General features: G+C 42.1%; 1 protein-coding gene across 1 annotated transcript; it reads left to right on the forward strand.

Moving 5' to 3' along the window:
* The first annotated feature begins 20,294 nt into the window (after positions 1 to 20,294).
* TBX18 (T-box transcription factor 18) lies at positions 20,295 to 41,818 on the forward strand. Its single transcript, XM_066545891.1, has 8 exons — positions 20,295 to 20,592; positions 21,367 to 21,550; positions 23,068 to 23,169; positions 26,132 to 26,303; positions 32,668 to 32,835; positions 34,039 to 34,103; positions 37,702 to 37,796; positions 40,313 to 41,818. Exons 1-8 carry the CDS (start codon positions 20,310 to 20,312, stop codon positions 41,035 to 41,037), a joined length of 1,794 nt encoding a protein of 597 aa, XP_066401988.1. The 5' UTR covers positions 20,295 to 20,309; the 3' UTR covers positions 41,038 to 41,818.
* Positions 41,819 to 72,089: the final 30,271 nt, after the last annotated feature.

The following is a 72,089-nucleotide window of genomic DNA, read 5'->3' on the forward strand; positions in this document are numbered from 1 at the left end:
AAACTACTAAAATGCCTGTTTATGGTCATCATTGGATAATATAATGAATAAAGCTACCTGGTGGTATTTCCACATCTGCCAGAGTCTCTTGTGTTGTGTGATGCACTGTGAGGAGCGAGTGCAGTGTCTGTGAAGTGACAGTGGAGATGGATCCGACCACGCCTTGTCGGTGGAAGTTGTTGAAGAACAGAGCAAGAGCTCGTGTAGCACGGGCAGCTAAGCTTTGGGAATAGATGCAGGGCTGAATCTGTTCCTAGTTTTGGTTTCATGGGAGACAAATAACTGAAAAACTCACATTTCCTCATAAATGTCCCGAGTTGAGCTATTTCTCCAAGATCTTCATATGGCAGAGCATGATTTTGGCCTGACAGTCTTGCACAATGTTTAACACTTGACCTATAACTTTCAGGAGAGTATTTAATTACATTTTGTCTTCTCCAAGCTTGACCCAAGCTTCTGTTAAGTCATCCTGTGACTGAGAAGGATCTTTTGAGGTACAACTGTGGAACTCCTACCATCTTCCAGCTGAGTGTTCCCCTCCTTGCAGAGATCATGGGAATACTTTTGGAGCGCCTACCATGCACTGCCATGTGCAAGCACATTTTGATGACAGCATCTGAGCCAGATTCCCAGCCTTTCTGGGGAGTTTCTAGGAGTAGGATGTGCACTTTCAGATTGCTCCCATCTTGGTGCAAATGAGGCATACAGCCATTCACATACAACAGGCCGTTGCAGTAAACAAGCACACTGGGGTCTTGTGACCATGGATAAAAAGCAATTCTTACTGAGGGAAAAGGGTTTTTACCTCACTTGCCCTTTTTCACTCTCATAGGACAATAGCTTGAGTAAATCTGCACAACAATAGAATCAGATTTCTAATCACAAACTAATGTTTCCATTCACAGCACATTATTGGCCTCTGACCAAGTTCCATGTGGGTCCAATACTGCAATATTCATTCAAATAAGAAGAGATTTATCAAAGTGAGGATCGGGACTTTTGTCTCTAAAATCAGCTGGTTCCTGTTAGAAGATTCATTCAATCATGATGACGTTTGTAATATCTCCACCAAAATCAGTTAAACTCATTCCTTTTGCTTTGCAAGATTTGTCTCATAGTACATTATCAAAGTCTTTTTGTTACTCAGACCAGTGACTGTAAAGAATTATCAGGAAAAAAATCTGAAACTGCTTAGAAATACTGATTTCATGAGGTGGGTGGGATGACTGTACAGAAATCCCTTCCAAATGAATTGCATTTGAATCCTGAAACAAACGTCATGTGACAAAATTGTCTTCAATATCACAATGATTTTAATGAGTCTTAGAACATTTCAGTCACAACAATAAAACATAGGATTATAAATAACAATAATAGTAACAGACAAATCTGAAGAATAAGTGTTGCATCTATCAGGTAATAACAATGGTAAGAAAATGAGAAATTAAATCAAATCAGAAAATGAACTTTCAATTGAAAGCTTGCTATCCAGGCATTTTATAACTTAAAGTATGTCTAAGCTAAAAGTAATAAGAAAATGTTAAATATACCACCATAATATTAATATTCCAATTTTTTTCCAGTTTCATAACTTCCATCTTTGTTTTTCAGTATTTAGGGCAAGATTCCTGGGAATGATTTTCATAGTTAGTTTCCCATTTATAGTGTCTCTTCTGTTATTTGTTCCTGGGAGATAAGAAATGACAGTAAAGGAAAAATAATGAGTCAGTCAAAGGAAATTATAGAGAAATTATCTAGCTTTATTGTCATTTTCTATGACATTATAGGTAGTCTTCTTTTGTTAAAAATGAGAAATTATACATTATAGTTTCTAGGTATTCTTAAATGCTGAATCTACCTGTACACCAGACCTATAGTTCCCAGACTATTTGTGAATCCAGCATTGGACTGTAGCTCGTGCTATTCATGAGTCCAACTGGCTCTTTTGCAAGTGACCCAACCTGTAGTTTATAAACCATTTGTGCATCCAGTGTTGGACCTGTAGTTATAGTTTTGCAACACCACCAACATTTTTGAGAGGACTGCTGCCAAAGAACAAATAATATCTATACTACAAGAAACAGAATTCGTGTCCTAACGCTTCCTCCAAGAAAAAGGAGAACATTACTTCCCGTCTTTACGTGTTTCTGAAGAAACATTTAATCCATGAGCTAATTGGTTTATTTTGGCAGAAGAGTTGCCCTTTCCTCTTTCTCTTTTTTCTTTTTTTCTCTATTTTTCCCTTTTCTTTTCTCTTCCCTCACCCTGGTGAAACAAGGATGTTATCAGGACAGCTTTTTAAAATTTAAAGATCTGCTTAATAAACTTCTTTGAGACAATTTGGGACAGAGATATTTCTTACAATTATTAGTTATAGCTAAAGATAAAATTATAAAGGCAAATTAGAAAGATGAGTTTTTTACTGTGCAGCTATTAAATCTCTATTAATTACTTTATCCAGCTGTATGCAACAAACATTACTGCAAAGCATGCATTTAATATATGGGGCACATGTAGCCAGATAGTTGAAGGACATTACAAATAATGCAAATATTTGCATTCTTTTTCCATGGGGATGCATTTATTTCTGTAACATAATGCAGTCCAAGTTCATCTAATACAAGAATCGGTGTTTTTTCATAGCAAATACATAAATCTTTCCCCCTGGATGTTTTCCTGTAAAACTTATGTGGCTCAGCCTTCTCATGCTTCTGCATGAGATAGGATAGCACTCACTGTTAACCAGGACAATGGACTTAGAAAGCAGGTCTTCAGTATTAGCTGTCTTGCTGATGCTTAGAGGTCTCTGTTAGTGATTGGGACCTGCCTCTTCTAGGCACCTCACATACACGTAAGAGCAAAATTTTTGCTTCCCTGAAGAGTTCAGAGGCTTGAAAAAGTAATTTGCTCCTCAGCCAGGCAGCTGTGGCTGGTACAAGCTCCTCACCAAAGGCAAGTGGACATTCCCCAGCTGAGAGCAAGGGTACAAAGCCTTTGGTGCCCCTCCAGGCTATGTTCTGAACTGCTGACTGCAAAAATCTTGTTTTCTCCATTTTTGACATGTCATAGCTGTGTTCTCTTTCTCCTTGTTTGAGGAGCTTTTTTGTGGTTGTTTTGTTTTTTTTTTCTTGTCGTTCAGGAGCATTTTCCTTTTTTTCCCCCTCTCATTCCCTTTCAAATCCATCACTGTGTTGCCACAGAACTCATTTAAGCCATCAAGGATTTAAATTTAGCTCCGGCAGAAGTCAGAGGGTAGGCTTAGGCACCCACCTCCGGTGATGTAAGGCTAACCTCAAGGTCCACACTTCCAGCTGAGCCCAGTGCTCAGCCCAGGAAAGCTAAACACACTGATTTTCCCATGCCCTCAGAGAGCCCTGAAAGCCTCTCTGGGCTGCCTGGTGGCAACCACAGTAAACAAAATGAAAATTCAGCGCAGTCAGTTCTTGTCTAATCCTCCTGCATCAGGACTGGCCTGATCAACCCATCAAGGCTGTGCCAGGTTCTGTCACCTGAGGGACCTGGCCCCTGGTCTGAGGAGCCTGCTTTGAAGTTCCCTGGGCAACTTTCAGCCAAAAAGCTTTGTGTTCCCTTTCCAACACTGACTATTTTTTCCCACCCTCTGGAAATTCTCATAAAACATGTACTCCTGTTATTATTGTGGGACAGTAATGCTAATATTATAGTGGCACCCAGGGGCCTGGAATGAGGTGCACACCAGCCATGCCTGTCTTCAAATACCCAATCTTCTGTGCTGAGGGCAGGTTTTCACACTCCTTTCCACATCCTCAAGAAGCCTGGTGGAAAGAAAAGTTATAGGATGTAATATAAAGCAGAGGGTAAGATAGAGAGGTCATAGTGCCCCTCTCAGAAGAAGTAAGAGAATATCTGATCTGTGCAATAGCATCAGTCTGTTTTTCAACAGGAATAAGACAGTCATAATTTCTCTCAGAGAGAGACTTTTAATGGCTTAGGGTAACCAACAACTGGCTTGTGTTCCCTTCCAGGATTCCAAGATTACCCTTTCACATCCAAAAGGTAGAGAAGATGTACATGCTCCCAACTTCTGGCTCTCAGACACACCTTTAAAAATTGTATACAGTGCCCTGAAGAAGTATTACAGAGGAGATAATGCCAAACAGAGCCTGTCTGAAAGAAGTTTTCCATGGTTCAGACAAGTGATCTGCTGGAGAGACATGGAAGCCCACAGCTCTTTTGTTCATTAATTTATATCAAGAATGAAAAAAAAAGTATTCAATTAGCTTTCATGGACTTGGTTAAATATTTAACTATTTTAGCATGAGAAAACTCTAGTTATTGTGCCTTTTTTTTTAATGGAGAAGCAATTATTGATTGACACATGCTATTTATTGGTACTCTTTAAACAGATTTAACATTCCTCGGTCCTAGTGCTGCCATTTATTCTCTGTTCTAGGGCACCTGGAGACTGACCCCACGCTTTATCATTCTGCAAGGTACTCTGTGGCCACGTAATGTTTTGGAAACTCTGTTTTGAAGACTTTTAAAATCACGTTCATGGTTTTTGGACTGGTTTCTCTGTTAGTTTAAATTGGCAGCCCTGCACTGACTTCACTGAAAAGTCTGGCAATTTACACCAACTGTGAATTTTGATCTTTATTTCTTCTTCTTTTAATTTCTGAGGACAGATTGGTTTATTTTAAAACCTGGCTGCTGATTCAAAATGTGTGAAATAGCTTTTTTTTTCTGCATAAATATTTTCAAACAGTATTTTCAAGGATTTTGCAATGAGCTATATGAAGCTGGCAAAGTTCTGGTACCCCCTTCATCTTGTGCAAACAGAATTATGTAAAGAATAGGCCTCTGGGACATTAACATGTTCAAGGAAAAAGGACATTAAAAAGCAACTTTTTTCTCAGAGACCCTTAACCTTTCCCCATCCTGGCCCCTGGAGTGACATTCCACCATTCCACCATTCTAGATATTTTACCTGACTTATCCTGACTAGATTTTCTTTATACTCCTGATAGAACCAGCTGGCCAGTTCACTGCTTGCATTTGCCATAACTGCAGTGAACAATTTATCTCATGCTGTGAGTCCCTCAGTCTATAAAGCTTATTCCAGATTCAATTAAATTTCTAAGTGTAGGCACAAGGCCATCTAAAAGTTGTTTTTCCCTTGAATTTAATGGGGTTTGGCCTAGAAAGTTGATCCTCTGGCCTGGTAGTCTTTCCCACATAAGGGACGCCTCTCTTCCTTACTCAGAATTACCTCAAGATCTTCTTAGCAGTGAGTATTTGCTTAGCTATACACCTTCCTAAAATGCTTTAATGTGATGAAGCTGTTGAGCATTTCCAAACATAGATGCAAATTTGAGACTGTACTGTAAATGGTTTCTGCATCCCTTTGAGCATTGTCTGAGGCCAAAACTCATAGCCAAGGAAGCAAGTCTAAAACCTTGCCATGAAAATCAAGGCTCAGTATCTGGCTGTCGAAGGAGGGCTGCACCTCCTCTGAGGCTGCAGGGATGTTCTTCCTTCCCCAGAGCTGGCGTTTGCCCAGCTCCCTGCACATGCCTCAGCATGCCCTCCCTCATCCAAGGTTTTCTTTCCCTTCTCAGCAGTGCTTTGGGGAAGCAATATCAACTTCATGCAGCATCCACTCTCTTTCCTGATGAAGAAGAAATTTTCCTCCTCAGCTCTAACCACTCTTATTCCAGGCATCCAGTCAGTTGTACACTGGTATTGCCAGAGGAAAAAGTTAACAAATTGGATAACAGCAAGATACAGACACTGCCAGATACCTACATGCATTTGGGATGGCTTTGATCCCTCCTTTGAGCCTGAATTCCTTTCACTTCCTCATCTCCAAAGGCTGTGGTGTACATGGGGTGCGAGGCTGCGTGCAGGTGGGTGAGAGCTTCACATCCAGTTCCAACCCCAATCCCAATCCCAATAAGAATATTTGTCACAGGTCTTTGGGCATTAGATGTTGATGGATTCTCCTGGCCTTTGCTTCATTTGACAACCTGCATGCCTTACACCAGTGCACTTCTCCATCTAACAACAAGAGATGCTGCTTCCTGCCCCTTTCCACCTGCCCCAGGTGTGCTCCCTGCCTGCCCCTGCTGCCCAGCTCTATCTGACTTTGCATTTCCAGCCCCGAGGGGATGCTTCCCTAGCTGCACTGTGCTTCCTCACTCTTGTATTCCCATCACACATACACAAATACACTACTGGTACATCTGCTCCTGCAGGGATTTCCACTGCTCTCTGCCCATCCTCCTGCTCCCAGTTTTCCCATTCAGAGCATGGCAGCAGGGGCTGACCAGGAAGAAAGCCTGGGGATGTGCATCCACCTGAGCTGCTCCCTTCTCCTGAAGGTGTAGGGGCACGGCACAAGGGGCCAGGCAAGGAGAGCTTCCTCCCAAAGGCGAAGCTGAAATTTATTAGAGGGCTGGAGCTTTGTCTTTAGATCTTTCCTGGCTCTGCTCCCGAGAAAATCATGTCAGTGAGAAGAGCTGGCAGCGCTGCTGCCGGCTCCCCCGGCCCCGCAGCCCTGGAGCACAGGCTCAGCACTCGGCCCCGCAGCTTCTGAATCGCGGCTGAGCCGCACGTGGAGCTGGCTGCCGCTCCAGCCCTCTCCCTGCCTCTCCATGCGCCCTTCTATGAATCACAGGTGTTGTGCATTTCCCTCCACGGACTGAAAGGAGTTTTCAAGAGCTCCAAAATCACTCCAAGTTAATGGGAGCCGGGAGCCCAAAGTGCCCCTGAGGAGCTGCACTGCCCCAGCGCCGCTCAAGCCCTGGTGTGTGCTGGAACTGGGATTCCTTAAGTCACAGGATGCTCTTAAAATTGTGTTTCGCTCTCTCACACAAGTAGGAGCCAAGAGCTTGAGAGTTCTGGTCTGGCTTCTGCAATTAAACTGTTCTAAGTTTTTTTAGGCAAGTCACAATCCTACTGAGCCTCTTTCACCATCTGTAAACAGGAGATAACAATACTTAACATCCTTCCAAAGTAAATGTTAATGAGACTTCAGCAGCTTAGGTCTGCATTGGGTCTTGGAGATACAAGGCACTGGGAGAGCATTATGTGCTGTTGTTACTAATTGTGAATATCCTTCACTTTAGCTTGTTGTCAATTATTATTAAAAGTGAGAATTTGTGATCCAGTGTAATATTACTCAGAAAAGATTTAGTATCTTTCACAGCCTGTAAATAACTTGGTTGTATTTGTCTGATGCAGAGATGGTAATAGGAAACAGATTTCAAAAGTGGTGCAAAAAGGAATGTGTGGTTGTTCTGACAATATAATTTTCTTAAATTTAAACCTGATAAATCAACTTTGGACTTATATTTTCTGTGAGGCGAATATTTTTAAGTGAGGCAACATAAATGAATTCCTTAACTGAAACATAAACATTAGCACTATGTTCCTACCCTTCTGTTGAATTCTAATGAATAAACAGACACATGTAGGGGCTTTATACAACATTTGGCAAAGCACTATAGAGAATTTGTTCACAAATTGCAGAAGGAATCTGAGGTGGCTCTTCCTTTTATCAACTTTTTAACCCCAATAAGTGAAAAGTGATGCACGCATTGCAAGTCCAGACACATCAGTGTCATGAAGGGCATTGGGACATTTCAGCTCTTTACCAATATGCTTTGTTACCATGACATACCTATCTGAAGCCATCTAAAATTTTGTAGATTAAAGTTAATGAAGCTGCAGTGAAGATATTAGATCAACTAAGCCACTCACAGGAGAGCTCTGCTCAGCTTCCTTCATCTTTTTCCTTTTCTTTATTCCCTCTGGAACCACAGGACACTAGATACATCCACTCAAACAGTATCTCCAGCATGAATGTCTGGTTTTCCTCCCCCATCCTGTTCATTCCTATGGATTCACACTACCAGGGGCTTGCCTGACGTGCAGGCCATCCCTAAAAATCAGCCTTACTGTAAAGGGTGGACTAGCTTTTGGCTGTTGTGTCATGAAGAAGTCAGTTTAGGAAATGCAGAAATTTTCCCAGGGATATGGGATTGCTTGTTAGGGTTTTCCTCTTAGAGACTTCCATCCCCAGTTGACTGAGTCTACACTCCCCAAGACCAAAGGGTTCCCAGCCCTTCTGAGCCATGGTGCAGCAGCTGAAGGATTACTGCTGCTGCTATACTGCTTTGCACAGGAGCAGGTACGCACACAAGTATGGGTCACTGACGAGAAGCAGCCGATTTGTCTGTGGAAAATGAAGTCTGGGCTCTTTTTTTTTCATGGCTGAGGAGTTTTTTATGTTCTCAAGCCTCAAAAAGCCACCGTGTATCTCCAGGTGTATGCATGGTTTTGTGTGTTTTTAATTTCGCTTCTTAAATGCTCTAGATTAAAATCCATAATATTTTTCTAATATAATAGAAAGTTTGGAAGAGTCAGCTCTAATTAGTTTTATTGTTGTTGGTAGCAGCTCTTGGCATACATGGATCTTTAATGGAATCTTGACTTCTGTGGAGCTGGAGCAGATAGGAATTTCTTACAAGGACAGAAAGGAGTGAAAATTCTAGTCTTTTCCATATTTCTAAGCAGCCAGTTATTTTGGAATCTGTTGCAGATGTATCCCATTAACTGTCAAGTAACTTAGTAAACCCACCAAATTACTGCACGCTCACTCAATAAAAGTGCTAGATATATAAACTATCAAGGAAGTTCTCAAAGTTTTGTTTAAACTTCAACAGGGAAAAAAAATGGTTTTGGTTTGGTGTTTTTTGTTTTGGTTTTTTTTTTTTGTTTGGTTGGTTGGTTGGTTGGTTGGTTGGTTTGGTTTGGTTTGGATTTTTTTATTTTTTTTTTTTTTAAAGCAAGGAGTACAGCCAGGGAAAATGAATGTTAGAATACTAGCAGCACAAAATGAGGGCTTACATTTCCAAACCTCGACATACCACATGTGCCTATAAAATACAGGAAATGGGTACAAATGTGAAGCTGCACACAGGATTAGAGGCACATGAACACATTTAAAGCAGGTGGAAATAATGTCAGCTGCAGCTGTGATGTTAGGTTTGTACCAGGGGGCAAAGAGTAGATGTGGCTCTACTGCTATTAAAGTACTTTTGATACAATTTTCTGAGAATAAAGCAAAAACACAAAAAACTTCTGGCATCCTCAAACAAATGTACAGATGTTGGTTGCATCTCTTCCCATTGCTTTTAAAACAGGAAAGCCTCCAGGCCTTCAGTTCAACGGCAAAGACATCCAAATCCAGAGAGATACTTTGTCAACAAAAGAAGTCTTGGGGAGCAATACAAAAGTGACCTTTTTTTGGTCAACTGGCATTACACTATCATGCAAGGCCAACGCGTGACATCAAGCTATTGGGAAATCTGTGGTGTGCTGCTAAGTTATCCTTGAATAGGTGTGTCATGCATTAAAACAATGATGGGATGTACAGAGAACAAATAATAAGATGGCCTCTACTGCCCCCACAGACTCATCCCTACAAGATCATCACAGGCAGGGGTAATCCTCTGTAAAACTTCTGTTTTCCCTCACGTTTACCAATTAGGACCCTTTGGGGTATTATATATCAGAAAGAGCCTGCCAGGATCAGTGTAAGGTCTACAGAGGAAACAAGCTTTTCTTCTCTTTTCAGATAACCCTACCATAAGTGAAGGCAAAAGTAATTGGTCATCAGCTATGCCCAGTGCTACAATCTCCTCCCACAAGATCCTGGGGGCAACTTGAGCTGCGAACCCACCAGCGAGGTGCAAGGGCTGTGAGATGGCACAGAGGCACAGCACAGGATGGCCCTGGCCCTGTCTGCATCCTCTGGGATATGAGTTGCTCTCTGTGCACAGTTGGTAAAGTTTACTGCATCCTGTGCCTCTCCTGCCAAACTCTTGCTCACAGTGAGGATCCAAATCAAAGGCTCTTCTACTTCTGCAGCCCTGCCTCCTCATAGCAGCTTAGATTACACATTTTCCATGGACTAGAGGAGCACCCATATCCTACGGCTTAAAAGCAAAACCTGAAGAATTGCCCAGTCCAAAGAAATTTGTGTTTCCAAAAAAGACAAAATGCGAATGATTTCAGAGTCTGGAATCCCTTCAATCAGTGCCTTCCAAAAACAACCCTAGCCCTGCATCCAAAATCTACTGAGGGAGAGAAAACAAGCAAACCTTTCCCACTTCTGAAGATACAGCATTTTTGCTTCAGTGCCCGTTAAATGAGATAGTAAGTTTTCCTCCTCCTCGCCAGGTTAAACTACAGATATTCCTTCCCATTCTCTTCTACTGTGCTCTTCCAGAGCACAAATAAAGCACCATCTGGCCCTTCATTAACTCTATTTGATTTCTTTTGATCTCATGTAAACGATGAGAAAAAGATCTAAGACTCCCTTCTCCTCTTTAGACATGTGCATAACTCACATCAGTGTCAATGAGAGTTAAACATGCCTACAGAGAGGAAGAAATAGAAACCACTGTGTGTTTCACTGTAGCATCTTTGCATTTGCAAAATGGAAACAAAATGGTCTAAAACCTAATTCCCAGATCATATTCCTCCAAGTTTCAAAGTGAACCTCAGAGAGGATGTAGAAATACCAGGATACAGTGACAGGACACAATGGGGTTGTTGATGTTCTTATTCATACAGAAAATCCTCTCGATTGTCATGAATTCAAGTGTCTGCAGCCCAAAGGAAGAGAAAAATAATAAAATTTAAAATGCGATTTGAAGTTTTCCACAATATACTTAATCTTCTGTTTATATACAAGACAAAATTTTCTGTAAATTAAAGCCCAAGGTCACGGTGCTTTCCAAAGTTCCTCTTTTATTTGCCGTCCACAATCCCCTTCCCTAAACAGCACCATCGCTCTCCAGATGAATGGAGCACGTTCAGCATTATCTTTTCTCACTGCTGGTCAATTTGTACGGACAAAAGATGCTCTCTCTGTTTTTCATTGGGCAAAGAAGCAGCAGTTCTGGAGCGCTTGCAGTCGCCAGTCAATCCTTCACCCTTTCCAAGGCACGGGGGGATGTTTGCACCCGTCTCGGGCAGTAAAGGCCAGGGGTACCTACAGCCCCTACTGGGAGAACCCCAGTCACCCAGGCAGCTGTGGTCAGGCGGGGGGAGGGATGTGGCGTAGCCCCACATCCCCTGGAGCGGGGTGCTTGCCGCGGGATGCTGAGGCGTTCACTCCGTCCTGCACCACAGCCTGGCACTGAGGCTCCCGCTGTGCTCTCCGGCCAGTGAGCTCAGCCTCCGCCCCACACCTCAGCATTCCCTTCAGCCCCTTCAGTGATGGAACAGGTAATGGATCTCAGGCTACATGAGTATGGTAAGAACAGCTAAGCATGTCCAAGAGCTCATCGTTCTAAATATACGGCCTCTTGCAGGCAGAGGAAGCCCTCTCTGTGCGTGTGTGCATATTTGTGCACACACACACACACACCTACACACCTCAGGCTTGTCTCTACGGTCCAGTACTCCCAGCCTGAGCACCGGCGGTACAGCCGGACCGACGGACACCACGGGCGCTTTGCTGCCCGACCTGGACCGGAGCAAACGGCGAGCGCGGGGCTGGGGAGAGCGGAGCAGCTGCGCGGGGCTCCGCGGGCGCGCACGGGCCGTGCCCAAGGGGCTCGGAGCCGTTTGGCGGCGCCGCGGCTCGTCCCGTCCTCCGCGGGTGCGGAGCGCGGCGGCCCCGCGGAGCCCCGGCCCCGGCGAGCCGCGGGTACCGCGGGCGGGAGCCGGGCCCTCACCGCCGGTCCATTCCACTCCCCTGGCGTTTCATGCGGGCTCTGATCTAGTGCAATAATCAATAATCATCCTGTAGTCTTTGAACACCAGGGGGCTGAGAGGACTTTTCAAGACAAATTCCTCTGGCGATGATGTATATTTCACACTTACTGTGCACTTTCCACTGAGAAAAGAGAAAGAAGGAGAAAGGAAGAAAAAAAAAAAGGAGGAAAAAGAAGAAAAAAAGAATAGAGTGAAAGAAGAAAATACTAAAGGAAATAATTTAGTTTAGTTCATCTACAGACATGAATGACTGAAAGAATCTGAACCGCAAGGCATGTCTATATTTAATATAGAATAGTACAATCGATATACACGAATGTGTATATATGTGTTCGGACATACATATAGATTTCTGTTACTATGTATATGTGACTGATTATACACATAGGCATTTGTTTGTTACTAAAAGGCGCCAAGAGGCTTTACCCACGCAAACTTTAAAGAATAGCGATTTTAAAGCCCCGCTTTTCTTGAGTCCCCCACTAGCGCCGCGTTCTCGCCCCGCTCCCCGGGTAATTACGAGCAGAGTGCTCGCACAGTTTTAATAACTGTCTCCTTTTCAGCTCATCATCGAGAAAAACTTTATATTTAAAAGATATATCTTGTATGCAACACTTGATAGGTAACTCGGGGGAAATTATCTCCTGGATGTTACTCTGAAAGCGTTTTGGTCTGCCTGATTGCGGAGGAATATAATTTTGTCGAGCCAAATCCCTTCATTCGGGTGACAGGCTGCATCGGGCCATGCTCAGGGGCTCGGCCGGCACCTCGCTGCAGACGGGGCGGCGCGGAGAGCCGCCGTGCGTGGGCTGCACAGCAGAGAAGCGTGTTTGATGCCTTCTTCAAAAATCGCTGCCCATATGGAGCTCAGTTTTTTCCTTCATCGATGCCTTTCTAACCCTACAGCCTACCCGCCTGCATCTTTCTCCCCGAAAACGCGTTCGCCCGCCGCTTCTTTGGTGTCCCCGTCCCGGCCGGGCGCCGTTCCCAGGCCGACTGCCCCCAAAAAGCGAGCAGGCGGAACCGAGGGAGCGCGGCTCCGGGCCGTGCTGATGCTCCAGTACGGACACGGGACTGCGGGGACCCACGGCGCGTCCCGGAGGGTCCCGGAGTGCGTGGTGCCCCCATCCCATCACCGTCCCGGGCTTCGGGGACGTTTGCAGGGGAGGGAAAAAAAGCAGAAAGCGAGTGCTGCCCCAGAATGAGAGTGTTTGCTCTCCCTCGGCAGCCAGAGACGCGCGGGGCTGATCCGAAAATCCGGGCGTGAGGCTGCGAGGCGAAGCCTTCGTGCTCCCAGCGCCAAGTCCCACTGCTCGGGTAAAGAGCAATCGGCGAAGGTGCGCTTCAGTCAGCGAGACAGTGCAATTCCCCTCGCATATAAACACAGGAACGGCCTTTCATGAAATTCAGACAACTTTGTAAAACACCATCTACTCACACGTTCACACCGAGAAGAGCAGTAAAAGGATATGAGTGCAGGGTCTGGATTTTATATTTTCCTGTCCTCTGGGGTCTGGTTTTAGACGGAGGGGATTGTGTCTTTTTTTATTTTAGGGGATTTTTTTTTCTTTTTCTGTGTGGAGAAAGATTAACCTTTCGAGCTGAGAAATACAGGTGCTTCCAGGAATTTCTCTCTCCCCGCCCGCCCCCCGACTCACACATCTAGGACAGAAGGGCCAAACTGGGTTCTGCGGCACAGGAAAGAGAGATTACAACGTTAAAAGTTAAAACAAAGGGCTCTCGTGTTTCCCACCGAGCAGTAGTGGGCTAGTCATGGCAGGGAAAAAGCCGAGTCCTTAGCAAGTGAAGGGAAGAAGGAAGAAAGCCAGTTCAAGACGGAGAGACAGGGACTTTCGTTTACAAATTGGTCTACGCTTGGAACAGGAAAAATTGACTCTTCCCTTCACATCTGCCCGATTATTTTGGTTTATTTATATCTGATGGAGAAAATATCTTCTCTCTCGCCTTCCTGGAAACAGGAAAAGCACTGGGAGCTCTCTCCTACGGGATGAGCTTTTCTAACGCCGGGAACAAGCGCTGCCCGCGGGATGCGCAGGGCCGGGGCTGCTCCGCGCCCCTCCTGCCCCGCCGCTGCCCCTGCCCGTGTCCCACAGAGCCCTGGAGCGCCTGGCAGGGCAGGCTCGCGTTTGGGGGAGCCCCCGATCCTGCAGCCACCCCCGCATAGCGTTCGGACTGAGCAAAGACCGTAAGGTCAGCTTCCGAAGCAGCCTGCTGGGCCGATTCCTGGCCATAAAGTCCTTAGGTAACCTTGCATTGAAAACACAGGGGGGAAAACAAAACAGGAAGAAAAAAAAAAAGCCTTCTTTGATACGGTTCAGATATAAAATAATCGGAAAAGTTAAATCTCTCCTACTCGGGCGCTCCGAGAAGGGAGTTCGCAATTAGCTGCAAAATCCCCTGTGAGTTAATGATCTAATTTGTGAAGTAAAAATTCACGGACTGTCTTGCTTTCTTCCTTTTTTTTTTTTTTTTCTTCTTTTTAATTTTTTTTTTTTTTTAATTCCCTGGACCTCCGTGGACATGTCTTTATTTATTTGTTAAAATACACGAAAGCTACAACTGGGACACTCTACAACATTGAAAGAACGGAAAATACTCGCTAGGGTACCCTTGGCTTTGTAAATAACTGCTTTGCCAATAGATGGCATAGTGTCCTTTCCATTGTGAGGAAGCTCCGCTTCCCCGTTTATTTACCTGCCTTGTTTGTTTTGCATGCAGCATTTTTTTTAAACGTGTAAACGTCGCTTTGCATTTCCTCCCCCAGAGTACAGAAAACATAGATATCTTTAAAAAGGTATATTGCAAAAATTAAAATTACAGATGTAATACATACTGTGAAACCTATAAAAATGCGTTTACAATGGTTACTTAAAAAAGAAATTTATAACTTTCATATGTACCTTACTCGTGCAATATGCAACTGCCATATGTTTCCTAGTTCCATAATTCAGTTTTTCCTGGACAGCTGGAGCAGGTAGTACTTCTTAAAGTACATTTCATGTAATATGAGAACTAGCCCTGACTAAAGACTGAGGGTTGCCATAAAAAGACACAAACCCTGCTTAAAAAATGTTGTTTAACTACACATCATTTCTTGCAATGGTATGATATAAATGTTCTCGTAGACCCACGTTATGATAAAAATGGGATATACCATATCTTTTTACTGCTGTAGTCCCAGCTTCGCAAACATAAATATTTCCAATTAGGGACTCTACCCCAAACTACAGTGATTTAAAGCTACCTGATTTAATTTTATTCCATGCACGTTTTCATTTTTTTTCCTGAGACAATAATGAAAATATGAGTTAAATTTATAAGAAAGCAATAAAAAAGTAAAGGCAGAAGTTTCTTCAACCCTCATTTAGCGTTTGTAAATGCTTGTTTTGTGACTGAAGTAATGAAAAGGCTATTTTTAAAAATTGTTTGTCTGAAACGAACAATAAATATAAGTGGGAGCGGTGTATTAAAGGCTGGAGATTTCCTTAAAAACTATCCATACTCGTGGCTGTGTAATTAGGAATTAAGATAGTAATAGAAGCGCTATAAAACGCAGTCACCAGAATGTTTATAATTTTAACACGGATGCCTTGAAACTCTATTTTCAATGTTTTAATGTCGTTCCTCAGCATTTTCATCCGTCCGGAAAGCCGGTCGGTTAGCTGAGCGTTTATTTCCGTACGCTGTTCTTATTTATACACCGCAGCAGGGGAGAGACTATTTTTCCCCCTAAGTTTTAAAAGGAGACCTGAGGCTGCGGGGGTAGCGCCCGGTGAGGACGGGCGGGCCGAGGGGCTCGGCGGGCGCAGGGGGAAAGGCCGGTGCCCACCGCGCGGGGGATGCCCCGCGCCGCCCGCCCGACCGCGCGCCCCGTCGGCGGCTGCGGCGGGCTGGCTCGGACCCGTTCGCCTCCTTCGGTGCGCGGCCGTCCCGCGATGCTGAAGCGGGAGCAAATCTTGCCACGCCGTATCGATAAGCCCCCCCCTCCCCAACCCCACTCGCGGAGGCTGTTTGAGGGCCGCCGTGGCCACACTCCTGGCAGATTGGGCTTGGCTTCGGCGCGACCGGCGACAACCGCAACGAGGCTTCCCGCGGTTCAGGCTAAAGCTGGGTCACTCCAGGCGACAAAGGGCTCTGAGCGCGACGAAAGCGCGGGGGGCTCCCCCTCCCTTCCCCAGCCCTGTTCCCTTTTCTTGGCTCCTGAGCTCGGAGTACCGAACGGGATGCTGCATGCTCTGCGGTCCTGGAGGCTGGGTACAGGGCGGCCTTGTCATCCGCTCGTTGTGGGACCCGGCAGTCGAGTCATGTACTTTGAACCCGGGGAGTCGCAAGCATCGGGAAACCGACCCGGCTCCCTCTCGTTCCAGCTCGGCCGCAAAGCTAAAGCCCGAGTGGGTGCAGGAGGCGGTGTGTTCGGGACAGACCCCGGGACGAATATCAGCGGGTTGCCCACGGCCGCCGGGGCACCGCGAGCCTGGGCCCGGCGTGGGATCAGTCGGGATCGCCTGCGCCCCGCGCTGTGAGCCGCGCTCGTTTTGCACCCGAGGAAGGTGACACACACAAGTGGGAGCAGGGGCCGGGCCGCTCTCATCGGAAACCAATAAAGAGCCCCGCCGCCGCTCCGGACGACCGTTCCTGCCGGCTCCCTAGTGCCACCTCTTCCTTCGGGCTGCAGCCCACCTGGCAGCGGGGAAAGCAGCCCGGCCGGAGGATCCCCGGTGGAGAGGGACGTGAGGGCTCCACGGAACTTTCCTGCCTCTTTTAAATTTAAGCCATGCTTAACCTTCTCTCAACCCTTTTGAGGGTCATCTGTATCGCTGGGACAGTCGCTCTAGGCTTGCTGTTCACCCCGTTATAAAAGAGCTGAAAGTGCTAATTGGCCCTCGACACACGCTCAGCAGCAAGCAAGGGCAAGGGAGAGAGACGAGGGTGAAGGTGCGCTTGGGATGTACAGAAAAAGGGTTTACAGACTATTTTCTAACCTGCGACTATAATTTTTTCTGGGGTTGATAATGTTTGACTGACTAGCCCCCGTCAGCTCCTTGCTGTCAGTTTTGCACGCCACATCTCCTTAGGGTGAAGCGATTAGGCTCACTTGGGGGGGTGGAGGGAAGAAGAGGCTAATGATATAAATATGTTTTCCTTAGTGACCGCTTCTATGGATCCCTGCTGGGTAGTTACAGAAAATCATGTCTTTGAAGGGAAAAGGACCCTGTGGGTATTTTACTCTCTGGTGGCGTCCGGCTTCAATGTTAGCAAAGATTTCCAAAAATCCCACTGTGAATGGCAGAACATGGCCATAACCTTCCTGTAAATGCCCCTCAAGATTTTCGAAGGAAGGACAGGAGAATATCTTTCTGGTGGAAAACAATACATTTTTTTCCCCTGAAGTCTAAATATGTTACTCTCCTACATCCAATAAGCATTGCCTCACCAATTGCCTAAAAACACAGACTGCATTTTAAAGTCCGGAAATAAAAGTAACCCCAGAAAGGTGTTTTGGATATATATATTATTCCATTAGCAGATCGCTATATATATAGATTCTTCTCTCTTTCATCATCCCATAAAAAATTAATCGGACAGACATATGGGTAACAGGTTGTTCGATAAATTTAAATCCAAGTAGTTATTTCAAAAAGTCAAGAAATGAAAACAACATGCCACATAGCAACCTACAGAAATCTAGGAAGGAGTAAAAAAAAAATCAACAACAAGGGGCATTCCTCTAAAAATAAAATCAGTCCGGGCGATCTGTCCATCCGCCGTAGAGCGGGCAGGCTGCGCGCACCCCGCTGTGCGGCGCGGAGGGGTGCGGAGCGGTGCGGAGCAAGGGGTCAGGGTCTCCTCGGCGGGAACGCGCGGCGGCTGGCTCTAGAGGGAGGGAAAAGAATAAAAAACGGGCAGGATCGACAACCCCGTGCCCAGAGGCTTCTGCGGGACCTCCGCGGCACCACCGCGGCTCCGTCCCCGTCCCTGCCTGCGCGCCGCAGCCGCCCTCCGCCGGAGCAGCGCCGCGGAGAGCCCGGCGGAGGAGCGGAGCGGGTCGCCCCTACGCCGGCAGGTCCCGGCGGCCGCTCGGGGCCGGCCCCGCGCTCCGCGCCCGGCCGAGTCTCTCCGGTAGCTCAGCCTCGCCCTAAAGCCCCCGCGCCCCCCGTCGCTCGCACCCGGGCCGCGCCGCCGCGGAGCTCGCCCTCCTCCTCCTCCTCCTCCTCTCACGCTCCTCCGCGCCCCTCCCGGGCCGCGGCGGCGGAGGTCGGTACCTGCTCCCCGGGCCTCGCCGGGGCCGTGGCACCGGTGGCGGTGGCGTGTGTGGCCCGGCGGCCGCGGGCGGCGGGAGCCCGGAGCGGGGCGGCGGAAGGTACCGTCGGAGATGGGCGGGCGGGAGAGGAGGCTGCGGGAGCGCCCTCGGACAGATAGCATCCATTTCCTTCCTTCCTCTCCTCTATCGATCTCATCTCCACCGCGACGGCGTTTAAACTCCTGCAAGATCCTCTATCTTAGCACGTTTCGATCACTCCCCCACATCTGATTTCCTTCAGATTCAATCACGGCTGGAAAGGCAGAGCAGACTGACTTTAGACCACGGAGCAGTTAATATGTCCCAGATTTAATGTAAAGATAAACTAACTCCACAGCACTGTTCGTCGGTGACAGGCATTAAGCATTTTCTGCTCTCCTATCAATTCAGAGCGGCAGCAACTGCAGGGCAATTTTTTTCGTAGTGACGAATTTTTCTCAGACAAGTTGCCATCTCTTCCAATGTGGAAAGAGTTAGTGCTCCTACGGCGGTTTCGTTTCTGTTTTATTTTTTTTCTTTAATTAATTATATTTTTGTCACATACCTAATTTTTCACGTCTGGAAAGTACTTTTACAATTTTAACGCTGATAACCTTATTCGAAGGGATAATTTATCTCTAGGGTATATTTATTAATCAGCCCATTCCTCACAGTCTCTGATGAAACAGCTATTGAAATTAGCGATAAATTTGCATTTTACGGGTAGGTAAAACGCGATAGTGGAAACGGTTACGTCTCCTAAATGGCAGCTATTTCCGTTTCAGATTACGATCAGAAATCTCAGCTGTGCCACTCGACGGCCCGAACAGGACCTCCAAGACTGTGACACAGGCGAACCACATCACGAATTTCCTTCTCTCCGTTGCCCAAAGCAGAATGAGTTTGAGATCCTAGTCCCCTAAACAGTGAAATATTCCCCATTGATTTTCTTTTTACAGCTGGAGGGTTTCTATTCTGTTTCTTTCAAGGGAGCAAGTCACTCCATTTAGTTCTGAGGATAAAAAAAAAAAAAAAAGGGAAAAATGTCCCAACAAGAGAAGGGAAAAAAAAAAAAGAAAAAGAAAAAAGAAAACACAACAAAAATCTCACTAGCTTTTTTATGTCCCTGGATATGCAAAGAAAATAATATCTGGTTCCAAAACTTCAGTAGTTTTTACTCACTGGAAAGATACGAAAGAGGATTTTCCCTGTGACTATTTTATGCACCTGAATATGATTATTACTAAAGTTGCTGTGGCTAGATGCCTCGATGTTCATACAAGGTTCGGTTTAAATCTCGTTTTATTGCAGCCTCAGCGCTAATGGGTTGGGTTTAGCGGAGGTTGTGGATGCTACGCTGGAACCTCACTACAGCCAGAGCTTGAATAACAACGAGATGAATCTCCAAGCGCCACAGAAACAGCAATAATTCCTAATTCCTTACAGCAAAACAGGGCACAACGTCATTTTTTAAGGTCCGAACGGTTTTCCCGGCCGAAACGCCGCGCTCCCGGGGAGCCCCCCCCTTTCCTCTGCGTTTCGGGGGGAGGTAGGGCTGGGGGCGGGGGTGTCCCTTTGGCGTTCATTGCGGGTGCATCTGCCGCGGGCCGGGGCCGCGGGGCTCTCCGGGCCGGGGCGGGGGCGGGCGCGGGTCGGCGGGGCGCTCCCCCGGCCGCGGCGGCGGGGCCCCCTGGAAGGGCGGCGGGGCCGGGGCGGCGCTGATTGGGCTGCGGGCGGCCGAGCCGCGCCGCCCCCGCCCCGCGGCTCCGCCCGGCCCCCGCCGCCGCAGTGACACTAATGAGCGAGTTCTTCCCACAGGTCTCCTGCCTGGAAGTGCTGACAGATCAAGGCAACAAATTTCAATTACAAGCCCTAATTTGTGTCCGCAGAGCGTTTGTTACCCATGTCAGCCCTGCCTGGCCCATCAGACGGGGCAGAACGTGGAGGAGGAGGAGGAGGAGGAGGAGGAGGAGGAGGGGAAGAGAAGGAACGCATCTGCAGAAAGGAATAGAATTTTTTTTCCACTTAAAAAAACCCCAAAACAATCCCCCCCTCCCAAAAAAAAAAAAAAAAAAACTTGGCTGATAACTCGGATTTAAAAAGAAAGGCGAGGAAAAGCCCCAGCCCCTTGCCTGCGCGGTCGGGAGGACGGGAGGGCGGCCGGCGCGGCGGGCCGGGAGCGGGTGCCGGTGCCGGCGGCCGCGGGGCGCCTGGATGCGCGGGCTCTAGGGTGGCGGGCATGGCCGACAAGCGGCGGTCCTCGCCAGGCACCACCATGAGCCTCAAGGCTCACGCCTTCTCCGTGGAGGCTCTCATCGGGGCCGAGAAGCAGCAGCAGCAGCAGCAGCAGCAGCAGCCACCGCCGCCGCGGCAGCCCAAGCGGAGGAAACTGGGCGGCGAGGACGAGGCGGCGGAGGAGGAAGGCGGCAGCGGCTGCTGCGCCAAGAGCTCTCCCGCCGCCGCCGCTGCCGGCAGGACCTGCGGTGACATGGACCTGGGCTGCGCCGCCCGCGCCGCCGCCGGTGAGTGCCGCCCCGCTCCCGCCGCTGCCCCGGCCCCGCTCCTCGGCTGGGCTCGGCATCCCCGTTCCCCGCCGCGACCGGCGCTTTCATTCCCCGCTATCCCTTCTGTCTTTCCACGCTGCGTGGGCACCCACCACCCTTCTCGCTGGCCTGGCGGTGAGATCCGCGGCGCCCCTCGGCCGCCGGCATGGGCAGGGGGGCTGCCGGCGGGGCTGTCGGTGCCGCGGCGCGGTGGAGCGACGGCGGGGGACTATCCCGAGCCCTGTTTCCGAGGAAAGGCAAAAGCTTATATGACACATATGTGTATGTGTGCTGCTGAAAGTGCATATGCAACGATGAATATAATTATGTGTGCATATAAACACACACACACACATATATATATATTTGTAATTGTATGTATACACATAGACACACACATAGCACCTACATATATGTGTGTGTGTAATTTGCTGTATGCAGTTTCACCCTGCGGAGCAGAAGCCCGTAGCCAAACGAAATGCGCCGCCGTCCTCGCACCCCGGACGGGCTTCGCCCGCCCTGGCCCAGGCACGGCGTGGTGGCGATGGGGGCAGCTGCTCCCTGGCAGCCCGGCCGTGCCGCCGCGGTCCCGGCGCCCGGGTTCCCCCTTCCCCGGAGCCGAGGCTGCGGCCCGGGCCGGCCCGGGCAGGCCGTCGCTGCCGCCGGTCTGGCCGCTCGGCCGGGGCTGAGGGACACCCCGATGGCGAAGTCGGCGCTGCCCCGGCCGCTATCGCTCCTCCGCTCTCTCCGCAGGCGGCTGCGAGGAGGGATTCCTGGCGGGCTCCCCGCCCGCCTCCCCCGGCGGCTCCCCCAAGGGCTCCCGGCCCGGCTCGCCGCTGCCCACGCCGCAGGCGCCGCGCGTGGATCTGCAGGGCGCCGAGCTCTGGAAGCGCTTCCACGAGATCGGCACCGAGATGATCATCACCAAGGCGGGAAGGTAACGGGCACGGCGGGGCCGCCACCCGCGCGCTCCCGGGGCGGGCGGGCACATCAAAGCGGGCCCAAAGCGGGGGAACCCTCCAGATTTACGAGGCAGGTAGATGGCGATAATGTTAGATGGGCACGGGAGCATGTGGCGTTTCGGGTTTCCTGTTCATTAGGGCGAGGTCTGGGAGCGCCGTGCCCTTCTGGGGGGAAGCTTTTCTCCTTTCCAGGGGATACACATGGTAAAAACCTGGGAAGTATAAAAGTATTTGAACTTATTAGAAATTACAAAAACATATTTTATTGAATCCATATGCTACCGTCTGCATTTTCAGAGAGGCTTTATTAATGATTGAAACGCAGTCTTAAACAGCACAAAGCTGCATTTGTCTTAAGAGAGTCCAGTCGGGGAATTTCTGTTTTATCTTACAGGTGCACTGAAATAACAGCAAAAACTAGTTAGCCATAGTCAGGTTTTTACCCTCCTGCTTATTCAGAAATGGCGGAATACGATTTTTGTTTCCAATAACTACTTTTAATGGATTTTTTTTAATATATATATATATATTTTATCACAACAGCAAATACTGAGTAAACTGGAATAACTTTCAGGTTTATAAAATGCAGAAGAGTATCTTATTAGCGTGCAGTTAGGACTTTTTTTTTTTTTTAGTGCTTCAAGAATGAAATTTTCTGATAAAAAGCATGCCAAGCTAAGAGCTAAGGGCAGTTTTATGTTCAAACCACCTCATTGGTTAATTAATCCGTTTCTCCACGGAAGGATCTAAATCTTGAACGTTTGGTTTTTCGTCGTTTTTGTTTTATTTTTTTTTTTAGAAATTTGCTCGTAGGTTCAAATAAAGAACCTGCTTTCAATAAAGACGTTTTACTATACCTTTCAAAGACAGAGTAGCTCTCGCACTTCACCTTTAGTAAGTTGCAGACAGGAAGTCCCGTGTCAATAAAGACCATATTGTTGGGTTAGAGCATGGCACATTGGCTTTTATAACTGCATCCTTGCGGTGTTACAATTGTATCACCGTAGATTTAGCTTTCTAATTCGCTGCTACAGCAATGATACACCATTTTTCTGGTGTCACTTGAACCTTAATGGCAATTTGCCTTTCTGTAAGCCTTGGGCTTCCTGGGTGGAGGTGGTGTTTGCACATCTCCAGGAATATATTTCTTACTAATATCTCAAATGGGTTTTAAATGTGTGTACTGCTAAAGTAAAGTCTCAAACCCAAATGATTTACTGTCTAACAATAAAGTTGAAATGATGTGGTAATAGCTGTACTCCCAAAGCGTATCCCCAAACATACAAAGCATTGTTCGAGTAAATGCACTTTAGAAATCTGTTTTGACATATCGAATGGGCCATTTCATGGCTATGTAACTATAATCGTCCAAAAGGACTCTGTAGGCTAAAAAGAAGAACGAGAAAAATCCCACGAAGCGGTTACTTTTCCTAAACAACCATTCCCGAGTCTGTTTCATATTAAAAATGACCTCTCTCTTTCCAATGTTCAGGCGGATGTTTCCTGCAATGAGAGTGAAGATCTCAGGTTTAGACCCACATCAGCAGTATTACATTGCTATGGATATTGTGCCAGTGGATAACAAAAGATACAGGTACGGTGACTTTAAGGCAAAAAACATATGATGTAAGCCATAGGGTGCTTGGCTGTTGGAAGAAAGTATTAACACAACATAAATTAGCAGAAGATCATGTTTAACTCTCCTTGAAGGTTCTTATTTTCATCCCAGTGTATTTTAGAAGACCATATTGTACCAAAGGCAACTAAAATTTGTGTTGAAGCTCTTTATGATGCATTTGCCTCACACTGTGTATGTACTGCAGGCAGATGCTCAAGTTTGGCTTTCAGAGTGCAGTTCTAGTGCAGTCAGGAAATGTTATAATATTTTATTCCTCCTCCTGACAGTAGGGATTATTTCCTATTAACCAATAAATATGAAAATGCACATTTTTTAGTGCCAAATGGTATTACCATTAACTGATAACATTAATAGCATGGATATCTGATTTAAATAACTTACAAGCTATGTGCTGTGACTTAATAAGTAAGTCATGCTACAAATAGCTTATAGAATTTAATTTAAAAAGTGACATATTTGGTTGCTTAAACTAAAAAAGGTAATGTTTCTAATTACTGTTATTTAAAGAATTAATGGCATTATTGTCTGGAGAATGATGTGAGGAACAAAAGAGGTTGTTCTTTGAACATTTAGGAGTAGTAATTTTGTGCTGAAGCTCTCACTGTTTCGAGGGTAGTTGTGTTTTGAGGGTAGTTGTGTTTTGAGGGAGCTGGTTGGGCTCTGCAGAAGCCACTTGTGGTCCCGCAGCAGTCCCTGTTGTGAGTTGAAGCCGTTTCCAAGGTCTTGCTTTCCAGATGCAATCCCACGCTCCTGAGTAGCCGGGGGGGAAGCCTGGCCAGAGTAGCTCAGAGGAGACAGGATCAGGTCTTTACCAATTGCAGGTTTGATTGTTTTAACCTATACTTAGCGTAATGTAGGGAAAACCGCTGCAGATTTCATTCTAGAACTAGGAATATTTCAGACCATGATTAAAAGGTTGGTTCTGCAGGAATGCTGCCTTGTTTCCTAAGCAAATGCCTTTCTGTGTTTTTCCTGTACTTACCTCATTGACTGCTATTTTGTCATTTTCTTGTGTGGTGTATAAGACCTTTCTTAGGACCATTTTTGATTTTGAGTTTCTCAACAAGTGGCACCAGATACCAGGGCTGACGATGCTCAACATATACAGTCAGGGGAGTATTTCCTGTATCTGCCATAGGAGGAAAAAAAGCTTCTTTTTCCTTGTACCAGTGCAGTGCAGTTCAAATAGAAGCTTTTTTTTTTCCTTTGTGTTGTGTGCATTTGCTTAACAATTATCTAAATGTATAATTCCTAGAAGGTCTGAACAATTCATAAATCCACAGAAAAACCAAGGTAATAATTCCAAATTTATTAAAATATTACTACTAAAAATTACAAGCGGTTATACTGAGTATGAATTGTTTAAACCTCATTTCATTTAAAATAATTACAGTCATACTGACCTACACTGTCTTCACAGTGTGCTACATGGTGCCCAGATAACTGAAGTAACTTAATGAGAGTAGTAGGAAGAGCAGTATTTTCTCAGTTGGCAAATTAGAATTTTTTTTTTATTCATGTATTAGTTTTTATCATGTATTCATGTCTTTAAGCTTTCCACTAAATGTTAATGTTTTACATGTTTTACTTGGTGCCTCTTCTCATTCTATTCTGTGATTTTTTTTGCTGTCTGTTATTTCAACTCTGGCTGTTTGTGCAGCTTCACACACTGTCTTGCAGATCTTTAAATTTCATAGAAATGACAGCAGTCACATGGAGCCTAGTCTTTAGACTGCTGACAGAGCAGATAGCAAAACTAATGGAAAGGAAGAAAATTACATATAGGTCTGGACTTCCAGCAGAATTTGACCTTATAAATATTTGGAAGCTTATGCTGTAGCTCACAATGTGTATTTATCACTGAATTTTTATGTATGTGCATTTATAAGTTTATTTACTTTTCTAGGAAAAGCATATATTTAGTATAAATCAAGAAATATAAAATAAATGAAAAATGTTACAACAGTGATCTGGGGTGGAGAATTTGTCTGGAGGAGAGAATTTCTCCACCATTCTAGATCTTAGCTATGCAGCTTGATCTGAATTGTATGGAGTGATACCTGCATTGGATCATTTTGTTTTCTGTTCTGACTGTGTTGCTTGTCTTTTTCTAATAAGGAACTGAATTGTGCAAATATATGATTTGATGAAGTCTTTCTTGTTTTCATTTAAAAATACAGCTGAATTACTGGATTTTTACTGTACTTGAAAAAGATAACTTTCAATTAATGCTTTTTAAACTGCTTTGTGAATTGCCTGCCTTCAAAATAGGTTTTTAACCAAAGCAGACACAATTTTTGTTATAAAATCATCTTGTCAGCACTGGCCTATCAAATGAAATACAGACTCCATGTTTTCATTTTTTTAACCTTTTTGCAATACCATCTAAGCCTATTAATATGGTCTACCGAAATATCAAGAGCATAGTTTCTCATACTTTCATTGTTTTTCTCTATCATAATGTTCTTTCCCTTCAATAGCTTTATTTATAGAGTCTTATATTAGACTCAACATGATAAATCTTCCAGATATGGAATTACTACTCAATTTGCTAAAAGAAGGACCAGCTTCTTCCCTATTTGCTGATGCCTTTTCAGAGCAGAGCTGTGGCAGTCAATGAACTGACACCAGCTTAAAGCTCATTTTGAAACCTAGTATTGAGACTGTGACTGATTTTAGGAAGAGCAAGGTCAGGTCAGAGCATGGATTTTAACCTTATTTTTGCAGGTGCCAGGACTATGTTTTGAAACAAACAAACAAACAAAATTTCTTTTTATTTATGCGAAATTGTGCTTTTTCATGTTTTGTTAATTGATGGGTTTTTGCTGTAAGCATGGGCCCTAATTTATTCATGCTGAATGGGTCTATTCAATTGTTTTGGTGCTAGTGGTTAGAGGTATTTGTTTTCTTTTTACAGGTATGTTTATCATAGTTCCAAGTGGATGGTGGCTGGTAATGCTGACTCCCCGGTGCCGCCTCGTGTTTATATTCACCCTGATTCACCTGCCTCGGGGGAGACGTGGATGAGACAAGTGATCAGCTTTGACAAACTGAAGCTTACTAATAATGAGCTGGATGATCAAGGGCATGTGAGTACTTGCTCTTTCTTCGGTGGCATTATGTGTAGGCACGTTGCTCAGCCCTGAGAGGCTCTGACGTACAGCTGCGGGGTGCCAGAAATAGGCTTGACTTTTCAGAGTTGTTTTGGAACTTCACTGTCCACATCTAAAAGCTTCTAACTTTCTGCTCCGATAATTAACTGCTTATTAGAGCCTGCTGTTTTACTCCCCCCTCAAATAGAGAGCTCCTTCTGCAAAGTAAGACTTTACAAGGCTAAATTGCCTAATACAGAGGGGCAGAATTGCTCTCAGTATTTCCCACCGAGCGTGTTACTCGCAATTTCTCCTCCGATCGAAAAGGACTCTTAAATTCACAAGTGGCTAGGAGAAACATTAATAGTGTGTAATACCTTCACGTGAATAAAAATACGCTTAAGTATTTTCTTAACCTAAACGTTTGTGTGAAATCCCGCGAGGTGTTAATAATTGCAGTCCAAAACGAATAACATGGGAGCTGGGTTTGCTCCGATGATGATTTATTGCATACCTTATGAAGCAAGACCCTTTCACAGCTGAGGCTCATTACTTCTGGAAAAGCTGGCGAAGACGTGTGCAGTATGAGTGTTCTGTTTGCAAGTTCTAAATTGTTTAGTTATGACATTATCTAATGTGACAAAATGTGTTATGTTAATATTTCCTTTTCTCTTGAAAACTGTTGAAACATGACAGATGTAAGCCAGTATCATTCCAGCAATCTCTGAAATAGTTTTACTTGACACCTTAAGAAATAATTAAAAAATGAGGATTGTTTTTAGTTGGGGTGAAGTCTTTGATTTTACAAACCCCTGTAATAAATGACAAATGTTGGCATCCTTTCAGAAGAAGCATCGAGTTCCAAGTTGTAGAGTTTTAAGATGTTAGAGGAAAGTTTTGAGACAGGATGTGGATTCCATTGTCCTTAGCATAACCCAATTTATTAACCAGGATACTTTCTCCTTCAAGGAAAGGAGTGAAAGAAAATATACCTGCCACAGAGCACAAAGATACCACACTCATCTTTCAGTATGGTTGTAGCTCTGTGACATGGAGCCAGGTATTTTGCTAATACATAGTCTGAGATTTTTCCCCCTAATTTGTGTTTGAAAATGCAATGATCAGAGGCAGGAATACAGGCGCATGGCTGACCTAACAAATGTGATAACAAGGATAAAAAAACTTCCATTTGTGCAATAATTTTTATTATTTTATTTTGTTCTTCCTTAAAAGAAGTGTGGGGGTATTCATGCCTCTTAAGCTAGCAGTGCTTTTCTTAGGATAGTACAAAAGAGGTTTTATATTGCTTCTTTCCAGAATTACAGTTATGGAGTCTTATTTGGCCGTGTCCATTTGAGTTAAGGTTAGCACATGAAGTTCCCTTAGTTTCCCCAGCATTGTGTATTTGTGATTCCTCTCAAGTGGGACTTGTTTTCCCTGAATCCTGAGTCTGTTGTAAGGGATTTGAAAGTGAAGCAGATGCAAATGGATAAAATGTTGCTTTTCCAGCAGTGAGCTGGCTTTTGTACTCAGTGGGTGCAGAGGGACGATCTGTGGGTACTGTGTGGTCCATCCGTGCACTTGCAGTTGCAAACTGCCCTGTGATAAAATCTCAGCTATGCAGAGAATTATGTTATTCTATTTTTAAATCCCAGATTTTAGCTTTGCGTTTATTCTGAACTGAAACCTGTGTAGTATACAGCACACCATTATTTGTAATACGGGGGGATATAAATTTTCTGGTCTTTAGTTAAGTATTTTGGCTTGGAAACGAGTGAAGCAAACCTCAAGTACAGTGATTTGAGACACATTGAACTGATTCAGAGCTATGGCAGTGCCCCTCCTCCCCAAAATGGAAATTTAAGTATTAAAATAAAAGGACAAAAGAAGGATGACTGTAAAATAATTTCATATTTCTCAAATGTGGAAAATTGCAAACATGTCATTCATAATTACCAGAAAAGGCAAAAGCAGAAAGCAGAAAAGTGTCTCTTCCAATGGGTACATTTTTTCTTTTAAAGTTATGGTAGTGTGGAATGCTGTATTGAAAAAGCTATGTAGCCTCTGAATGCCTCTAGCAATAATGGAAAACGAATAATCATATTTTGTGATGAATATAAAAAAACCAATTGTTTCTCATAAGCAGGAAGAAACCGTTTTTCTCAGGAGGGTACCAGGGGACGGATGGCGAGTTAGAAGAGCTAGGAGTCAAGGCTGTTTATATTTATGTTTATATTTACTCTTATATCAGAAGTTCTGACTCTCCCACCCCTGTATGGGACATGGGGTATATTTTAGATTATTAGAAAGTAGTTTTTTCCTCTCATGCATAGGCAGAGGGGTTCAGAGAAACCTCAGTGGGGTTTCCACCAAGCAGCATTGGCCTTTAGCTGTTGTTCTTTGGGAACGCTTTCCCTACTTTCTGCTTCTGGCAATTTAATCCTTGTTGAACCTGTTCCTTTATGCTTCCTGTGCTTGTTGGAGGTGTAAGCTTTTGCAGAGTTATTGTGTTCAAGTCCTGGGGGTCAGTTTTGATCTCGAAGGCTTTGAGGTAGGGAGCTTGCATTATGTCAGTCTAGAGCCTTTTTACCTATTCTAGAGTATTAACTCTCAGGATCTCTGAGGGAAGTGGTTCATGTCAGTGGGAATAGAGACAGTATTTGCAAACAGGCACTAAGGTAGAATTTGTATGCAGTATTTATGTTGTGGCAGTAGCTGGTGGCAGCCAGTTCATTCCCCTCGCATAGTGTTGCCCTGGGATTAACATTCTGTGAAAGGAGATCAGCCATCTCTAAGAGACTCACTGCTCAAGCACTTTCCAGACTCCATGCTGCCTGCTGCTGTTTTCATCAGCATTTCAAGTGGGACTTTGTGACTGTGCAGTTTTATAGTGCTGCTGAGCTCAGAGGTTTTTGAAATACATATCTGCACACAGGACACTCTCTGATACATGGGTTCCACTTGTAGTCTGTGGAGATGAAGCAAAATTTATACAGACATGTTTTCCTTGTGTGTTTCTGATCTCAAAAGAAGTTCCAGAGTGAATTTCCTGCCTTGGAAATACTATAGAGTTATTAAGACACACACTATGGCTTTTATGTGTTTCATCTAAGTTGTGATCCTAAGGAAAAGTAAACCTGGATTTTGCAGTTGTCACTGAAAAGTGCATGGTCTGGATGCTCTTTGTTAATGCCTCTCATCCCTCTCTCATCTGTGGAATGAGTGCTTCATTGTAAAAGCAGTCTCTCCCTCCGGCTGGTTAGAGCTGGCTAATTTTTCTATTTCAATGCAATTTTTAAACTGAATTTCAGTGGAGGGGAAAACTCAACATTTTTTATGCTATTTTCCATGCTTTTCAACTGAGTATTTTTTGATGCAGAGGAACATCTTTTAACTTTTAGTGAAAATGAGGCTGTTAGTGTGTTAATTGTTCCTTGGTGGTTGGGGTGGGTTTTTTTCCCCATTTGAAAGTGGGGCGAGGCTGGAAGCAGAGGCGGACTGTAACTCTGCCCAGACTTGGCTCCAAGTAGCGAGCTCTGCTTACAGTCAATGGGCACTTATATGTTCTTGTCACAATGAAAAGCTGTGAAACATTAGTACTTGCACTTGCAGTTTTCGTCTTAGTACAGAGGGAATCCGTACTCCTCAGCCCCACACATTTCCCTAACTGCAGAGAGCCTGAGTGCTTGTGCTTTGGAGGGAGGATAAAGGATTTTTGGCAAAAACAGCAGCAAGGACTGTGTCAGTAGTGGGGAGGTGACCGTGTAGTCTTGGCACAGCCAAGTGGCTGAGGATTGGTGTCTCCCCTGTGAAGGAGTTTCTGGCTCTCGTTTGTTCTGGCTGAGATGGTTTTGCCATGGTGGTGCTCATGCTCAGGGTCAGCTCTGAGGCCTCATCGTGGCAGCAGCTCTCAAAAGCCATTGCAAAGGTAATCCCAGCTTTGTGTGGCTGCAGGTGTTCTCGTGGCCTTTGCTCTGCCTTCTACCTGTGGGTTCCCTGCTGCAGTTTCGTCTGTCTGATCATGATTTCTTGACAGCTGCTGTGGCCAAAGTTTAATTTTACTTTTTGTGAGAGGTTTATTCCCGCATGAAGTGTTTTCATCTTGTTCTGTGAGGACTTTTCTGTGAAGAGAGGCAGGCTCTTCAGCTGTGAGTTGAATGTAATGCCAGTTCATATTTGGGAACACAACGAGATTTCCGACTGGGGTTTTTTCGTGTTGGATTTTAAGGGCATGAAGGGAAAGTTGCTGTTACTGCAGATAAACTGTTAGATCCCATTGGTGCTTTTAAATGTGAAAGCCCCGTGAAACGAAATGCCAAAATCTCCTTTCCCTTAGCTTTTTCTTCACAGTAGCTTTAGGTGATGCTTTGAATAATAGATCTAGATTGTTTTTGGAGTGGAGATGTTGCATCTCTCTCTCCTTTTATGTCCTGTCTTCATATGTTGCATTTTAATTCACAAGGGCTTTGCAGTTATGCATTATTTAGAGTTTGGAGTCCTTCAGATCATGAACAAAGATCCCATTGTTAGAAGACCAGTACAAAATCAAGAAAAAAAAATATTGCTATGGAGTTGCTAACTGCCAAAACAGCATGTCAGCACAGGAAATTTCAATACAGGACAGAGGCCAGACAGGTTGTTCCTAGGAGATGACATGGATCAGTTTAGCTGTAATAGCCACCCAGATAAGCAGTGGGAGGTGTTCATCCATGTGCTGCTTTGATATCATTTGTTCTGATGTGTGAGCAGATCTCTTTGTAGCTGCCAGGGTTATCACTGATGTGTGGGCCAGCAGTGGTTTGCACCGCAGAGCTGATGGGGTGAAGTAATCCATGTGGGAGAGAACATGGCATGCTCAGTGGCACCCAGACAAATGGCAAGGCACAGAATTGCAGTGGATTTGAGCTGTGCAACATCTTTTCTTGATAATTTCTTTTTGTGTTGCACCAGCATCTCCCCTGGTACCACTGGGTGTTCAGAGGGAAACAGGGTGAGGAATGTGCTGTCCTCTCTGCATTTTCATTTTGTAGATCTTTGCCATTGGAGAACTGAAAGGAGTGTTGTAAAAGAGAAAACACTTCTGCACAATAAAAAATCTTGCTCTGTTCAGAAACTTGAAAAAGACTTCCTATGAGAACATCCATAGGGCACTCCCTGAGCAAATTAATTGGAGCCTGTGATGTCATTGTCAAAACCTTACTTAAGGGCTAATAAAACCCCTGATTATCCAGAAACTGGCCTTACCAAAACAGGGTCATGTAATCTGGCCAGGACCAAGTGTATTAAACTAGCCAAACTCTAGTTTATCCAAACAAATGTAATGTCCTCTATATAATTTGGGTGAATGAGCTTCCATGGTGTCTGACATAGGGGCTCTGTTGAGTGCTTGAGCACACGCACATTCTGAGCCTACTCACGGAGCAGGAAATTAAAAAGCTTCCCCAGAATGTTGATTAGTGGTTCCACAGGCAAATAGCCATAGGACTATTTATTTATCAAGTTACTAATTTCTTAGGTCTTCCAACAATAATAGCTGAACTTCAATTTTCTTTTTTTTTTGAAATTTTTTATTTTAATAGTGGTTAGCTGAAGTGGAGTAAAATAGAGGAAAAATTCTGTATTTTAAATCTCCTTTAAAATTGAGGTAAAGTACCAAGAGGTGTCTGTGTGTTTAATTTATGCAGTATGCATCCACTCCTCTTTTATGATTTATTTTTGATTCAGTTTTTTGTATGCTGGGAGGGTTTTTTAACTGAAATTCACTGTCTGTTTTATGGATCGATTGCTATTAACACTTTAGAGTTTTGGATTTTGTTATCATTTTACTCTTAATTTTATGCTTCTTCAGAGTGTGAGTCTCAGCTTGTGTTCCAACCAAGATTTGTTTCCAGCCTTTGGGCTATAAGGAGAAAAATTGCTCTAATAGTACATCCTGAAGATTCCAAAAACAAACGGCAAAATTCTACTGCTGTTAATCCTGTTAGGTCAAATCCAGACTTCAGTGGAAAAAAGTGACAAAACTTTCATAATTCCTGTGGGACCTAGACTTCATTCCTGAATTCTCTTTTTTTTTTTTTGGGTTTCTTTTTGTTTCCTTTTTTTGAGCCAGTTTCAAATAAGCCAATCTCTGAATTTGGAGCTCCTGAGTCGTAATTTTTAAAAGCTTAGGGTTGGTAATAACATAAATGCACAGGGATTAGACTACTGTAACAAGAACCTTCAGAGGTTAAGGAAAACATTTGATTTCCAGTAAGTGGCATGGTAAACACATACCATAATCTGTTCCAAAAAGCTATTAGTCCTGAAACAGCAGGGTGTCCTTTCTAACAAATGTTATCTTTTTCCTTGCATGACTGCATAGATTATCCTTCACTCTATGCATAAATATCAGCCTCGTGTCCACGTCATCCGAAAAGACTGCGGCGATGATCTGTCCCCTGTCAAGCCCATCCCTTCGGGAGAGGGGGTGAAAGCCTTCTCCTTCCCTGAGACAGTCTTCACTACTGTCACAGCATACCAAAATCAACAGGTAATTCAGGCTTTCTGGTTAGCACTTTTCGGGCTTTTCAGAGCAGACCAGAGATGTAAGAGATAGGAGAAAAGTAGACGCTATCATTATATCACTTATGAAAATAGAGCTATCAATTTTTTACTACAAGTAGTTTTCACTGTTAGTATTGCTTTAGTACCTGGAGGCCATAGCTGAGCCTTCAGAGATGCTGCATGTAAAAAAAAATCTTTCTTATTATTATGAAGATCACACAGTCCAATTAGCATGCTTAATGGTGTCTTGATTATAAACACAGTATTGAAGAACAAGGCAAAGAGCAGTCTAATTTTTAAAGGTGTTTCTGTACCTTTAAATGTGGATATGTTAGACTTTTTAAAGACTTTTTAGACTTTTTAAAGCACTTCTGTTCCTGACTCCAGTGCTTTTAATACTCCCAGGACCTTAACAGAGAAGCTGAGTTCTGAAGAAAGTTGTAGTTGTTTTTATTAACTGCATTCAGCCTATATTATTAAGGACAATTTATCTGGGTCCACATGGATTCAAAGTCAAAAGTGAACTGCAGGTTGTATCACTCAGCTCTTTCCACCTCTTGTTTAAGTTTCAGCATACATAGTTATTATTGTGACATTTTATTACTTCCATATAAATTATTGCAGCTGTGTTTTTTTAAATTTTGAAATACTCATTGATAACTTCACAGAGAGAGGAACAGGAGAGCTATGTAAATACTGAAATATAAGTTTTTGGTGATTTTCCCATTTATTAAAATAATTTACAGTTATTTGGGATGTGGTGTGTTTTGCTGGGTTTTTGGTAGATTGGTTTGGTTTGGGTCTTTTTTTCCATGGAGGATAATAACCTAGAGATAATCTCTCTTTTCACATTCCCCTCTTGACCAGTACAGAAATAAAATTTAATTTAAATTTTATTGCAGTTAGACAGTGAACTCTCTTAAATGAAGAATGACATTTGCCTGAAGTTTTTTCTCAGTAATTCCTACTGCCATTTGACAGCTTTAAATACCTATCAGCATCTCCAGGGATGTGCAAAAATAATGATCAGAAGATTGGTCCTTATTTTGCTATGTTTCAGGACAGCAATCTTAAACCATTCAAATATGAAGATATTTCCTCTGTCAGCTTTTTTTTCTGTCAGGAGAGCTGTTTTCTGTGCTACTTATCTGAGTTTACAAGCAATAATTTTTCTTAATAATATTCACAGATAACTCGTCTGAAGATTGATAGGAACCCATTCGCCAAAGGCTTTAGAGATTCGGGCCGTAACAGGTAGGTGTGGGGGAGGAGCTGGGCTTCTTCCTGCTGACAGAATCAGTTTGTGAAGGCTGTTCAAAGTCAACACCTGCACTTACAGACAAACTAATTAGAGAACTCAGACTCCTTGAGGGACCACTCAGACTTCCCAGCAATGTTCTTTGTGGTGAATTGCCATTGCTACACCTCTGACCATCTAGGTCAGGAACAGACTGGCACTTGGCTTGACTCATGTGCTCAAGTTTCCTTTCAGTGGAAGCAGTGACACACCATGGAGGCTGCAAATGGACTTAATGTATATTCAGGTCCGTGATTTCAGGCTGTGCTTGAAATCTCCTCTTTCTCCTGGCTGGAGACAAGTTGCAGATACCATTGTCAAACTACATGCTCAGGTTCTCTTGCAAGTAAGGGGCTCATAGGATGGGTTAATGGCTTGTTTCCTCATTAAGGGGGAGAAACTGGTTTGTGCAGTAACCTTATGTTTAGTACACTTGCCTAGGAGGTGGGAGACCTGTATTCAAGTGTCTGTTTAGTCTAAGGAGTTTTAAATCTTCTTCCTAGGTGAATACCTTTTCTAGAAGGCTATAGAAGACCTTGAACTCAGGCTGGTTTCCACCTCTTCTGTGGTGGATGGACTGATTAATTGCTTATTCTCTCTTGATCCATGAATCTTTCAAAATAGCAGTGGGAAATCTGTGTAGTGCAAAGTGGAGACTTAGGTCTGGTCCAGGCTGCCAGTGCCAATGAGGTATTTTATCCAATGACTGTTTATTGCAAGCTACTTAAGCCTGTTTTGAATTGTATGTTAAACCATTTCAGCTAAAAAAAAAAACCAAGCAGTATTTCAATGTGGTGTATAGTATACATCAGTTCCAGCTACCACATTGTGTTTGGTGTCTGCAGCTGCTATATTTATGACCAGGCCTTGCAGAGAAGGGAGCAAACTGTGCTGGTAGGAATGATCAGAGAGTTTCTTTTTGATAGTTGTTTTATTGAGCTTCTCTGTTAGCAGAAGTTACAGCATTAAAGCCTGTTTTACATAAAACCCAAGTTACATAAAACCTGAAGCTGGACAGTAAATGACAGTAGTTTTTGGAAAATGACTACTTATAGAAGGGATGACGCAGTTGCAAAGACTTACAGGCATTCACTGTATGAATTCTATTCTTTTTAGTACGTCTGAGATTTTGTCTTCTAGCAAGAAATAAGTATCCATGTTCTGGCCACTCACACAAATAGAGCTTTGCCCTCTTTTGTAGGTTTCTGGTTAGAAATGAAGTGAACAGTAGCTTCCAGGTAAATGCAGTGACTGGAGAAGCAAAACATGCTGTGTGTACTTTAGGAAGAAGAAGGGTTGCCATACGTACCGTGTTTGAAAGCTCTCTCTCTTCTAGGCAGTGTCTCTGCTGTGCTTGCTGTTTGCAGAACTATAAAATAAGTACCATGGAATCTCCTAAGAAGTCTGAAACCCTGATCCTCTGAAAAGTGCAAATTTAGGTGGACTTAGAATTTTTTCCATAAGAAACAAGAGAAGATATCCTTTTAGACAGCAAGGAAAGAATTGTTCAGAAATTAGTTTTGAACAGGTTGTAATGTGGTGGCACAGCTCTGGAATTACCTGAGGATGATGTAATAGTGCTGCATCTGCAACCACACAAATACAGTTATGGGACTGGGTGTCTCCAGAGAGGGGTTTTTTGTTTGGCTGCTAGGAATAGTCTGGTTCAGGCATTGGAAAAACAAGCAAGGTATTTTGATTGAAAGTTATTTTTTATGGAAATGGATTAGGAAGGCAAGTTCTGAAGGAAGAGTCAGCATCTCTAAAATGTTTTGGAGCAGCCTTTAGATGAGGTCTGAGTGCTTTTAATCTACAAACACACGCGTTACAGAATTGACTCTGCAAACTCTTGTTTGTTGCAAATTGACATTGTCTTACTGAAGTCGCTATCACTGTTTTCTTTTGTAGTCTGCATTTCTGGATAAGCATGTTTGGCAATTCAGCTCAGTATTTTAATTGTCAGGGAAAATTTCTATTGGTATACTCAGTGGATTATTATTTTGCTCTGTCACTAAATACTGAAATTAAATGTTAAGGTTCTGTTATCCTCATTGTTCTAGCTGGTGTGTTTATCATTGAGGCATTTTAGTCTGCAACAAGTTTAAAAAAATATTGTGGTTAAATTATACCAAACTTTTCAATATTGTTTTTATGCAGCTGTCTCACTCTGCACTGCTGCATGCAGTAATTCAGTTTAATTAAAAATATGCCCTTCTAGGTCATTCCTGTATAGTCCCACAGGTCATTTCACAGAAATCAGTAGCTTCACCTTTTAAAAACATTCCCAGTGCATTTGCAAAGTGTGACAGAATTTAGGTGCTGAGAATAGTTTCATTCTTCAGTTGGGCCTTAAGTTTGACCCTATAAAAACTTCTACTCAGGAAAGGACCAGAATTTCTCCCTTTAAATACTTTGGGGAAAAACATAACTGTTTTGTTAAATAAACTTGGGCATTTGATAGCACACATTAGGGTGCTGATAAAATGTGGAAATTTTTCAAAGGCATCTTGTATAAATTATCGCCTTGGCTACATTCCTCCAGGAGGTGGCTTTTATCTCCACTTTAACTAGAAATGAAAATTCACCATTACTGCAGAAAATGAAGGCTATCTTTTTAGGCCAGGTTCAGCTAATAAACGCTTTATAAGTGTTTCCTGACAGGCATTTGTGTTCCTGCTGGAAGGAGTAGTATCTGAACATGTCTGTTGCTTCAGACTGGGTTGCATAATTCAAGTTTACAAATATTGCTGCTCAAAGGCAAGGACTTGTATTTGGTGTGTGTCTGATGCTGACACTCAACAGGCCTCTGGGGCCCAGCAGCCAAAAATAACAGCAAAATTGTACCTCTAAGTTTGTGTACCTCTGAGGTGTATTATTCATAAATAATTGTCAGAAAACAAATGGGCCTTTATCTTCAGGAAGCAGAGAGTTTTCTGAACAGTGTCTGACACCATTGTCTACACAGTTCTGATTTCTCAGGACACTGTTGCAAGAAAATGAGTGAAAACTTTTAGTTTCTAAAGGTATTTTGCTTAGCAAAACAACATTTTTTTTACACATGATTTTGGTAGCAAAATAGCTGTACATCCTTGCCTTGCTTAGTTCTAAGTGCAATTTTCCACCTCATCAGTAATGACTGGGAATCCTGTTTTAATAGAAGTTGCCAGTGGATCACCTTTATTCTGGGAAGAAATGGCAGATCATCCCTCTGGCACTTAAAACTTTAACTGCCAGAGGGATGATCTCTTTAAGAAATATACTAGCAAAACACTTAAAATAATTTTAGCTAAATCTTCTCACTCAAACAGCCCTCCCAAAAGGCCAAAAATATTGAAATAGAGAGCCAGGCCTGTGGAATTGGAAAACACTTTGTGCAGCCCAGTGGTTGCAGGTCCCTGTGGTCTCATGGATGGGCTGTAAGGCTCTTTTCTAAAAAGTAAAATCAACTTGAAAATAATCCTGAAATGTTTATATGTTTCTGAGGTGGAGTATTCAGAGACCTGTGGCAAAATACATCTTGCTTTCATGACACCATGGTTCTTTTGTTCTAAATAGAATGGGACTGGAAGCTCTGGTAGAGTCTTATGCCTTCTGGAGACCTTCTCTGAGGACACTTACATTTGAAGACATACCTGGGATACCCAAACAAGGTAACGAGTGTCTTTGTGTTCTTTCAAAACAAAAATGAAAGATGAAACTTTGCCCATCATACCTTATGAAAGTTTAGGTAAATGTGTCACTCACAAGGCAAAAACAACCAACTAACCACAGTACAGCCATCCCCTCTCATCAGTTATTCTAAGTTAGAAAACTAATGCTAACTCAACCACCATGGGATTAAAATGTTAGATTGCAAAGAAAAATCAGATCACATGTGGAGGAGAATGCTAGTTATTTAAGGATTGAGTAGCCTACTCCTTAGTGTTATGCTCTGGCTGGACACAAAACGTAATGATCACTTACAGATGACTTCTGTTGTACACATGCAAACTGCAGTGTAGGAATTACTTGTGCTTTCAAGGAAAAAAAAAAGAGAAGAAATGTTCTCTTAAGTAATGAGTAAATAGGAAGAAGCTTAATTTGTTTTCTTCTTAGAACCCCTTCTGGATTCTTAAAGACCTGAAAATTGTTTAGTAAATGGGCCAACAAACTTTATCGGCATCCTAGAGCTTAAAGAAATGGATCACCTCTAAGTTTTGCTTTTTTCTGCTCCTCACTCTTTGTTGGAAACCTCTTTCTTTCCACTTTCCCCGTTGTGCAGGTAGTGTCTTGAATGAGAAAAATATTTAAATGGCCCGTTTGGACAGAGAGTGGAATCTCTGTATACTCTTTTCTGACTTTTTTTATTTCCTGAGTATACACCAATGCACATAGAAAACCTCTTGGCCTTTTCCCAGCTAAATCAGATGTATTGCTCCCAATTCTTTGCATTTTCTGCTACCAAATTTACAAACATCCAGTCTGGTTTCTTGATAATGTATTGATTGAAAAGTTGTTAAACATCTTCAGAGCAAAAACCCAGAACTTAGAGAAATTCAGAGAAATCACTTTTGTCAGCGTTTTGGTTCACTCCTTTGAGAAATCTTGTGTATCAGTCCTTGATGTGGGGAACTAAAAGGAAGGTTTGTGCCAAGTCATAGACACATTGGATGGGTGTTGTCAGAGTTTTGGGCATAGCATGGGGGTGAGGGATGGTTTCATCAAAAAGAGAAGATAGAATGAGACCTGAAATACCTTGTCAGACTGTGTAAGACTGAAAGGCAACTGATGATGCAGTTAATCCATTTAGGAGACAGAGCAGCTTTATTGGTTGTTTGTGTGTAGGAGCATTGTTTGGGAGCAGGGGAACTGCTGCTGCAGTGAGCTTCTTGCTTCCTTTTCTGCTGGTGCCCGAGGTTAAGAAGATTGTTGAAGTCCTTGATATTCTGGGAATGGAAACTTGCAAAATCTTTAGTCATCTATACCTTGGACATAGAGACTTTGTGAAAGACCCCATTAGAAATTTGTCCTGGTTGTTAACACTGAAAGTGCCCATCTTCAGGTAGGGGATGGGCATTTAAAAGAATTAAAAGAGATTAAAAGAAAAATGTGTCTTATCATTTCTGTAATGTGGTAGTGCCTAATGATGCCTTGTGATTGTGGTGTCCTGTTAACAGAGAAGCAGCAGCAGGCAGTGTTCTTTAATAATGTATATTTCTTTTTACTAGCTCACCTATTATGATAATCTGTTAACTTACTGACAGAACTTCTCTCTTTGCAGCAACAAGCTGTTGGATTGTTAATGTGATTCATAAACAGGAGGTCTTCCTTGTTAGTGTCTTCTGCATGGGAGACTGTAAAAGGCCCCAGTTAATTTTTCCATGCTCAGTTTTCAGGAAGATGCAATCTTTTAAGAAAAGGAAATCTTCCTTGCAGCTGAGAAACTTTTAGTCCTGAGAAAAGACTTCACCTGTGGCAAGCAGTGTGCTTTCAGGAGCATTCAGTGCTGGTATTCGTAATATAAAGTTCTGATATCAGTAAATGAACAATTTGCAAACAGTTTGCTGCAAACCTACCCATTCAAGAGATGAAGCAGCTATGGGCAGTGTTCAGCTCACACTTTTCCTGAAGTTGTTCTGAATTTTTTGGTTGTTCTCAGAATTTTTTTGGTTTGAAGTCAGAAGTTTTTTTGTTCTGAAGTTGGGAATTTTCCCAAAGCTGTTATCTGTGAGAGTCTCTGAGCAAAGGAGCTTGTTCCTCAGCTGGTGCTCTGACAGTGACAGACACTGAAACACATTCTGCACTGTAGCAAGAGCACAGACAAGCCAAAAATCATAATTTTTAAGAAGGCTTCCTGTGATAGGGTACTCACTTGACTAAGTCTTAACTGCCATGAAATTTTCTTCCATGTCATATAAGAAGCAGTTAACCTTTTGGACAGAAGCCCTAATTACTGAGCGATGGTTGTAAAAACATAACTTAAATTCTCTTTCTTGGTCAAGTTGTTTCTTTAGAAACATGCAGGTGATTCACTCACACATTTTCCTGCACATGTATGTAAAAGTTTTTAATTAATATGAGTTGCATTTCATCTCGAGTGTTATTATAAAAGACAAAGGTCTTGATCTTTCACCTAGGAAGTGGACTTTTCCCAATGTGCTTCTTACACTGTAATATTCTCTTCCAGGAAATGCAGGTTCCTCTACTTTACTCCAGGGATCTGGCAGTGGAGTGCCATCTACCCACCCTCACCTTTTACCGGGCTCCCCTTGCTCCTCTCCAGCCTTCCACCTCAGCCCCAACACTAGCCAGCTGTGCACCCTTGCTCCAGCTGACTACACCGCTTGTGCGCGCTCAGGCCTGGCCCTGAACAGATACAGCACTTCCCTGGCTGAGACCTACAACCGGCTCACCAACCAGGGCGGCGAGACCTTCGCTGCCCCAAGGACTCCCTCCTATGTCGGCGTGTCCAGTAGCACAACTGTGAATATGTCCATGAGTGGCAGTGACGGGGATGCCTTCAGCTGCCCGCAGACTGGCTTATCCATGCAGATTTCAGGGATGTCTCCACAGCTCCAGTACATCATGCCTTCCCCATCCAGCAATGCCTTTACCACTAACCAGACCCACCAAGGCTCCTACAACACGTTTAGACTGCACAGTCCCTGTGCGCTCTATGGATATAACTTTTCCACATCCCCTAAACTGGCTGCCAGTCCTGAGAAAATCGTTTCTTCCCAAGGAAGTTTCTTGGGGTCCTCGCCAAGTGGAACCATGACGGATCGGCAGATGTTGCCCCCCGTGGAAGGAGTGCACTTACTTAGCAGTGGGGGGCAGCAGAATTTCTTTGACTCTAGGACCCTAGGAAGCTTGACACTCTCGTCTTCTCAAGTGTCTGCACATATGGTTTGATGAAGCCTTTAAGTAAAAGTACAGTATGTTTGGTGTCTGCAATGTATTTCTTTTGGAATATGAAAGGACACTCGATGTAGCTTGTAAAGTGGGTGTATATATAATATGAGAGGAAGTTTCACTGAAATTTTGACTTGCTTCTGGCCAGATTATTCTTCTATTTTGAGTTACACAGAGTTTGCTACGGTGCAGACTGCTTTAGTTTTCTGGTATAATACACTTAGTTGTATAACACGTTGGGACATATGCAACAAATTAAGTAAGACTTCCTCCCCTTTCCCCCTCCTCTGTTCTAACCCCTTTAAAGAATGAAGTGACACTTGGAGTATTAAACAACACAAAAAAGCCCACTTATATTTTCTGTAGTACTAGCGAGTTTCTTTAAAACATTCATACAATAAGCTGATGCACGAAAGGCATTTTACAAGTTTCTTCTGTTATAAGGGATACAAAGGTTATTTGGACTTCTTAGTGCTAAGCATCAAGTATCCAGCCTACAAAGTAAATGGAAAGATTAGTTTGCCTTCTCATGATATGCTGGTTTTAGCTTATCAATGGCACATCATTCTCACTAGAATTTGTTTTTTTCAGCATTAGTCTAGATTTATGATTATATATTTGAGGACAAATAATGAATATTCAAATTGTGGTGATAGGAATAATTCAAGTCAACAGCACTAGAAGCAGCATTCCTTTGTATGAAATTAATGTTGGGGTGCTTAATTTTTGTCAAAGGTAGGGCTTGATGCATATTTTTCCTCCATAAATATTGCCTATAAGACATTTACTGGACAGTAGAATATTCTAATGTATCTTTGTTTTTGTATTTTTACTTTTTTAAAGGAAAATTCAGTTTGATTTAGGAAAAAAAAAGAAGTGAGCAGGATGAAAAATTCCGTTATTGGTTTTACCTGTTTTGTTTGTGTGACATGTTCTGGGTTTGTTTTTTTTCTTTTGTGTTTGCTTGGTTGTTTTTGGTTTTTTTTTTTTTAATAAGGGCAATAGGTCCTGCATCCTCAGTATTTCAAAAATGCATCACCTGTATCAAGTAGGTAGATGAGCCAGTTTGCCCAAAAGTGTTTCTGGAAGCAGAACGTTGTCATAGCTGCCTTCCTGTTGCTCTGCTTTTGTCTTGGAATCGGAGAAGTTTCTTTCATTCCCACCCCTGGTTTCTAAATGGCACTTGTAAGAATGTAGATCACCATCTGCTCCTGACCAGACTTCTCCAAAGTCCCAAGGACACAGGGAGACACCATGGTGAAATTTCTGCCCTCATCTGCACCTGCACAGCACAGGTGTGTATCAGTCCTTCTGCAACAGCTGCCTCTCAGCTGCCCATCTGTTAGAGCTGAGCCACAGGGGTTGGAAAACAAATTTTAGTGCTTGACAGAACAGGTCATCTCCAACAGTATGCCAATCCTAATTTATACTGTGCAGGTGATGTAAAGGCATTCTAAGGTGGGTACAGATGTACAGCTTGAAAACGCTTCCCCAGTCAGCATTAAAGGAGATTAAGGTCGTTCAGGTTTATGTTTGTTGGATTTTTTTGGTGAAGGTGAATTTTTATGTGTCTCACGCGTTCTTATATCTTTTCAGGCAAATAGTGGGCTTACCCACTCTCACTTCAAAAAAGACTCATTTCAGCTAATATTTCTTCAGTGGGATGGAAATTATATATGCAGAAACAGCTCTCTTGCTACCTCCTCTTATCCGGGAATAGAACAGCAATCTTTAAGCCTGTGTCTGAAGAATGCTTTATTTCTATTGGTTATGTATTTGTTTCTGTTAAAGATACATATAAAGTTCTTTTTCAAAGTTAGAAAGAGAAGATGATGCAATTTAGGTGATGTGGGCCTGCTTCTTTGCTGTCTTAAACTTTCTAAGTGACCTTTCTGAGTAAACCTAAGTTCACTCAGTCTCTATCAGATTTTTTTCTTCTGAAAAATGTGATGATAGCACTTCTCTTCCTCTGAGGAAGGGGTGACAGTACATTGAAGATGAAGATCATCTTTACATTTGCTGTGCTTTGGACAGTATGTTACAGATGAATGGCTGGATGGTGTTCATATATGAGGATAAAAAAGTAAATTCATGTACTTCAGCTCTGTTGCTGGTCTTGGCAGTGCAGTGTCCTTTGATGCAAACTTCCTAGAAAAGACCTGCAATGCTAAAAATGCTGTTCAAACTCATGATATTGGTTTGTGAAATGGTTCTAAGGTGTGTAGAAGATGATAAGAAAATTTTCAGCTATGCAAATTGTCATAGCTCTATTGGTTTAAATTAAGAAGTAACTTGTGTATAGTTATTCCTGATCTAGGAAAAACTTCCAAATTTTGCAGTTGGAAAAACACTTGAATGGAAAGATGGTACAACTAATCCATACTTGAAAAAACATAAATAGCCATATCAACTTAAGAGCTGTGACTAGGTAGAAATGTGGAAGAGCTAAATCATGCATGTTCCTATAAGGAGAGAAAAAAAAAAAGGGTTGTGCATGGATGTTCCATAGTGGTGCTCCTGTCAAGCCTATGTACTTTATTGTCTGGGAATTTTTTAGAACTGGTCTCTTATTTTTCCTCAAATTATTCTTATCATATAACCACACAATATTGTTTTATTTGTTCCTTAAAATTTGAATCATATTGTAAATACTGGTTTGTCATTGTGAAAAGACTAGCTTTTTTTCAATACAGTAAATGCTATATATGCATTATATCTATAATTATATATCTGTATTTTACAAAAGTGCCACAGAAAATATATTAAAGTGTGTATTCAAACACTTTTTACTACATTTGGAAAACTGAGAGGCTTGGGTCTATTTTTTTCACTACAGCTTCAAACCAAAGGCAGTGACTCAAAGGTAAGTTCTGAATTTCAGAGACTTAATACAGCAAGCCCAAAAGTCCACAATTCTTTAACCACCTGCAGTTGAACCTCTCTTGTTATTTCTATGCAAAAGAATCGTCCCAACAAATGCTGTGTATAAGGAGATAGTGGGCTGAAAGCAGAGCTGTGAGGTTTTTTGTGGGGAAAAGGGACTGAGCTGCTTGCCAGGATCTTTAGCCAGTGATGAAACTTTGGTACTTCTCATAGCCCATGTTATCCCAGATGCCAAGACCAGTTCAGCTGCCCTGTATCAACTGGATCTGAGAAGTTAGCACTACCATGTGACCAGTTTCTTGAGCAGGAGCTTGGTACTCTGAGCTTTTTCTCTCTCTGTATTTCGTTGGTAATTGCCCTTTGGTTCTGCTAGTTCTAAATGCAAAAAGCCATTGATTTTGAAGGCAGAATTTACAACCAATAATCATGTGGGTATACTGTTACTCAGCAATGAGCAGCATTTCTCCCTCCAGGGATACTGTTAGGCACAGTGGCCTTATTTCCTATTGTACTGCAATAAACGATTCCATGTGACGTAGCGCACAGGGCATGAAAATCTGATTACTTCAGAGCCTAGGGTTTCGTAGTCACTTAACACCAGCATTGTTGCAAATGACCAGAATTAGGGCAAGAGAAGTAGACATGAAATGCTTGATCATAAATATCAGGCCTCCAGGGAGAATGAAAGCTTCTGTTTTTAATAAGACAACAGTCCTTTTTTTATTATGATTTTATTTTATTTTTTTCTCTAGCACCATCAGACTCTAAGAGGGCTCATTTCTGCTTCAGCAGAGAGACAACTGGAGCAACTTGAAAGTCATGGACATTGTTGTCATTATTGCTAGTAAGCCTGTACCTTAAGCAGTTCAACAGAAAAAAATACAAATAATCCTCAGAAGTAGCTCACAAGTTATATGGGTATATTTTTCTTGTAAAGATAATATATCTAAATAATCTGTATAGAAGTATGCTTAAAAAAGTTGCAATTCATCATAATGAGTTAGTGCTTTTTTGGGGTTGACTCTGTGCTTCAGATGACAAAACCTGTTAATTTGTCAGTTGAGCTCTTCATTAATGTGATCCTCAAGATTCAATATTTTGCCTTGTATCTAACACAAAGTTGTAGATATGCCAATTTGATACATGCAAATACTACAGGAAAATTCATTTTTGCCTTATATTCCATCATATTCCTCAGTTACATGGTTGATTCAAAACATTGACTTGACAAGGTGACACACATCTAAGATGTGATGACTGGCATCATTAGGAAATAACATTTCTGGAAATTCAAGTTGCTTTAAATGCCTTTTGTCACTGCTGTTGTGTTCAACCTCTGAAAAGATGTCTGCTATCCAAAAAAAGAAGTCCTTTGCAGTCACCACTTATTCTTGAAATCCTATGTATTCACCACTTACTCTTGAAAAGCAGTACTGAATTGACCATAAAAGTTATCTGGTCCCCAAACAGAGCAATTACAACAAAATGAGAATTTGAATCTTCTAGCTCAATTTTAGAATTTGAAGTCCATAAAGTAAATGTTTTTAAGAAGCATCAGTAAATCTGCTCAAATACTGTGGGCATATAGAAACACTCACCTGAATTTCATTTGTGTGTCACTTTCAGAGGTTTATTGGCACTTAAATAGTTAATATCTCATATCTTCCACTACTGCAGAATGAACATGAAGCTTCCATGAGATGGATAAATTTCAAATTTTTTTCTTTGAGGCCTTTCTAAATGTTGGAGGTAGCACCCAGGTTTCAAGACAAGCACCTGGGCTCCATTTTTGCAGCAGAGAGTGGCAGGAGGCATGGAGATCACACAAATGGAGCCTGCAGTGCCACCACAAACTTTTGGAATGTCACAGGTGCTGTGGTGGCACCCACAATGTACAGTTCTATCCAAGCACATGTCAGTGCACCTCTCACAGGAGGCTGTAGCCTAAACTGAGAACTGACATCAAAGGCTAGCCAGGAAGGCTGAAGTGTGATGTGAAAATCCTTGCTCTACCAGAAAGCTGGGCCATGGCAGTGAATGTTAAGCATAACCTAGACAGACTTGGCCTTTGACAACGCCGCTGCCACTTTGACTAATCCACACCCTTATATTCATTTGCACACCACTGGTTTTATTTAGATGTTATAATAGAGAGCCAAGAATAAATTTAGAGCACATTGAAGGAAACCTGGACCCACTGTGGCCAGTGGTAATGTTGCCACTGACTTGAGCTTTATGGATACCACATTTCCAGACCCTAAGACATCCCCCTTTCTGTTCCAGAGTGTTTTACCCACACAGCAGCTGTAGTCATAATGGTCTTGGCCATTTTTCTGTCCGTTTGTGATATTTTTCAGATGGATAACTGACTTTTTGCATTTCACATTCTCGTATTTTGTTTTTTAATTTGTGATTCTGTAGTTTTTGAGGCATAGACTGAAAGACAAGACAAGGTTGCAACTTGCTGCTCCATCCCCCAAAAGCCCTGCCAATGGATGGTGTATCCTTTCCACTGCAGATAATTGACTATATACTTCCCCACAATGTTTTTATTGTATTTTACAGAGAAAAGTAATAAAAATAGAGGTTGTATCACAATCAAAGCAGTGTTTCCATTCCTCAGGCAATGTTTTTCAGTAACCCAAAGGAAAACACCTCCCCACCCTTTCCTGGTTGCTATACTTGGTATATGGCTCTCAGTAAGAAGAAAACCAGATGCCATATTTAAATGTAAGATGGCTGAAATCAGAAAAGCAGAAAAATGGGTCCCAATTCAGGGAAGTGTTCCCAGATAGTCTTTGTATTCTTTGAAGTGCAATATGGACACTAATGCTTCCAGAGACATCTGCAAAGGCCCTTTGATACATCCCCCAGACGTTTGCTGTTGGTGTGTGATAAGGCCTCACTGATGGATGTAGTGAGCACCAGGGATTCCCTGCAACATACTCAGGCAGGGTGTTGTCAGTATCACACAAGGACGTGTAAGCAAATGCCATTTATGTGGTTCTAGTAATCCTGTGCAGAAGTGGAGTCTCACAAGTGTTAAACAGACCTCAAATCTGTCTTAAGAGACCAGGTTTTGGGGAGAACTCTTTACAGGCCAAGACCATGCAATCCAGTTACCCTTGTGGTGGTAACTAAAAAGCATCTTACCGTGACTATAAAAGCAATTATCTAAGCAGACATTTATTTCACTTTGCTATTATTGGGTGTATTAATTTCCTGAACATTTTGGGGAAGGTGAGAAGTGGACTAAATATCTATGTGCTATAGCACTGAAGGTTCCAGTCCCACACTAAATTTTTTGTGGAAAGAGAGGAGCCTTGGGAAATAAAATAAATTAAGGAAAATGAAGACTGGTTTATAAGTAAGGACTGTTTAGCCATCAAAATATACCATCATGAATATCTAAAAATGGTCTGTCTGGTGTCACATCCTTGCATTCAGCAGAGAACAGAAGTTAGATTAAGGAGTGATCTGTGAAGTGTTGGGTAGAGTGAAAGCTTTTGGTAAGCTGAACTACTTCTAAGTTTGAATGTCATCCATTTTAAGTCTTAACATTCTTGCATTCTTGTTTGGTTTGGTTTTTGTTTTTTGGTTTTTATTAAAGATGCTATTAGCAAAGGTGAGATGATGCTTATAAATTTCCAGCCAGATGTGTCTTCAAATTTTCCCAGAGATGACAGATATTTAGATGTAATTAGAATTAAACCCATTATATAGATAAGTTTGTTTTATAGCTGGCTGCAGCTGTGCAGTTTGGATTCAGATCTGTAGCTCCCCTCAACTTTGAAGACTGTAGTCAGATCTGTGGTTTTGGATTTGAATCTCCAGTTGCCTGTTGCGACTGTCATTCACATCTGTTCCACCACCAGCTTGGTGCAAGACGGTGATACCAGTTTCAGCCTTGGCAGAGCTGAAGCTCAGAAAGGCCCCTTCTCAAGCTCACTGTTACACATGGGCGAAGACAGCAGCACTTTGTAGGTCTGTAGGTTAGCAGCTCTCTATGTTCCATCTAATGGCCATTGATGACCCACCACAGAGCTCTAGCTGGTGGCCCACAGGTTGCTGGCTCCCACCCTGCAAAGTATGCTTTGTATACTTCCTTCATATTATGTTTCGGTGTAAGTGAGAGCTGTAGCTTCCCACAGGGGTACTACATGATCCAGTGTGGAAGGAGAGAAGGTAGGTGTAATTGTAAATACGAAAAAAGCTGCTTCTTGAGGTCCTCTCTGAGGGCTTAACTATGCAGAGTGGTTGTTGAGAAATAAACTAGGAGTGAATTTACAACACTTCAGCTCCACAGGTGGGCACTCTTAACATGCAGTTAGGAGAAGGTGCTCCATGTGAAAAGTAAGAGAGAAAATATTCCACACAAGGGATGCTCCTGTGAGGATACAGGGCTTTGAGGCTGAGGTTGTGCATCTTCCCTCTTGTTTGCTCTACAGGCAGACCTTAAGGCTTCAGCCACACTATAAAAAATAACAACCCACAAAAGTCTGTCTGGGAGGGTGTCACTGGTTGTCACCATGGCATAGACAGCCTTACCAACTGCAGTGACAGAGCCGCCCATGGTAAATGCTGGACAACTCTTCTGACCTGTTAATAGCTGGCAGACTATTTGATGACAGTTGCAAGAATCTGATGCACAGCAGTATCCTTTACAGCAGTTTAATCTTTGTCATCAAATCCCCCAGCAGCCATGATTAATAGCAGCACTTGAGCTTGTTTTGAAAGTTGTATATTTGGCAGCTATGAACTTTGATCTATGGTTTCGCTTTAAAGAATCATTATGACACAAACTTTTCCTGTAATCCTTCCATCTAATTAAACCACACACAAATACTGTGTGGGGAAATATGATGCTATTGATATAAGCTGTGTGTTTATTACATTATTTTAGGCACTTTATTAAAGTGGATAGTTGTTCCCAGCAAGATAGTAGATAAGCTCCCCAAAAACAATAACATCACCCAGAAAGAATATATAAGAAAATTTCCCAAGGCCAAATTCGATTAGAAACTTTCTTTGTTGATTAATACTGTGCCCTTGAACCCATTGAGGGCTCAAATGCTTTAACCTGGGCTAAAATTACTAGCATTTAATGAATTCAGCCTACTAATGTGTACTTTTCCACAAAACGTTTGCCTTTGTTCCAGATAATCAAAGGACTTAAATACCTGGACATGATAGTGTCTGTCTTCCTGAAGTAGTTCTTTCAGTATTTGGGTACAAATTAATCAGGGAGATTTAAAAAATCCAAGAAAATTTCTTTTCATGTAAATATTTTAAACAACAGAAGATTCTTCTTTTTGTAGATGAATCAACCATAAAGCAGCCATTTCTTTCTGGTTTCTGTCCTGCTGCATATTTTGTAGAGAAATTCCCATAAGGCAGTTTTCAAGATGAGGCAGTTTTCAAGATGAGAATATGAATTGTGAATCAGTCTGATAATTTATTTTTTTTAGGGCCAAAGTACAGGGCTACATAGTCTGGACTGAGTTGACTTGCTCGTGCATTTCATCTTCATGATCCCAGCATTTGGGCAGAAGTGGTTTCTTTTCTCTAGAGCCACTATGGAGTCTCTGAGCAGCAGTTTTATGGAGCTGCCTGGGACCCCCAGAGTTTCTCCTGATTGGTCTACATGGATCTCCTAATCTGGGTGCCACCAGACTGAGAGATGACAGAGGTATAAATCACTGCGTTGAAGCTTCTACTGCTGCCAGGGCCAACAGTGTTTATATTTGCCCATCACCATCTTTTCCATATTTTTGGGGTAGTCTTTCTGCCAGCTGGCTTTTGGCTAAAACATTACTTCTGTCAGTACTGGTTAAGCACAGTGACCATGCTTTCTGAGTCAGCTGGAGACCAGACAAAGTACCAAGTATAATAATTTTCCCAAATTGTCTCACAAATTTGCAGAGACTTCATATAAATGTAGAACAGCTGAAGCAACATGAGTGATCCCTTAGAGAATTCACAGCTGAGCACCCTCAAGCAGAGGAATAGCTGCCCATCACCACTCTCTGGACAGGATCAGAAAAGAGTGAAAGGGAACAGCGGAACAGCTCTAATGCAATTCTTTTCCTGTGCCAGGTTTTCTAGTCTTGGTATTAATACTCTGTGATGATTTGTGTCCAAGACTACCACAAAACTAAGCAGAATTAGCTGGTACATTTGTCATGTGTCTGGTGTCATGAGGGAGGCTGGATCAGTGGCCACTTTTGGCCTTGACCATCAAAGTAGCCTTGACCTAACCTGCTCCTGAATAGCTGGACATGAGCTATTTGAGCTGTCATCCTCTCTTTAGTGGCTCTTCTCTGAAAAGCAAAACTTGCTTAGGTAACCTGAAATCCCTCAGACATCTGCACAGCCAGGGCTTGAGTGACAGTCACAGCCTGGGCAGAGTGGAGGTGTCACATTATTCTCAACCAGCCACACAAGCTTGTGAGTGGATATGGGGTCAAAATGTATTTCATATACAGCTAGAATAAAGTTTTGTATAAAGAGCTTATAAAACCTCATGAGGACTTTTTACAAGTTCAAGGGCTGCCTCTTGTTCTTATTGAACTCAATGGGAATTTTGCTACTGACTTCAAAGGAAGTTGAAAGCAGCCATGAGGGGTTGATTTGCACTCCTACATGTGTGCTTCTGCACACCAAATTTGCAGCTGGAAAGACTGTGTTTTAGTTGTTTTTGTTGCTGTACTTGTTGGGCTTTTGCTGCTTGAGAGTTTGTATAATCACAAGATCTGGTACATGCAGATTGTCTACACACATGCAAAATGCATGTAATGCAAAAAGGATTCATTAAGCTACCTCATCTGAGTGGCTTCATTCTCCAGAGAGGCAAAAATCTCTTCTAAGCACATAATGGCTGGTGAAGAAGGTTCCTAACTTACCACTGTAGGATGCAAAAAACCAAATCAAATATAAATTATTCCTTTTGCAGGTCTTTTCCAAGGCTGCATAATGGAAAACTTCAGCTTCTATTCTATAAGCAGGCACCAAGCTCTAAGAGCAGATTCAAGAATCCAAACACGTGACAATGGTTTGGAACTCTAACCACTTCTGAGTGCATCCCTTTCCATTCCTTCTCTGCAGCAATTTGCAGAGGATGAGACTTACCAACTACATGCCAATACACTCCATTAGGCAAGAGGACCCTTTGCACGGGAGTACGAGTTAAGGCTCTGATGGTTCAGAAATAGGAAGAAAGTTGTTTAGAGTGGGAGCACAATTTAAAACTAGTGATTCACTATGAATAGGGGAGCGACTTTCCAAATATCTGTCAGTTCAGTACAAACCATGTGAATACTGGAAGCTCCTGGGGGCCAAGGCAAAATCAGATAGAAGTAATTTCTGTGTCAGTAATAACATACTCTGTTTGCTTTACAGTTGACAGAGACCTGGCTGCTGATAACTTTCTTTTAGAGATGATTTCATGAGCCATAGCTCTTTCTGCTAGGAAATGCTCCTGCATTGTGTGCTTCAATAATCACCATCCCATTCTTGATAGTTACACACTCAACGTGAGTCTAAATAGCATTACTCTTGCATAGATTTTTAATGTACTTCGTATATTAGCAGGCATTATCTATCATAACCTTCTTCAGTGATCCTGTAGCCAAGCAATACGCATTTAACTCTTTCAACATTCCTTTGTGAAAACATTCCAGGGAGACCAGAAGAAAGTTTGAGGCAGTTTGCTCAGAATCTCTGAGCAAGGGTGTAACAGAAAGCAGAGTGGTTGGGCCCTCAGCCTCTCAAAAGAAAACTGCTTTGCTGGGTCTCCTGTCCTGCATGACTCTTTTCTGAATTTCTCAGACCATGGACATGGAGTAGAAGGTTGCAGAAGCTTCATAGAGGATGACTGCTGCAAAACCAGAGAGAATTGAGTGACCAGTATGATGTGTGTAGGAAGATCCTGACTCTGGAGATAGAGAGTATTGGTGAAAGCTTAAACAACCATGTGGTAAAGAGTTTGGGTAGTCCCATAAAGCACCAGCACCTGGTTGCTGATAAGAAACAAATCCAGTTTTCTGAGCTAACTGTTGTTTCTTTACTCCTCATGAAAAATATGTACTTAAGATCTCACACTCTGAAGCCAACCCAGTCAACTTTTCAGAACAGGTTTAATATCTTTCCTTGTATTTGAGGTCAAAGGGCTTTGCTGCAGCTGCAGCTCAGTCAAATAATCTGGACCTGTTGCAGGAGTTACTAGTCAGGGCTCTGATTTGTGTCAGGTGTAGGTTTAAACCAGATGTGACAGGGATACTTTCTGGTGTTGAAAGCTAGAGAAGGTGTCCCACACTTCCTGGGAGCTTAGCCTCGGGCAATAGATACTTAAAATATATTTAAAAGGCAGACAATAAAAAAGTGGCATTGGAAACAGAGTTATAACTCATGTAATAAACAGAAATATCCTATACCATGGTTGTGGTGGTGCTTAGTGTTGATTTTTTTATGCTTTATATAAGGCTTGCTTTATGTCCAGGATTAGCTTTTCAACATCCAGTAGTGATAAGGGCTTTTGAAGGACTCTAGGTAGCTAGCTAAAAGATAAAGCCATAGAGAAGCTAATAGCTTTCTTTCTGTTTTAGCAAATATAGGTACCAAACCTAAAGGAAAGTGTCTTGGAGACAGAGACAGATGCTGACACAGAAGCCTGGTTTGGAGGTTCAGGTCTTTTAAAAGGTGGAGTTTAGACTAAGAAGACTTCATGGTTGAGAGGGAATGAGGAGACTGAAGGGACATTTGCACATATAAATCATCAATACATGCAGACTGGAGTTCCTGGTATTGCAGCTTGGCTAGGCTCGCTTTTCAGCTCCGGCAGCCCTCAGTGCGAACAGGCAAGGACACAGCACAGATACTCATTATCCCTTTTGACCTGACAGTTGTTTCAACCAGAGCATTTGACACTATTTTGTCACCAGGTTTTATGCCTGTAAGTCCTGATGGGATCTCATGGATCCTCACTTTGCATTGACAACAGTGCTTCAGAATATAGTTGGTGACTAAGAATACTTGGATGGACAGTTTCATTTGGATATCTAGGAAGATTTTTCTCACATTGAGATATTAGACTTTCTAAAAAGCTGTTCACGTCACTTGCTGTCCACTAAGGGTCTAATACTGCACCCTGCTTCCCTGAATGTCAACAAAAAGGAGGAAATGTGTGAAATACCTATATGTTGCTGCCTGTGTCTTAGAAATTCAGGATACACCCTGCATATGTAAAAGCACAGCACAGCTCTCTTCAATAAGCAAAACGACAACACATGTATTTAAATATCAGAGTCTGCTTCTTTTCCCACACCTCTGTGAAATCAAAGTTTGAAACCCTGTAGGAGCTCTTTTAAAATATCCTGGCTTCCTTGCTGCAGACCATATGTTTTTTCAAAAACCAGGACTGCAAACTCGAATAATTGCATGACTTGCATTCTATCACTGTAGACTGTGCTCCACTGGCTTCAACTGGCACGGTTTGGTAGCTGTTACAGATGCCACAATTCATTGCTTTGAAGTCTGCACATTAAAAAAAATCGGGGGGGCAGGGAAAAGAAAAAAAGCTTTCAAAAGATTGCCTGACTTTCTGTTATGAATAAGTCGACATTTCGCAACATCTGTCATAGTCCCTGCCACTTCAGCTTCCTTCCTCTGCTCAGACTTAGAGGCTTTATGTTAATACTGGAGCAGCTGGGAATTCACACTCCAAGTGAGGTGCAGCAGAGTGGTAAGGGCAGGTAACTGCTTTCCCTGAGGATCAGGGCTGTAGGTGCTGCCTTGCTCCTGCTGACATGAGGTGGGGGCAGAGACAGGATGTGTATTGCAGTGGCACTTCTCTGGAAGCATATTGTCATTGCAATAGCCTGTCCTGTGAAAGAGCCTCAGATCATCCCTGAGGAGCCTATGGGTACCCCAACCACCTCTCAGCACTGCTCAGGCATTTACCCCTTCTTTACTGCTCTGCACAAGGTTTTATGGACAGCTGTGGCTTGGATCACTGGCTAACCTGCTTCTTTTCTTTCAGTTTGGAGGCTCAGGGCAGGGAATCCACGCTCTGCTCAGTCCATCATCACTACTAGCTCAAGTGTTACTATTGGAGGAAATAAGCCCTGTGCTGTTTCTTTGGTTATTTTTATGCTCCTAGATGCAATCTGTATAACCTCATTCAGCTGTTAAATGACAAGACGCTGAGGCAAAAACATGTCCCAGGTGGACTCGCTATCAGTTTGTTTTAATTAGTTTTCGGAAAATACTGCCAACAAGACAAAGCAGCGCTATTAGTGGTAAGATTAAGCTTTGACTATTGGAGTGCTTGAACTCTAAGAAAAAACACTCACTTTGGCACCTTCAGCTGGAGAATTTGCAATGTGATAGCATTTTGCATGCAGTACAATTTCCCCATTGGAAAAGTGACGCCAAGCTGTCTTTGGCTTGCGCCAGTGGGGTTCCTCGCATAGTGCTCATGCCTGGGGAGGTGCCCTGGCAGTCAGCAGGGTCCTGGCTGTGTTGAACTTTGGCTCTTCCATTCACACTCCAAATGGAATAATTCCACCCAGGCTGTTTTCGGGTTTGAATCTGGGGGCTGGAATTCATCGCCTCGGAGGGCGCTTCCCCTGATTCAGCGGTGTGTTCGATCACAAGCGTCTGTAATCCCTGTAATCCATTTCACCCTGCTCGCCTTTTGCATGGAGGATGGGAAGAGAAACAGTCTGACTCCATAAAATCATGAAACACTGCCTGTTACCCTGCTTAAAAGCCAGAGGAAGGTGTCCTTGAAGCTATTAAGAGGAACTATGTGACAGCTCTTTACACAATTATTTTGAGTATCAGCTCCTTGTTAATTTCCAATATATTTTTTGTTTTGTTTCTATTTGCTAATAGTACTCTGAACTCTATTTACTAATAGTATTCTAAACATGGTGCTCATCTGTTTTAGCTGAGGTGGTGCTACTGAGGTGGGTTCTTCCATCCCCCATTCTGTTGGTCTGTTTTATAGAACATGGGAAAAGGGTCAGGGCAAGCATAATTAAAATGCCAGCACATGAGCAGATTTTGTCCACATGTTCTTAAGATCTTGTTGTTCTTGGGTTGGCTATTTCTATACACCAGGTGTTAAGACTAAGCTATGTTATAAGGGTTTCCTATTAAAAAAGTATATTTGATGTGGTACATTATTAGCTGCCAGCACTGCTGTCTTATCCCAAAAGGTAAAATGGCAAGTTTTTGCATAACACTGCACTCTGCAATCTTTTGAAATGTGAAGCATCTAAGTTTTGGGAAAGCGAATGCATTTCAGCAGATACTGCTTTGTCTCTCCCTGTCAGCTATGACTTGGGAGGGTTTCTAAATCTTCACGACTTAAAATCACATCGAGCTGAAACTTGCTCAAAAAACTGTCAGCCTTGTTGCTTTTTTTTCTCTAACATACTGTTCATTACTTCCATATACCTTCCCCCACAAATAAAAAGTAGAAAAAAGGAAACAAAGGACATTTAAAAAAACCAGATTTCTAACTGGTGGTGATTTACAATCTTTGCAAACAATTAGACTTCAGTGAACACAGAGATTTCTTTTATATTTTGATGATTAGCATTTCTAAAGAGAAATATTTTGAAGCCATGAGATACTGATGTTTGAAAAAATTAATTAGAACCATGCTGTGTTTTTCGTAAGGATATGATTGTCAATCATGATGCTTGCAAAAGTTCAGATTTAAAATACAGAAACATTTATCTGTGTTTAACTAAGAATCAAAAAAGAGGCAAGTGTGAAAGGAGAAGTAGTTAGAGTGGAAGGGAACATTTTTCTTAAGTAAAATCCATGAGCAGAAACCACCTTTGCTGCTGCTGCTCCTGCCCCTTTTAGTTAACAGGATGCCTAAGCTGCAGATCAAAGTGACACACGAAAGTGATTCTCTGAACAAGCAAGGTTAAGGATCAGCTCACCACTGCCATTATCTTTCCTGCATCATTTAGGATATGTCCAGGGGCAGAATTCGGGGTGTGGGGAGGGGCAAGGCTGGAATAAGAATAGAACACTATTGAAATAGAGTGAAATGTGAATATATCATGTGTGCATGAATACGCCATGCCAGGGTCATGTAATTTTGTATCATGGAAGCTTTACCAGCAGCTGGGGAAACACAAACTGAGCAGCCACCATTTGAAAAGATGGGGGTCTGTTCATGTACACAGGTTTTATATGTGTTTTTCATACATAGCTACAACACATGGATGGTTGTCTAGTCACTACTTTATAGCCCACAGCAGAAAGTTGAAACTTCTAGGTTTCCATTCCTCCTTTTCCCCCAAAGAAGATATATAAAACAGGTCAGATAAGCTTTCTACAAGCACTGCTAACTCTCACAGAATTATAAAAGACAGTTACACAAACCCAGCTCAGATGTAACAAGATGTCTGTAATCAGGTGGGATGAACTTTATCTAAAACCTCTGTGCTAATGATTCTGACTTCCTCTCATACTGCTGCTGTGTGTTATGTATTATGCCTGTGTGTATGCAAGGATCTCCTTGCATACACACAGGCATAATATATAACACACAGCAGCCCAGGCCTTGCACACAGCAACTGCTTGTCATTTTTCTAAGATTTGCTTGTTCCAGTCCTGTGGTTTCTTTGGAAAAGGAAGTGCTTTTCTATCAGTGCTTTGCAAGGTGCTATCCATTAGACAGAGTGACATTTATACCTGTGCCTGGAGCAACACCCTCTAAACTTTGCTGGGCTGAACATGAGCTACTTCTATTTCTCCTCCTGACGTGGCATTTGGGAACATTTTGCACTTGGTGCTGGACATGCACAACTGTCTGTTCAGAAACCCAAAACCTTAGTGTTTTGAACATCAGGTGTGGCCTAATTCCTCCAGCACTGTAAAAGAGCACTGGCAACACAACTCAGCTGCCTCTTCTTAAACCAGGCTTGACTAGAGCTTCTACACTGTGCCTTTTACAGAATCCTGAGAGCAGAGATCAGTAATTTCACAAAGTTAAAATCCCTTTCCTTTGTCAAAGACCTCAAAGAGGCTTACTATAACTAAGAATTGGGTGTGATTGTCCCTCTCTTTCCTGCTTTTTTAGCAAAAATTGAACTATATCAATAAAAAGTTCTGTAGTTTTGTAAATAATGGTAGTGTCCATAGAGTGGATAGTTGTTACTTTACTCAGTGTAACTCATTAGCAGTAAAGTAGCCCTGTATATTTACTTATCTGTGCTGAAATAATTACATTGCTGCTGTTGTGACTGTTACAGTTAAGACTGAAGTCAAACTTCCAGTTACAGCTCCACTTATATATCTAATTATAATGTTCTTAATCTTAATCTTAATCTTGTACCAGCTTTGCTTGGCTGAGACATTGTACTTGCACTCATTTGAGAAAAACATTCATGGTTTTATCAGTCATGAGTAATGTTGTTGTTTCTATTTCATACCACACAATAGCCACACAATCTTGCCTTCAAATTCTATATATATAAAGTTTACATATATAACTTGTTATTTTATATGAGTACTTATGAGTATGTACACGTACATACACAGACACATAAACTGATAAGGAAAAATATTTCAGCATAAGGCTCTCAAGGAATTATGAAGTTAGAACAGAGTGAAAGGTTCACAATGAAACTTAAAACTTTATGGGCTATAAGATTTCATTACTAACACAAAACTCAGTCCAATACTTTGCTCAGGCTGGAGTCAACTTATTTTTAGCAGGCAGGACAGTCTTATAGTTAAAATACAGGGGAGAATAAGGTTTGAATTTCCACACAAAATCTTCCCATGGCTGAGTAGCCCCTAAAAGAAAAAAAAAACCAAAAAAAGGAATGAGGTCTGTATATTGGCAAAAATTAAATCTTGCTCAATTCAGTGCAACAACTTTGGTTTTGCCTTCATCTGTGTATATGGGAAGGATGTATATGTTTTTTTTCTTTATGTGTTTTCGTCCACTGCACAACACCACTATTTTATCCTTCTATTGAAATTGCAGGGCAGAGATTGGTGTGCAATAACTCATCTATGCACTAACAGAAGCCTCTCTTTAGATACAGAAGCTGGCATGGTTTCCTTCTGTGCCCTCCCTCCTTTCCCATGTGAGTGTGTCCGTGAGAAGGAGGGGTGCTAATGCACACATAACTGCCCCAAGTTCCTGAACAGTTATCTTGGAAACAGCTCTGCACTTTCAGGAGTCATCTCCTCAGGCAGGAGGCAGCAATGCTTCCTATTTTAGTCAGTCACAGACCCCAAGGTTTCAATGAAGAGAAAACAGATCTTGCAATAGTAGTCACAGCACATGGTCAGCATGAGCAAGTCTCACAACATAGTTCATTTACATTTGGTGAAGGGATCAGTGCTGAATTAAAAATTAATTTCTAAACTTTACTGATAATTGGGATGTACTCTCTAAATATCTAGAAACATAAAGTGTGTATTAACAAAGTTGGTCTTAGAAAGATGAAAAACAGAAAGAGAAAAAGTGGCTGGATTTTCCCCTGTTAATTGCTTAACACTCTTCTCTAAAGAATTTATTGTTAAAAAAAAAAGATATTTTGAGCTAATAAAATAACATAAAAGTTGACAACTTTGTTGGTAGATTTATATGTGAGAATTCTAAGCTGAGAAAGGAGAATGAGACAGTATTTCTGTCATGCAATAAGGTTTCAGAACACTAATCATCAGGAATTAGATTCTTGCATCTCTGAAGTTATGACACAAGCTGTGACATTTTCCTCAAAGGATTTTGGGAAAATACACACACACACTGAAATTTTACACCTGCCATTGATTCCCTCCCTTGCATACTGGGGAAAACAATACGTTGTGAGCAGAGACATTTTACAGCCCTTTTATGGAAAGACCATTGTGCCCAGTATTGTGCTAATATTTTCTTAATCTAAGCAGATGTTTAAACAAAATTGTAAGACTGCAGCATCCGTGGCTGCTGGGACTTGCCCTGTTCCAAGGCAGAATCATGGAAAATTGCCATAAGGGATTATTCCTCCATGGAAATGAAGCATAGGTTTGGAGGTGACAGACTACCCCTGAGGAGAAACAAGGAACCCCTGAGGAAGTTCTTTTCTTTGGCACTTGGCTTTATACAAGCTAGAAGCTCCCCTGGGTCTTCTGCAATTTTTCCAGTGGGTGGGAAACACAGTTAACATTTAGGAAAAGCAATTTTTGACTGCCAAAACTGCAGAGCCTGACAGTTTTTCATCCAAGCAGAACTGATGAAAATCCAAATATTGGTGGATTTTGCTTCAGATGCAAATATTTTGTATAGCTTCAATCCCAAATTGAAGTCCCAATGGAATTTTGATTAAAACTCCTGATATCCATGCCTCAGTGTTTCCCTCATTTCAAATAATATCAAGCTGAATATTTTTTAATAACCTTCTTAGTGTATATACATGTCAAAAATATTTTAGCCTAGTACATGCTCGTAATGTGGTATGTGCGTTTTCAAAGCAGACTTCAGTGAGGATTTTTATCCAGGGTGTGTTTTAGGTCCAAAATAATGAGCAGAAAAGATGATTATTTTCCAGAAGGTATCATTCAAACAACCAAACCACACACTTCTTGGCCTTTGGTCAATTGTACTATCAATTGCCTTATACTGTGGAGCAAAAAATGTCACAGCTTAAAACAACATTCAGTCTTGTAATGCTGTATGGATTAGCAGAAAGGATATTGCTGAGGCTGAATAAGCATCACTGTCTTCTGTCAGCTAAGTAGACATGGCAGACATGGCAGAGCTGATTGCTGCAAGGAGAAGTATGTGTAGAGTGATCTCAATTTAAAAAAAAATGTCTAAGGTTTTGTTCCACTTATTCAGTGCTTACAGTTACAAGCTTTCATATTAGTTCTTTGAAGCGCACAGATCAGGGAAGGTGAAGCTGTATTCTCCTTCCTGAAAATCCAGAAAGCTTTCAGCAAGGTTTCCTCACCAATGCCTGCTACAAACACTAAGCTGCCATGGGATGAGAACCAAAACTCTGACATGTCTCATCTGATTAAAAGACAGGAAATAAAAGGTTAGGAATGAAAGGTGGAGAGGAGTCAAGAGTGAAATCCTGCAGGATCTGTGTACTGGCCTGTGCTGTTCAACATGTTCATAAGTGATATGGAAAAAGGAGTGAATAATGAGGTGACAAGGTACACTGATGATAGTCAGTTATTTAGGGTGGTAAGGACAAGGGCCTCTTCATGGTTGAAGAAGGACCTGACAAGATAAAGTAACTGAGTAAACAGAAGATCTTTGATGTAGGTAAATGTAAAATAATGCATTAAAGAAAAAGCAATTCTAGTTTTACCTGTTCAGTGGTGGGTCTCAAGGTGTGTTGCCACAGCCTTGCACAAATGAGATCTTTGTGTTACAGTACACACTTCCATGGAGACACCATCTCAATTTGCAGAAACCGTGAAAAAATAAATATTTGTTAGGCACTGGCTGCAAACAGAGGGCAGCCACTTATGATTACACTGCCAAAGAGCCTGTGGTAGTGCTGCCTGGAGCAGTGCATACAGTTCTGGCCTCTGCATTCACAAGAGTGTAACAGAGCTGGGAAAAAGCTGGCAAAGAGCTGTCAAAGCAGGGCACAGCTTCTGTAAGGAGTAACTGAGGAGAGCATAAGACACATCTGACAAGAGATACAGTACTGCTCTCTAAAATCATGCTTCTGCTGTAGAAGACAAATAGGTAATAGATATCCACTGTTTCTTGCAACACAAAAGCAGTCAAAACAGAACAATGAGACCTTCTATGGATCTAATGGGTGTAAAAGAAAAAACAGGTCTATTTCTTCCATAAGTCAGTGGTAAGCTGTGGAACACCTTGATTTGGATGCTAACTGGTGGTTAGCAGAAAACAGTAGACAAAAAAGCAGTTCCAGACTAGAATACTCCCTAAGCTACAACTACTGTGAGACTGAGGTTGTGTTTTAAGGAAATATTATTGCAGACGTGCAAAGTTCTTGCTGCCTTCCCTAGACATCTGCTACAGGCACTCTTGGAGACAGGACACTCATCTGGATGGATCTCTGGTATGGACTAGCCAAACTACACTTGGATTCCTGTATTTATAACTCAAGATCTGTGTTAGCTTGTTTACACTTTGGTGGAAAAATGAACCTTTAATTAGGAAAAGTAAAAATGTTCCCCGCCTCCCCAAGCCAAAAATCCCCCAAGTTTTTTTGGTCAATTCTTGTATAACTTCAGCTGAATAACGATTTCCAATCAGAAAATAGTTTGATGGTCACAAACATTTCCTTGGTCATTTGAATTTTACATGGAAAACTGAGGGTGACTGGTGTGAATCCTTCCTTCCATGCTCAACAAACTCACTCTCGTATTTCTCTTCTGCATCAAATCACCGCAGTGTTTCCAATGCTGCTGTTGGAAAAGCCACACGAATACTTCCATAAGCCACTGTAAAAACTTCTGTTTCTTTCCATTTGCTCATTTTTTACTCAAATAAAATCATCTTATATGTCAAACTTTTGAGATATATTGTTCAGTCTCATCATGGAAAGCTAAATTATTAGGGCATTAGTTGGGCAATATTCCTTATCCAATCTTTCTACAAGCCTCTCCCCTGCATGAAAAGAACTTGACCTGGCAATCACAGAGCACACCAGAATGAGTCATTATGTCAGTCCTGGAGGGTGTACAACATACAGGAATAGCAGCAGTGCCATCCATCCCAACAAAAATAAGAAATTCAGAGTTGTTGAAATGACAGACATGAATACTGTTCTTGCAGAGGAGATAACAATGCTACCAATCAGAAAGAGGAGCAGCAAGAGCAACTGCTGCTAAACACAAGGGAATCTTTGACAGGCTGCGATGATAAGGAGTCCTCAGCTGGCAGGCAGACAGAACACATCCCTGCAGAACTTCTTTGAGTCAGGGGATGCCTGTTGGCCAAAGTGCCTGCAAAGGAAGAGTGTGATGCAAAACAGGAATGAAAGACAGAACTTGTGGCAGAAATCAGCATCAGGGGTGGAAATTTTAAAAAGCAGCACAGCCTTGTGCCACTGTGACGCCTGTACTTGAACTCGCCCTGGTCAAAGTTGCCTGTTGCAGCAAAATCTCTGTCCAACATTTCTGAATGTGCTGTCAATCACAGAAAAATTCAAAAGTTTTTAGGAAATCATGGTTTATGAAACTTTTCTTGACCACTTATTAATTTCACTTTAATCAATGTGAGACATTTGTAATTTTTTTTGTTTGTTTTTCAGCTGCAAATGTCTTTTGTTGTAGCAAAAAATAATCCAATGCCATTTTCTTTGAGTTTTTTGCTTGGAGAAAAAAAAGTTATTTTGCTTTTTCCTTCTGTCTTAAGTAGAGAAAGTAATTTGAAGATTTCAGTATTTTTCATTATAAGAGAAAGAGACAGAGAGAAAGAAAATAAAGACTTTACCACCTGTAATTACTTCCTCCTTAGTTCTAACAATAATTATTTAAGATCCAGAAAATGTGCCAACTCAGACTTCCCTACAACTCTGTCTCTCTAGCTTGTCAGAAAGAATTTACAGGGCCCCTAATTACAACTTATAGGGAATATAACTCTGGTAAGAGATATAAATATGCAATATCCTTCAATGACTCAAAAAAACCAATCTGGAAGACCGAAACCTAATTGGCAATTGAAATAACCGAGGTGATAAAGGTTTTCTTCCGGGAAATTTTAATTGAAGGCTGGGTATTTATATAGAACACATCTGATTCAATGCCAGCTTTTGACTTGCAAGAAAGAATTCAATCAGGAAAGTCCTGTATTACTGAGGGCCTCAAGAGCAATGTGTTCCCTTTATAGGTAAAGGTAGGCCCCACTAAAGTGCATCCCACCTGTGACTGAGGATTGGCAGCCAGTCTAGCAGAATCAGCTATTCCATGGGCTTTTTGGGGAGGGATCACTTTGAGCACATGCTCAGGGGTCTCAGGCTGTGTGAACAGCAATCTGAAGTCCACGCTTTCAAAAGCCCTTGGTGGCAGCTCGAGTACTCTCATTGCAAATAAGGAATTCCAGGTTGGTGGAAATTCTTTTCCATTTTGGAGACCAGCTCACCCTGATAGCACCTGATCTCTTGCTCGGACACAACAAAGGCAGCCTTCTCTGCACACCCAGGCATCAGCTTAATCAAGCCAAAATGAATAACTTCCTGAAGTCATAGGAAATGGGAGCTCTGATCCTCCTTCCTGAAGAAGGCAGGATTTCTGTAAGAGAATCAAGGTGATGAGATGGGATTTGTAACAAATCTAAGCTTGTTCTCCTTGAGGGCTTCTTCTTATTCCACCAGCATCGTGTTCTTGGGTTCTTCCTTACATTCCAGCTGTTGATGCTTTTAGTCAGTTCCTAATCTAGCAGAGAAAGGACAATGTCTTGTGTGAAAGGATGCATTTAGCAAGATGCCAATGTGGGTCTTATTTATTTTATCTTATTTTTAATTTTTCCCTAAAAGCTTCTGGCTTACAGTTTCTAAGAACCTACTTTGGCTCCCAGAAGGTCTCTGTTTTGCCACATAACAACATCAGAGAATAATATGTAATAGATTTACCATGATAACAAATTTTGCATTGCAAGACCAAATGGGGGACAATAGCGATTTATATATGGTTCTAAATACCTGATTAGAATAAACCCCTGCAATTTCTTTTAGATATCTTATGTCCTTGCATCTTTGTAAAGAAATCTTGATGATAAGGAAATTGGGAATATTTTGGAAAATTCTTGTCTTGAAAGGCAAAACATTGAAAGCAAATATATCTGAGGGCAATAGGAGATGCCATAAAGCTTTTCTGATGTGAGGTCCTTGGATTTTCAGACACTAACTCTTTTTCCTTCAGCATTTATCAGTAGCTGAATCCTCCATAACTCTTTGGAGTTCACATCTTCCCCTTACCATCTAAAAACATAATAATAAAATAGAAGCTGTTCAGAAGAAGATTATGACACAGACTTCCTGCCACCACAGCTATGTGCCAGCTTCTGCTGCCATCACAGCTATGTGCTAGCTTCAGCAGGGCTGCTGGCTGTTGCACTCAAAGCACGCTGACATTTGCTGGTGCCTCTGTGAACAACTGGCATGATTTGTGATCTGCTCTTTGGGCAGGAGAACGGCAGGAAAATGCAGGCAGTGCACTCAGCTGGTAGGCGCCTGCCCTAGCAATCCAAATGCCTGGCTGATATAAGAGAGACAGAGTATTGCCATTTCTGCCCTCTTGGCTGCTGCTACCACCACCTTCTTAGTTATTTATTTTTAGCTGGAACTGAGAGGAAAGTGGCAAAGCAAGTGACACAGCAGATTCAGATATAGTTTGCTACCAGACTCTTTCTTGGAGTTTGTCATGCTCAGTACCACTTGCAGATTGCTACCTTGCAGAGGAAGGAAGGAAGGAAGGAAGGAAGGAAGGAAGGAAGGAAGGAAGGAAGGAAGGAAGGAAGGAAGGAAGGAAGGAAGGAAGGAAGGAAGGAAGGAAGGAAGGAAGGAAGGAAGGAAGGAAGGAAGGAAGGAAGGAAGGAAGGAAGGAAGGAAGGAAGGAAGGAAGGAAGGAAGGAAGGAAGGAAATGAAGGGAAGTCAGAGGATATCAGAAGCATCATCACCAGGTTTTGATTCTCTGCAGTGCTACACTAATGGATAAGCAAAATGCATTTAAATTTCATTCACCTTCAGTGTACATGGCTGGAGAATGTAGTCATTTGTTTACAAGGTTATTTCGCGTGTAACTGCCATTCTTGGACAGAACTTTTCATATGTGGAAATCAAAAACCAAAACCAAGGAAAGAGAGAAGAAACAAAAAAGATGTGCCCTGCCCAGTTTTTTAACTTGTGCTTTCTTTAGCACTCATTAAGGAAAGGGCTGACTTTGAGTCGTGTTCCCGCAAATCTGAAAAATGTTGTTGAATTCACTGAATCTGCATCAAAATTTGGGATTCTATGGGTCATTAGATGACTGAAGCTCATAAACATTGGCTCAGCTTCAGAGTCTCAGAGCGTAAAATATGGAAGTATGCCTGGTCCTATTAAGAACGAGCCTCTAAGGACAAACTGAAAGTTTGTCCCAACAGCAGAACTCTTGCTGGGGAGGGAGTGACTTATTTCCCCCTTAATGTTGTGGTGAGAGCCCTGAAATGGCTGAAGTCTCTGGGAGAAGGAAGCTTGCTATTGACATCTATTGATGAAGAAGAGAAAAGCAGCTCTGACTGGCCTGAGAGCCCCGCATATCAGAGGATGGATAGGGCTGGGAGCCCTTTGTGAGCATCAGCTGGGGAACAAAGGGAAAAAAATTAACCCACCCTAAACTTCTTTTTTATTTTAACCTAATTTTCTAAAAGAGTTTCTGGGTAGGGATCTATCCTAAGAATCAGTTTTACTTTATAGGAATTAAACTCAGAGGACAGATCATAAAAACCTGCAATTTACAGTTAGCTATGTGAGTAGAGTGATTTGTCCTGTAAGCCATTCAGTTTTTATCCTCTTTAGGTCATCAGCTGTTGTCCTAAAAAGTTATTCAATATGGTGGCACTACTTTGCCTTTTCTACCAGAAAGTAAAATCATTTAATAAACATCTTTGTGATTCCCCAGCACATAGAGTGTTATCATTTAACAGCTACACATATACCTAAAAGCCAGCTTTCATTGTGTATGCACATGCATGACCAGGGGATCATTTTCACATGCAATTATTTGCTATAGTTCCCTCATTACTAAGTGTGGGCTTAGTCCATTTGCCAAATTTTCAGCTTTTGAAGAAGAAATATAGAAAGGAATTGCCATCAGGTTTCCATTTCTAGTGTTTCAGTTTGCCTTATGTCATAAAACCCTTTGATACACATAAATATGTTTTCACATGCATGCAAAGAATTGTTTTCAAAGTACAGCACGGTCCCTCAGACAAGGAAAACTGCCTGAACATGCTTCCAAACACAGTCCAAACACAGCCCCAGTATATTTGTCTGCAGCTCTTCACAAAGTTAGAGTTCACTCTTCTGAAAGTTAGCCCTAGCTTTTTTGAAAAGAACAAACAGATCCCAACAACAACAGCAAAACCAAGCTTGAATGTATTAAACAGTTATTTAAACCCTCAAACAATGTGGGCTTTCTTGTGCATCAGCAGGGAGCTAAGCTTTCCCCAACAACACTCTGTGATGGATGGCCGTGCATTTGTGTCAGCTCAGATGGCAGGTCCAGCACCTTTAAGGAGGGTCAGGCATTTTCCCGTTTGTACTAGGCTTGGAAAAGTTGGTAGGAAGAAAGCAAGCTTCTCAGATCATAGGAAAGGAGGCTTAGTGCACTGCCCTGCTACCTCAGGGTCTGCCCAATTAAAGGACAAAACCCTGTCACCTGAACTCAGGAAGAGCTCAGATAAAAGACAAGATAAGAGGTTCAGGGGGATATGTGCAATTAGTAAATCCACAGAGCAGCCAGAAGCTCACACTGTTCCCTGACACCCACTCCCAGTTTAGGATTTTTTTTCTGTATCTAATGAAGTTTCATCAATTTTGCAGTGCTAAATAAAAAGGAGCAAGCACCAACAGCTCAACAAAAGCCCTTGCTTGAAACTGTTACAGCAGATTTTGGGAAGACTCTTAAATCTGGACAAATCCTAGCATATTCATCATATTCATCCCAGGTTTTTTCCACATGTCAGCCTTCCACCTCACATAGAGCCATGTGATTGCTTTAGTCAGCAAAGCAAACTGCATGGAAAAATTAGGATGTTCAAAGTGCTAAATAATTGACCCACATCACCTCTTCTGTACTGGCTAAGTAGGGATGTTCAAATACAAAATCATTTTGTTTATAAAGCGCAAGCATCAAGTTATGTTTTGCTTTGCTGTTAAATCTTCAGACCTCCTTGAAATAATGAGGAACTGTCAACTCTGAGAGGTAGACTTATTTCTTGATAGGTACTCTGAAGAGGTGTTGCACTCTGATGTGGACAGAAGTTAATAAACTCTTTATCTCCTCCTGATCCCCTCTGTGAACACCAGCTGTTTTATGTATGGACAGAAATGTGTTTCTGTCTACGTGGTGTTATAACTGGACATTGAAATAGGACAAAAACACTTGGGCCACCTATGCTCTTGGATTAAACACTGAAATTCAAATGTCCTGTGTTTAATCCACTAGCAAAAGAAGATAACCCTTTCTATTAAAACTTGGCAATCTGTTTCATATTAATATAAACACTGAAAAGAGGAGTATAAATTCTTAGTGAGAAATGCTCCAAATATACTTTTGATTAAAATGATGCCTCTTCAGAGAAGTAGACTGTATTTATATATATTGGATGGAACACTTATATTTTTTGGCAGACCCACATATAGAATTTGCATGTTAATATGCCAGTATGGATACACTCTTTTTAAGTAGCACATATCAGAACTCATATTGTTTTCCTTTGGCTCCCTACCACAACATCACTGACTGTAGGGGGTAAATGAGGCTTTTAAGAGAACTTAGGAATACAACACTGTTGAACTTCACAACTTTAAAATTCATTAACCACCAGTCTGTGTAAAATTTCATAACATTTGAAACATTTAACACCCATGCCCATGAGGATGGAAACCTAGGAAAGGATAAGAAAAAAAGGCTCAGGCATGTCTATCAGCTGAATCTACAGATCATAAATTCACAATGCATTTCATTGTCATTCATGCTGCCAGCCAAGACAAAAAAACAACTTACATGGAGACTGACAGACTTCATCTATGGCATGTTTACGAGGCATCACTCTTTTAGTTCTATTGACCCTTTAATCCTTCTCCTTAAAAACCTGAAATCTTATACTTGGAGTTCATCTGCTGTTTCTGAAGACTAGAAGACTCCAGAAATTGGAAAACACTGGCTATACCATATTATACCTTTCTCTACTGCATTGCCGTGTTTTAATTTTCTGTTTTATTTTCTCAGATTTTCAGTAATAATAATCATAATAATAGTAAGAACAGAAACACTTCTAGCTACCCACAGATTATTTCCATGTAGTCTTGGCCAAAAGAGAGGGTTTTTTTAAAACTTTTCTCTTTAAAAAAAAGTAACACTTAAAACTCAAAATGTTCCCCATCTGCTTCAGACTGGAAATGACTAGACTAAAAAACAGTTGAGCAAGATTTACTTTGCAGAATACTATTTTTTTCATCAAGAGAGATCTGAAGAAAAGTGAGTTAGATAGATATATTCAGAAATAAGTTAGGAAGTTGGCTATATCATGCAGGTTCCTCTGAAATTGTCAACTTTGGACAGCATCACCCATGCCTATGGAAATTGTGATCATCTGTGGCTCAGGTGCTCTGGCAGGAGCATGTGCTCCATGGCCTGGTTCCAGGCACCCACTCTGAGTGCTGCACAGCAAGAGTCAGCACTGGGAACTTCTTACAGGCACAGGGCACCTTCCACTGCCGGACAGGAGCTGTGTTCGAGACATAGCCTGGAGGGTATAGTTTGTTAGAGAAAAGCAGTAAAACTTCCTGGAAGTTGGTGAGGGGGAGGAAAGGAATTCCTGAATATATTTAAGGGATAAATAGAATGGAATTTTTTTGAAATTTATGCTTGCAATTTGTAATACCTTCAGTCAATCCTGAAAAAGTTCTATTCCATTTGGTTGGATGGGGGTCTGAGCAATTTGATCTAGTTGAAGAAGTTCTTGCTAATTGGAGGGGTGTTGGACTAGATGACCTTTAAAGGTCCCTTCAGACTCAAATATATCTATGATTCTATGATTCTATTTAAGAACTAGATGAGATAAAGTATTTAGATGCTTATGGATTAGGTGTCAGACTTGAGAGAGGAATTCAGTCTCCATAGTTAGGTGCAGAAATTTCCATCATTGTGCAGTGGGTGAGAGAGGCTGCAGTGCTCAGTGGTTACACCTGGCTGGGGCTGCAAGGAGTCACTGATGGCCATCTGCACACCTGGCATCCACTCACACAGACAGTCCCCCAAACCCAGGACCTGAGAAAACAGGCAGCTTCTGCCAGCCCTGCCTATCTTTTGGTAGTGTTCCAGTATTGCAGCCCTTGGCCAGGAGGCAGAGAATTGAATGGGAGGTATCAGTGCCCTGCTCAGTCTTGATGAGCTCAAATTTCCATTTCCCAGGAAAGCATCTTAATCACAAATAGGGAGGTGCTGTATAAATGTGAACAGCTTCTGAATGACAGGAATGGAGATTCTGGACCTAATCTGCTTGACTCTGGTCACAATTCATAAATCTTTGAAGGAGAGGGGAGAGAAGAACCTGGAGTCCCCTACCCAGCAAGGGCCCATGCACATTGCTGGCCATATGGGGATGCTGCTTGAGTATCTGGGGTCAGATTGAGGCAAGGAGGACAGGCAGAGCAGCTCTTCAGGGACCTCCCACAAAATTACTTCTGTCCCTGTGAGATGTCAGGATGAATTGCCGCTCACAGTCGATTGTGCAGCTGTTCAAACTCTGATTGTGCTGCCCTCTGGGTGCCTGGAGCTTGGCTCTCTCTCACACTGAACATGCCTCTGAGCAAGAAATTCCCAGATAATAGTGGTTAGATAACATGCCAAAGTAGCTGATACTATTTTTTTAAAAGGTTTTATCCCTCTTCCCCTCCCTTAATCTAGGGCTTGACATCTTAGATATTGAGCTGCTTGGGGCAAGGCCCATGTGGTCCTATTTTTAGAACACACCCAGCACTTTATAGGCCTGATGCAAGCCAACTATGTTATTTTAAGTCAGTATTGGAAAAAGGTTGTTAAGGGCAATGCACTTCTGAGGTTGCCAAGCAGGCTGTGGGGACTGCTGGATGGTGCACAGTGGATCTGCTTCCTCCTGTCCAAATGCCTCCTTCTCATTTCATTTGTTGGGAAAGTGGCTGCTCCACTGAAGATACTTGCTGCATGATTTCATGCCTGTGACACTTTATCAGAGTGTTTATCTGCTCCCGTCTCCTAAAGATTGGAAGAAAAAGGGATCACTGGCTTCTTCCTAGTAATTCTTCCTTCTTCTGAACATCCTGGCAATGACAGATTGATTTTCTGTGTGCTCTTTATTTAGTTCCAGGCTGTGGTTAATACACAAGCATGTATGTATGTAGCACATTCTATTCTGCTTGGTTTTGTTTGCAGGAGTCTTATCTACTTTTGCCATTCAGATCTGGGATCCATTGCATATTATAGGTTATTGTGTGAAATTTATTTTTTTAATTGTAAAAAGCCAGTGAAACACCCTGAAATTAGTTCTCATTACTCTGTAGTTGATTGCTGTTGTTGTTGCTCATCAAGAATGAGCTCCTTCTTAAGTAAAGAACTTGGAACTGACCATAAAGATGCATAGGGATGTTCTATGAAGTGTTGATCTGGTATCTCAAACTCACCCTAGTTAAAAAAAAAAAACCACACCCCAAAAAACAAAGCAAAACAAAACAAAACAAAACAAAACAAAACAAAACGAAAAACCCCAAAGAAAATAAGAAAATAATGTTTTTAAACCATTTATGTCCAAGAAATACAGAGTAATCCATGGAATTATTCAGGTATTTATTACACCCTTTCCACAGATCTGTTGAATATGATGGCCACAGCCACTGGAATATGTATGAGCTTCTCAAAGAATGGTATATCAACCTAGTTTATTTCTGTGGTTAGAGCTTAATAAATATATTTTTCTGGAACCATTTAAATAAAAAAAAAAATAGATGATATCCCAAGGCAAAGTCAATGCTGCACTGTGTATATTGGAATAGATCACTGAGTAAATAGAGAAAAAATGAAAATAAAATTCCAGCTGAAATTCTTGTCCAGGAATAGTCTACCCAGATTTAAAGGTTATAAAATGCCAAAACTAAAGAAGCCTTTTCAACACTAATCTTATTTTCAAATTATTAATGTCTTTCCAATAATAACATTGGTTTAAAAATAATAATAATATTTACCATCTACTAAGTGCCAGGAATCAAACTCTTTGGGATATTCATTTTTAGTTCCTAAGTGACACATGGCAAGATAATATTACTTTCCTGGATTTTCTGTACTTGGGCTGGGGTCTCAAACGGGGCTGCATTCTCCAAATCTTTTTAAGAGCTGTCTCAGGAACGTGCCAAAAGCTTGTAACTTGCTGTTGTTTCTATTAGATGCTGCTACTAATTGCCACTGTTTAAATTGGTCATTATCTTATAATAGGAGCAAAGTAGGAGAAAAAGGCAGGCTAGATGTGGGGTCAGGAGTAAAAATGCACCCTGGACAACATCTGTCATGTGGCTTTTTTCCCTTTTAAAGATAACTTACATAGTTTCTTTGTAAAATGTGTCTCACTTCTGCTGCCTAAATTCACTGTGAAACAACACGAGATTCTCAGAGATGAGTTTTTGGGAACATGTGTGGCACTGCCAGGCACCAGGAGTATGGGCTCTTGCAAAACCACAGGTGACCTCCATGTGTATGGACACGACCTTGCAAGAAATCCCTGAAATCTGCCAGGCTTGTGCATACTTTTCTGGGCAGTAAAAACAGGGAATAAATGTTTTACCCTTGTCAAAGATGAGAAATCTTAGCGAGGAAATCCTGTTGGAGTGAAAACTTGAAAAAAAATCCTTCCTGTGGATTTTGCAACATAACTTTTAGTTACTCTGTGACTGGTTCCAAAGCTAGCAAAGCAGCTATTCCTGGCTACAGTCAAAGCAAGCCAAATTTCACCAGAAAATTATTTGGCTCATGCTATTTTTGAGATTGGCAGTTAAGTGGAAAAGAAATTCACACACATCCTTGTGAAACAATATCCAGTGTGAAAACCCTAAGTAAATTAGAGAAAATTTACTGAACATGCTGATTCTTTCTACACTAAGCACTATTACTTGTGGGGGTTTTGGTGTTAAATATCATGGTCATACTTGTGCTTTCAGAGTTAATGGTGAATCCTGTTGTAAACATGAGAAAATACATGAGTAATCAGACATCTTCAGAGAAAGCATTAATAATTTTAGCAGCCTGATTTTTGTAGTAGTGTTGATTTTCTGTCCTTTAGTTCTGTACATTCCAATATAAAGTTTTAAACTGCTGCTGAATGGAGCCCCAGTTTGGTATATTTTTATGATTTTATCTTTGCATAAAAATCTGAAATGACCATGTTTTTTCTGGGTAATGGCACTTCCAGAAGGTACAGAAATAA

The sequence above is a fragment of the Molothrus aeneus genome, chromosome 3 (assembly GCF_037042795.1).
Source record: "Molothrus aeneus isolate 106 chromosome 3, BPBGC_Maene_1.0, whole genome shotgun sequence".
Classification (NCBI taxonomy): domain Eukaryota; kingdom Metazoa; phylum Chordata; class Aves; order Passeriformes; family Icteridae; genus Molothrus; species Molothrus aeneus.

Bases quoted from the DNA above. Each gene is read 5' to 3' on its own strand.
- TBX18 (XM_066545891.1), top strand. From the start codon at position 20,310: ATGGCCGACAAGCGGCGGTCCTCGCCAGGCACCACCATGAGCCTCAAG. The intron at 21,551-23,067 runs GTAACGGGCACG...TCCAATGTTCAG, and splicing joins ATCATCACCAAGGCGGGAAG to GCGGATGTTTCCTGCAATGA. The intron at 26,304-32,667 runs GTGAGTACTTGC...ATGACTGCATAG, and splicing joins AGCTGGATGATCAAGGGCAT to ATTATCCTTCACTCTATGCA.